This window comes from Lontra canadensis, unplaced genomic scaffold (genome assembly GCF_010015895.1).
Source record: "Lontra canadensis isolate GAN:19392208 unplaced genomic scaffold, GSC_riverotter_1.0 scaffold65, whole genome shotgun sequence".
In the NCBI taxonomy this organism is placed as follows: Eukaryota; Metazoa; Chordata; class Mammalia; order Carnivora; family Mustelidae; genus Lontra; species Lontra canadensis.
In genome coordinates this window covers 3,896,023-3,964,079 of record NW_022631059.1, presented here as the reverse complement: position 1 = coordinate 3,964,079, position 68,057 = coordinate 3,896,023, and the positions used below count along the sequence as shown (strand labels likewise).

The 68,057-nt window shown below is 52.1% G+C and overlaps 5 protein-coding genes across 8 annotated transcripts; 2 read left to right on the top strand and 3 right to left on the bottom strand.

Moving 5' to 3' along the window:
* The first annotated feature begins 11,195 nt into the window (after positions 1-11,195).
* Positions 11,196-23,345, top strand: NELFCD (negative elongation factor complex member C/D). Of its 2 annotated transcripts, none has more exons than XM_032878886.1 (15): positions 11,196-11,328; positions 15,017-15,132; positions 15,349-15,458; positions 16,272-16,381; positions 17,438-17,545; positions 18,288-18,440; positions 18,651-18,781; positions 19,442-19,607; positions 19,909-20,043; positions 20,476-20,615; positions 21,564-21,678; positions 22,044-22,139; positions 22,218-22,358; positions 22,703-22,832; positions 22,928-23,345. In XM_032878886.1, the coding sequence occupies exons 1-15, from the start codon at positions 11,209-11,211 to the stop codon at positions 22,960-22,962; spliced, it is 1,806 nt and encodes a 601-aa protein (XP_032734777.1). In that variant the 5' UTR covers positions 11,196-11,208; the 3' UTR covers positions 22,963-23,345. The 2 variants fall into 2 exon arrangements, with proteins under 2 accessions (XP_032734777.1, XP_032734778.1); XM_032878887.1 differs by having other exon boundaries at positions 11,214-11,328; positions 15,020-15,132.
* A 382-nt stretch (positions 23,346-23,727) lies between these two features.
* CTSZ (cathepsin Z) lies at positions 23,728-32,595 on the bottom strand. Its single transcript, XM_032878885.1, has 6 exons — positions 32,425-32,595; positions 31,900-32,063; positions 27,520-27,699; positions 25,302-25,452; positions 24,877-25,039; positions 23,728-23,989 (listed from the first exon to the last, which is right to left on the bottom strand). Exons 1-6 carry the CDS (start codon positions 32,556-32,558, stop codon positions 23,879-23,881), a joined length of 903 nt encoding a protein of 300 aa, XP_032734776.1. The 5' UTR covers positions 32,559-32,595; the 3' UTR covers positions 23,728-23,878.
* An 11,740-nt stretch (positions 32,596-44,335) lies between these two features.
* TUBB1 (tubulin beta 1 class VI) lies at positions 44,336-50,056 on the top strand. 2 transcript variants are annotated; one of them, XM_032878883.1, is made up of 4 exons: positions 44,336-44,698; positions 48,171-48,279; positions 48,739-48,849; positions 48,956-50,056. In XM_032878883.1, exons 1-4 carry the CDS (start codon positions 44,642-44,644, stop codon positions 50,050-50,052), a joined length of 1,374 nt encoding a protein of 457 aa, XP_032734774.1. In that variant the 5' UTR covers positions 44,336-44,641; the 3' UTR covers positions 50,053-50,056. The 2 variants fall into 2 exon arrangements, with proteins under 2 accessions (XP_032734774.1, XP_032734775.1); XM_032878884.1 differs by lacking the exons at positions 44,336-44,698; positions 48,171-48,279 and adding an exon at positions 48,501-48,582.
* Positions 50,057-53,665: 3,609 nt separating this feature from the next.
* Positions 53,666-57,042, bottom strand: ATP5F1E (ATP synthase F1 subunit epsilon). Of its 2 annotated transcripts, none has more exons than XM_032878882.1 (3): positions 56,899-57,042; positions 55,291-55,417; positions 53,666-53,783 (listed from the first exon to the last, which is right to left on the bottom strand). In XM_032878882.1, the coding sequence occupies exons 1-2, from the start codon at positions 56,928-56,930 to the stop codon at positions 55,294-55,296; spliced, it is 156 nt and encodes a 51-aa protein (XP_032734773.1). In that variant the 5' UTR covers positions 56,931-57,042; the 3' UTR covers positions 53,666-53,783; positions 55,291-55,293. The 2 variants fall into 2 exon arrangements, with proteins under 2 accessions (XP_032734773.1, XP_032734772.1); XM_032878881.1 differs by having other exon boundaries at positions 53,672-53,818; positions 56,899-57,040.
* A 2,324-nt stretch (positions 57,043-59,366) lies between these two features.
* Positions 59,367-67,331, bottom strand: PRELID3B (PRELI domain containing 3B). The gene is made up of 6 exons (XM_032878880.1): positions 67,199-67,331; positions 63,370-63,538; positions 62,071-62,160; positions 61,598-61,668; positions 61,380-61,482; positions 59,367-59,583 (listed from the first exon to the last, which is right to left on the bottom strand). The coding sequence occupies exons 1-6, from the start codon at positions 67,228-67,230 to the stop codon at positions 59,464-59,466; spliced, it is 585 nt and encodes a 194-aa protein (XP_032734771.1). The 5' UTR covers positions 67,231-67,331; the 3' UTR covers positions 59,367-59,463.
* Between the last annotated feature and the right edge of the window lie 726 nt (positions 67,332-68,057).

The window sequence follows — 68,057 nt, the reverse complement described above, 5'->3', positions numbered from 1 at the left end:
TTGATCCCAGGTATGCGAAGCTCGTTTAACATTCAAAAATCAATTACTGTGATTCATCATATCAACAGGCTAAAAAAAAAAGGAAAGAAAAGAAAAACCACATGCATATTACTAAGGATAAGAAGCTACATATTGTATGATTCCAAAAATATGACATTGTGGGGAAGGCAAAACTATGGAGACAGTAAACAGATCTTGGGGTTGACAGAGTTAGGGCTGACAGACAGACAATCTCCAGGGCAGTGGAATGATTCTATACCACACTGTAAAGGTCGATATGTCGTTTTAAATTTGTTCAAACCTAGAGAATATGTAACACCAAGAGTCAACCCTTAGGTCAACTGTGGACTTTGGGTGTTAATGACATGTCAGTGTAGCGTCATCACTTTTAATGAATGTGCCACTGTCCTGGGAGCTCTTGCTGGAGGGCTCTGTGCGGGAGTAGAGAGAGGCAGGAGGTATATGAGAAATCTCTCTGTACCTCCCATTCGATTTTGCTGGGAACCTAAAACAATTAGTTCATTTAAAACAAAACAAAACAAAACAAAACAAGAAAGTGGTTAAAAGAAAGAAAAGACAAGAAAGATAATGATAGTGGCCAGGCCATGAAAGGCCTTGTAAAGAGTGATGGAGACTGGGTCTTACCCCAAGAGCTTTAGGAGATGCGATGACTGTTGTTTCCTGTGCTTCTGTAACAAACTATTACAAATTGGGGATTTAAAACAAGAAAAATGCATCCTCACATGGTTCTGGAGGCCAAAAGTCCCAAATCAGGTTGCTGGTGGTCCCATCCTTCTCTTAAAGACTTTAAAGGAATCCTTTTTTCTTTTGGTTTTTGGTTTTTTTGTTTGTTTGGGTTGTTTCTGTTTTTGTTTTTGCCTCCTCCGTGTACACCTGGCTCTGATAGTCCTTGACTGCATCTGCCATAGAATCGCTCTACGACCCGCCTCTATCTTGACAGTGCCTTCCCCTCTGAGTCTCTTCCGAAGACACTACTCATTGGATTTAGGGCTCACCCAGATAATCCAGGATGATCTCGTTTTGAGATCCTTAACTTAGTTATAACTGCAAAGACCTGTTTTCCAAATAAGGTCACATTCACAGATTCCGGGGATCAGGACATGGGCACATCTTTTGGGGGAGCACCCTTCAACCTGCTCCCATGTTAAGCCCCTTAACTCACATCTGTTGGGTTGCTGCATTCGTTAAGCCTCTTTAGGTGAATTCTGAGACCTACCCAGGCTACACCCAAGCCAAAAAGTTGTGTATGGGGGTAGCGGGGGAGGCAAATGGGGTTGCTGGATATTACTGGGAAGGTGACAGAATCGAAGGAAAAGTGAAGCAGCTGGCCTCACAGAGGTCCAGGGCAGCCTCAGCAGTGAGAAGTCATGAATTATTGCTTTAGATCAGGGGTTGGCAAATATTTTCTGTAAATGACCAGACTGTCAATGTTTTCGGCTCCGCAGGACGCACGGTCTCTGTTGCAACTGCTCAGCTCTGATGTTGTACATCAAAGCGGCCACAGACAGATGTAAAGGAATAAGCGTGGCCCGCTTCCAATATTGATTCCCTATTTACTTATGAAATTTTCCAACTTCCCTTTCAAAAACGGGAGGGGGTCTCATCAGCAGGCTGTGGTCATGTGCCCGCCTCGTGGCTTGGGGGGGGGGGGGGGGGAGTGGTGGGGGGGGCAGGGGGGGGGGTGAGGCACCGCAAGAGACAGACCTACCAAAAACAAATGAAAGAGAGAATGTGTTGCCCACAGGAAAATCAAGATGCTCTTAGAAAACAGAGGGGAAAAGTTACGGCCGAATCCTAGTATCTAGACCAGGGAAGGAATGCGGTGCTGTGCCAGGCTTGGAGGACCCTGTGTGACTAAGGACTATCATGACTCGGGCTTCCATGAAGCCCACAGTCAAGCTGAGGCAGACAGCAAAGAAACACGCGCGAGTGTCCAGTAGCACGGAGGCACACACTGACGCGGAGAGGAACAGAGGTCCGCTATGGGGCAGTTCCATCTCAGAGCTGTGGGCACTTGGGGCCGGATCATTCTTTGCTGTGGGGTCTGTCCTGCGCCTTGTGGGGTGTCTAGACGCACACTCAGACTTGATCCCACTATCAGACTAGATGCCATGACCCAACCCCACCCAGACTAGATGCCACGACCCAACCCCACCCAACCCCTCAGTTGTGACAACTAAAAATATCTCCAGACACTGCCAAATGTCACCAGGGTGGGGGGTGCCCCTGGTGGAGAATCTCTGGTCCATGATGAGACACAGTAGGGGAACCCTCCCTCTTCTGGGGAGTCAGGAAGGCTACCCCCAGGGAAACGACGGATGAATTGAGGACTAAAGGATGGAGAAAAGTTACCTAGACCAAGGGAAAGAGGAAATCACAACCCAAGCAGAGAGAACATGGCAAATGCAAGGCCTTTGTGGCTGGAGAGGGTGACGTGCTGAAGAACTGACAAGAGTCACGAGGCTGGAAAACAACCCCACACAATCTGGGGTGGGGACTGTGCATGTGTGCACGCACGCCTGCACGTGAACATGAAGCCACTGAGATGTCTTAGCAGATTGGGAACAGTAAGAACTAAAACATACAGAACGAACAACTACAGGGCAAAGGCCCCATAGCAGTGGAATGGAAGACAGAGGAGGCGAGGAGGGGGTTGTGGCCTGGGATCCAGGGTAGAGAGGACCGACCCCTTCGTGGCATTGAGGACGCAGAAAAGTAAAAGGATTCAAGGTCAGGGACATTCGGTGAGGAGGTGAAAATGTGGCAAGAGGGACACATGTGTGGCAAGAACTTTACGTATCTCCATCGATGAGAAGTGGCCGTGCCATTCGCCTACGCAGATGAATTAATTCATCTCTAGACACTGAAGCAACCTTGTGTTCCTGGAATAAATCCCGCCTGCTCACGGGCTCTGGTCCTTCTTACGTGCTGCCGGATTTTGTTTAGTTTGTTCTTTTTCTAATTTCTTGAAGGGGGAGATTAGGTGATGGATTGGAGGCCTTTCCCTTTTTTCCAAGGTAGGCGTTTATGGCCATAAATGTCACCATAAGCTGCTCTGTTCCATCCCATACCTCTTCTTATGCTGTGTTCTTGATTCTCCTCAGAGTTATTGTTTCACTTCTCCTGAGATTTCCACTTTGATCCATAAATTACTTAGGAAGTTTGTTTAATTTCAAAAAATTCTAGGTTTTCCTAGGTTATCTTTCAGCTGAGGGTCTCCATTTTAATTCTGTTGTGACAAGAGAATGTACTTCTTCGTATGATTTTAGTCTTTAAAAAGTTGAGACTTGTTCTGTGGTCTAACTAATGGTCAATCCTGGAGAACATCCCATGGGCTCTTGAAAAGAATATGTATTCTTTTTTTTTTTTTTTTTAAGATTTGTTTATTTTCTTTGAAAGAGAGAGCATGAGTGTGTGGCGGAGGGGGAGCGCAGAGGGAGAGGGAGAGAGAGCATCCCAAGCAGACTCCCCACTGATCACGGAGGCCCAATCAAGGCTCGATCCCATGATCCATGAGATCACGACCTGAGCCAAAACCAAGAGCTGGATGTACAACCCACTGAGCCATCCAGACACCCCAACAACATGTGTTCTTTAGCCTTTGGGTAGTTTTCTATAAATGTCAGGTCAAGTTGGTTGATAGGGTTGTTCAAGTCTTCCATATCTCTGTTGATTTTTTTTAACTGTGATAAAAACACATCACAGAAAATTTACCATCTTAACCTTTTCTGAGGGTCCAGTTTTGTGTTGTTAAATATATTCATTCATCTAATATTGTTGAGATACAGATGTCCAGAACTTCATCATCTCACAAAACTGAAACTCTACACCCACCAAAAGCATCTCCCCTTAGCCCTCATAACCACCATCCTACTTTCTTTCTATGAATTTGATTATTTTAGGTAACTCCTATAAGTGGACTCATAAAGTATTGACCTGCCTGTGACTGACTTATTTCACTTCCCGTAATGTCCACAGGTTCATCCATGTTGTCGCATGGGATAGGATTTCCTTCCCTTTAAAGACTGGACTATTCCACTGCATGTGCCCACCACACTTTGTCTATTCAGTCATCCATCAGTGGACCTTTGGGCTACTTCCACCTCTTGCCTGTTGTGAACACGAGAATGCAAATATCTCTTTGAGACTGTGCTCTCCATTCTCTTGGATATATACTCAGAAATGGAATTGCTGGATTGCATGGTAATACTGTTTTTAATTTTTTAAGGGGCCGCCATATTGTTTTCCATAGCGGCTGTGCCATCTTGCAATCCTACTCTTGCTTACTTTTTTGCCCAGTTGTTTGTTAGTTATTGAGAGTGAGGCACTGAAGTCACTAACTAAAATTACTGGGTTGTCCATTTTTCCTTTCAGTTAAGTCAACCTTTCTTTCACTTCTTTGGGTTAATCATGAGAGATTGATAATGTGCACATACATTTATAATTGTTATATCTAACTCATGTATTGACCGTTTATCATTATGATCTGTCTTAAAGCCTTAAAGTCTGTTCGTCCGATTTTTTTTTAAGATTTTATTTATTTATCTGAGAGAGAGAGACAGAGCACAAGCAGGAGGGAGGGGCAGAAGGAGAGAGAGAAGCAGACTCCCCGCTGAGCAGGGAGCCCGACATGGGGCTCCATCCCAGGACCCCCGAATCATGACCCGAGCCAACGGCAGACATTCAACTGATTGAGCCACCCAGGTGACCTTATTTGTCCGATATTAATACAGAAACTCCAGCTTTCTTATGGTTACTGTTTGCATGGCATACCTTTTTTTCTATCCCTCTGCTTTCAATTCATTTGTGTCTTTGAATCTATGGTGGGTCTTGCTTTTTCATCCATTCTGACAATCTCTGTCTTTTGAAGTATTTAGTCTGTTCACATTTAAGGACTTTGCTGATATGATTAGATTTGCAACTGTCATTTTACAATTTGTTTTCTATTTGTCGTATGTCTCTCTTTTGTTTTCCTTTGCTGTCTTATATTAAATATATTTTCATGAATCACTTAGATTTGGCAGTTAATTTTTTTTTTTACTATTTTTTGAGTTATTTTATTCGTGGTTATTCTAAAGATTACAACATGCTTTTTAATTTAGCACAATCTGTTTCAGAATACTAAATTTCAGTAACATACAGGAATTTTCTCCAAGCATGTCTCATTTTTCTCCCCATCCTTTGTGCCATTATAAACCCGATCACACAGTGTTAGAATTATTGCTTTGCCCAGTCTTACATATTTTTAAAAAGCAAGAGAAGAGATGAAATCTACTTACAGAGACTTGTATATTTACCATTTCCAGTATTCTTCATATCTCCTCATGAGTTCAAGGTACCTTCAAGTGTTAATTTCAACTTGAAGAACTTCCTTTAGTATTTCTTGGAAAGCAGGTCTGCTAGCAACAAATTCTTTCAGTCTTTGTTTATCTGCAAATGTATTTATTTCACCTTCATTTTTTGTATTTGCTAGCTATAGAATTCTTGCTTGACAGTTTCTTTTATTTCAACATTTTGAATATGTCATCACTGCTTTTGGTCTCCATTACTTCTGATGAGAGGTCAGTTATTAATTGCATATCCCTTGTTGCTTCCTTTTGATGTCCATTTGCATCATAAATGTTTCTCCATCCCCTTGCTTTCAATCTGCAGGAAGACTTTAAGTCTCAAATGAGTCTCTTATAGGCACCATGTAGATGGGTCTTGCTTTTTGGTTTTTGTTTTTTGATCCATTCTGACACCCTAGGTCTTTTGATGGGAATATTTACTCCATGTAGTCCTCCAAAAATTACATTTTTTGAGTAATTATCAATAGTTATGTATTTAGTGCCATTTTATTACTTCTTTTGTCATTGTTTCTGGATATTTTCTCTGTTCCTTTCTTGTCTTTGTCACTTTTGGTCTTTCCCTTGTTGCTTTCTGGAATAAGAGCATCCTGGGGCCCCTGGCTGGCTCAGCAGGTGGAGTGCGTGACTCTTGATCTCAGGGTTGTGAGTTTGAGCCCCATGTTGGGTGCAGAGATGACTTAAAAATAAAACCTTAAAAAAATAAAAGAGGAATATCCACAGGCAAAAATGTCACCGATTTCACACTGTTCTTAACTGAAGTTTAGTAATTTTATTAATAAACCTTCTCAGTTTGTTGCATGCCATAACCCAATTTCCAGTGGGTTATAATGGCATTTTTGACAGTTTCATCCACTTTTTTTAAAACAAAGATTTTATTTATTTGAGATAGAGCGAGAGAGCAAGTATGAGTTGAGAGAGGGAGCAGAGGGGGAGGGAGAGGCAGACTTCCCGCTAAGCAAGGAGCCTGATGCAGGACTCGATCCCAGGACCCTGGGAGCATGACCTGAGCTGAAGGCAGACAATTAACCAACTGAGTCACCCAGGTGCCCCTGATTTTATGTTTTTAAAAAACACTCTTGGTACCTGTATTAGTTAAGTATTCCTCATAAGAAATGGTCTCAAATTCGTTGGCTTAACACAACACATATTTATTATCTTATAGTTTCTGTAGGGCAGAAATTTAGAAGCAATTTATCTCCATGCTTCTGATGCGAGTTCTCTCATGAGGTTGCAGTCAAGTTGTCACCTGGGACTGGACTGGGGGTCAAGAGCCACTTCCAAGTTCACTTCTTTGGTTCTTGCAGGAGGCCTCCGTTCCTCACCATCTGGATCTCTCCGGAGGGTTGCTCATGACCTGGCATCTGTCTTCCTCCAAAGCAAGTAATGCAAGAGTCATATGGCCACGATGAACCTACTCTGAGAAGCCTCACAGCTCCCTTGGCCCACTGCACTCATTAGTAGGGAATAGCTAAGTTCAGCCCACACTCAGGGTGAAGGAAAATTAAGGACTGCTACTTGAAGAGAGGAGTACTAGAAAACTTTGTGATGGCAAATGAGTCACTCTGGAGAAGCAGAAGGAAATTCCAGGGTGGGAACTGTATTTTCTAAGTCATTGTAGGCAAAGCTGTCAGATATTCTCATCATATTAAGCTTTGTCCATGTGATTTTCCTGCTCAAACGCCTTCATGGTCTTCCACTACCTGTACCCTATAGGATGAAGGCTAGAGTCTGTAGCATGGATGTAATTCAAGGCATTCTGGGACCTCATACTACCTTCCAGCCTTGTCTCCAACTGCCTCTCTCCCTTTCCTGTGGGACCGAATGGAGACATTTTTCTCCCCCCCCCGCCCGGGCCTTTCCTTCTTGTTCCTTCTCCTAAAAATGCTCTTTCCTCTGATCTCAACATGTTCAAATCCTTCAAGTATCTGCCCAAACCATTTCTTCCATGGAACAGCCCCATCTCAGCCAGTGGCCATAAGAGCTTCCTCTTCTGAATTCTGAGAGAGCTCATCCACACCTGTATCCCAGCATGCCACCTTCCCCCTCATGTTAAAGCAGCTCTATGCCTGTCATGTCTGCTCCACGGGTTCTTGGCTCCTTGGTGGCCTCCTCCCCTTGGTCACCATGTCCCTACCACCCCCCCACCAACCTTGGCACTGAACCTTGCGTCTGGAAGTTCAGGAAGATTTTGTCCATTTCATTTGCACCCTAAGGACACAAATTAGAGCAAAAAATAAGGGGAGCTTTGCAATCTGTGGCTTTTTTTAATGATAAAGTAATTTCTCAAAATTAAACAAGAAAAAGCTTTGTGGATGTTTGGAGCACGGACTGTGATGGAGCAAGGATAGATTTAGTCAGGTTTGTTCAAGGCTGTTGCAGAGGTCTGAGCGAGGGTTGGTGCAGACCTGGACTAGGTGGGAGCCATGGAGTCAGAAGTGGGTAGATTTGAAGTACGCTTTTAGAGCAGACCTGATGACAGAATTTGCCTTGGTGTTGGATGGGGGTGGGGCAGCACAGAATCAGAGCTAATGGCCCCATTTCCTGAGGTTAGAAGACTACAGAAGCACCACATTTGGGGTACTCATGCAGATGTGGAGATGTCCACAGGAAAACCTAACGGTAAAGTCACCAAGGGACAGTTAGGCCAGTTCGATCACAGGAGACACAGGGCTGGATACACGTGGGAGTTCTCAACATCTAGATGGTTTTAAGACGTGGGATGGGTGAGATTCCCCCAGGAAGAGAGTTGGAGCAGAGGAGGGTCCAAGCCTAGGTCCCGAGGACCTGCATAATCTAGACAACAGACAGAGGGACATCTCAGGGGGAGACGTCTGAGAAGGAAGAGCTGAGGAGGTAGGCGGAGAACCAGGAGAGGGTTGCGTCGGAAAGGACAGTATTTCAAGAACGGAGTTATCTGTGCCTGTTACTTCTGCACCACCAACCAGATGAAGATGGGGCCATGTTTCTGGAGAGGGCAAGCTGTTGACATCGGCAGGTGTGTTTCAGTGGCATGAAGGAGACAAGACAGACAGGAGTGGGCTGAAGCAAGAAAGCATTTGGGTGTTCGTTATACACTCACTGGTAGGACCCTGCACTCCCCCCCATCTCGCCTGCTAACGCTGTCCCACATATTTGCTCTGTCCTCACACCTACCTCCAGTTCTCAGCCACCGTCCAGTCTCACCTGGACCCACCCAACAGCATCCTTGCTCGTCCCCAAACCTCTACTTTGCTCCTTCACATCCTTCTTCCTCTGCAGCCAGAATGACCTTCGGGAAACCCTCTACCTGATCCCGTCACTCTTGTGTTTCAAAGCTTTCCACGGTCACCCATTACCCTAGGGACAAAGTCCAAACTGCTTTCAAGTTTCCAGGTCCTCTCCTCCCTCTCTCTCTCCCCCCCAAACCCCCTTTTCATGTCTGACCTCCAGCCATGTTTCATGCTGTGCCCCATTTTCTGTCCTCTATTCCAGACTGAAGTCTGGGCTTAAACATAATTTCCCTAGGAAGATCTTCCTTGACCTCTCCTGGAGCCTGCTCCCCTCTACACTATCACCTGAGACCCTGTTCTTTTCTTTTCTGTCATCAGCCCTAGATTGATGGGCTGTGTCTGTGGTTTATAGCCCCGAAGCTGCACGGAACACCAAGTAGGCACTCAGTAAGCACTTCTTGAATGGATTAAGCGAAACCAACTTCTCCTTTCCATAGAAATTCTCCACCAGAGTTTCTCTTAAACAGGAAAATATCTTCAATAACTTTATTTACTTTAAGTAAAGCAAGCTAATTTGGACATTTTAGATAAGGCTTTTCAAAAAACAACAGGCCAACAATATCTCAGGAGGCAAGACCTACAGACTCAATTATTCTAAATCATTGTGACTTATAGACTGAATGTGATGCTTTCATTAAAGGTTGTTTGTTAATCCATTTAATAATGAGTAACCTATTGAGGTTGAATGAGAGGTGAGTGAAATAATCCCTGATTCTGTAGGAGTAATTAGTTACACATATATTAATTTGCCGGCTTTCAAGTCAGGCACTATTAAAAAAAAAAATCCAAGAGGAGAGGTAGTAGGAGTTTAGTAGCCATCCACTCTTTGCAACATTTTCAGAAAGCAAGTGAAAACGAGCCCTGAAACAAGCCAACAGCAGGGGCACTCATTAACTTAATGCACTTTAATCTCATGAATAGAAGCTAGAGCTTGATTCATGGAATCTTGAGCCGCAGACTTCCACCTCCAGCCACCTGCAAGACATCTCTGCATGGGTGTTCTGACGGCACCAATTGGACGCACCCCAATCCGTACCCAAGTGAAATGCATTATGTTCTCCTCCCTATTTCCATGGCGTGCCACCCCATGCCCATAGGCTAGAGGTCTCAGCAACATCTTCCTGGGCCCATTCCTCGGCCCCTCGAAAGTGTCAAGTCACACATCCTGGCAACAGCCTTGCCCACTTCACCCAGGCTCCCTGGCTGGCCAGGTACCAGGGCCAGCGGCCTTTGCATTCCCAGGACACATGGCAAGCCTTGGCTCCTACAATGTTCGCTCTCTGGTCCAAGCTCCCTTGACTCCTTTTGTCGTATGACTCTCAGCTCAAATACAAGTTTCACAAAGAAGTCTTGTCTGGTGGTCCAAAGCTGGCATCTCTCCTTGTATCCTGGAGCACGAACACTGTCACCCTCTGTCATTACTTTTGTTTGTTCCCTATTCAGCTCCTTCACTAGAATGCAGGCTCCTCCAGGACCAAGATCATGTCCGGTTTGTACACCAAGGAGCTGCAGGAGTAGCACAGGGCCAGATGATGGGGCAACAAGAGTTGAATGAATGAGAGAAGGAATGAATGAAATCGCAGGTCCTGGTAAGCCCTCCGGAAACGGTCACCATTACCATTGCTCTAGAGCTCACGTCTCTAATGTTCTTCCTGACCGGTGCATGGGCTTTATCTCTCAAAGAATCCAGTTCTGATGGTGTTAGCCTCCCTGCTCAAATCTTCCCATGATGACCAGCAGTCTGTCACTTTTATATCTCCTACTACCTGTAGGAAACCATGCTGTGGGCTTAGAAAGCTTCATCTCAGTTATCCTTAACAACTGCCCCACGAGGTAGGCCCTCTCTTCCAGGGCTGCATTATGACGTTTGGGAGCACTTTTTGCCTGTGTAGTCCCTTCTTCCATAAAGAAATATTTAAGATTATATATTACATGGTGTCAGTTCTTTATATCAAATATACAAATATAACCCGGGCTGGACTCACCATTACACTACTTATTGATACAACGATTTTAAAAGAAATGGAAACATTTTCGTGGGCCCTAGACACTGTGCTCCATAAGTCAGCCCTGCTCTTGTGCCCAGTTGTCAGATGAGAAAACCGATGCTCTCAGGACCGAAAGTCACACGGAAGAAGGAGTGCGGAGAGGCCCCGAACCCAGGTCAAGAGTGAGCCTGGTCTTAAACTTCTATCCGGAGCCAAAACTCCTGGGACCCACTCAGGCGGTGTTACTGGATCCTTTCGGGGCGTTAGTTCCATACTCCCCGGGAGCCTGGAGCCACGAGCCTCCGGTCTCTCTCTAAGCCCCGCCCCCTCATCCAGGCCCCGCCTCCTCCGGCTCCCGCCCAACTCGGGGTGCCCGGAGCCACGACTAAGGAGCCGCTCTCTGGGCCCCACCCCCTCGTCCAGGCCCCGCCTCCGCCGGCTCCCGCCCAACCCTGGGCGCCTGGAGCCACGACTAAGCAGTCGCTCTCTGGGCCCCGCCCCTTCCCCGGGCCTAGGCGCGCGGCCGCGGGAGGCGGGACCGCGGGACCGCGCGTGCGCTTGCCCGCCTCCCCCGCCGTGCGCATGCGCTTTGCTCGCGCGCGCTCACGGGAGAGGATGGCTGGGCCCGCGCCGGGCGCCATAATGGACGAAGACTACTTCGGGAGCGCGGCCGAGTGGGGCGACGAGGCGGACGGTGGCCAGGTGAGGGGGAGCGCCGGGCGCCCCCGACGAGGACTGTTGGTCTCCGTCGCCGGCGGGCCGGCCGTGCCCCCGCCGCGCCCGGCCCCGCGGTCGCCGTGTGGTTCAAGCACAGCGTGCCCCGCCCCCTCCCCGCCCCGGAGCGCGCCCCCTGTGCCCCCGGAGCGCCGGGCGCCCGCCTTTGCACCCAGGCCAGTTGGGCCCGCCCAGAGTGCCGAGGCCTCGCTGGGCCTCGGTTCCCTCCTCTGCAAACGAGTTGGGGCGGGGCCGGGCCAGGGGGACCCCTCCCCGGTGTCTGGGCCTCCGCGGTGTTGACCACCCGGTCGTGACCCGAGGGGCCCGCTGAGCACTCCCCTGGGGCCCCCCTCAGTGCCAGGCGCCGGTGCTTCCTGGCCCCCAGAGGCGAGTAGGGCGCAAATTCGAAGTCTTGGGCGCGGAGCCCCAAGTTTGAACAACTCAGATCTTTGAAAAAGTCCCAAGTCAGCGTGGTGAGGGGAAGAGTGGGACTCTGGTCTCTCTTCCACGTGTGTTGATGTTTGTAAACCATACTTTCCAGTGCTTTGGGCTGATTCAGTCAGTCCTTGGGCGAGGTGACACCCAAAGGATCTTCCATGGTTGACTGGAGGGTTTGGGCATGGAGGCTGAGGAGGCATCGTCCCCACCGTCCCCACCTCCCCCCGAAACCAGGTTGGAAAATCAGAGCTGGGTGCGCCAGCTCTGCCCGTGTGGCCCAAGCTTCCTGTAATCTGAAAACCCGCCCCAGGCGTGTGTTCCAAACGCAGCTTCTCAGGTCCCTCCTGGGGGGACCGTACAGCTGGCTTGGAGGGGAGCCTGGGGGTTTGCTTGTTAACAGGGGCCAACGTCAGGAGTGGAAGTACTGAACTCACATTTTGAAGGAAGAGGGGACGCAGTGGGGTGTGCGCCAGGGAGGGGGCAGGGGCGCAGGGAGGGCCTCGGAGCAGAGGTCCAAAGATGCAAAGATGGGTGTTGTGTGCCTGGCTGAAAGGAGGCCTGTGTGGTGAGCTGCCTTTGTGGTGATCTGCCCGGTGGACGCGGTGGCAGGAGGTTCTGCAAGGCAACACGTTCTGAAGGGCCTTTGATGGCTGCTGACAAGTGTGACTTGTTCAGGAGTTTGGGGCAGGGAGTGAAACCACAAGATTTGTGTGTTTGGAGGCTCTCAGTAGGGTGGATGGAGGCAGATGTAGCCGAGAGCCCGTGCCGACTAGGCACTTCCCCGCGTCATCTCCTTCCGCTCCCGGGCTTTGGAGTCGGGGGTTCATCTGCTCATTTTGTAAATGAGGAAAGTGAGGCAAAAAGCACGAGGGACCTGCTCAAGGCTGCGAAGCTAGTAAATGGAAGGATGGGGATCCGATCCAGGTCCTTTCGTCTCCACTGCCACTTGATCGAACTGCTGGGCCACCAGCGTGATGGCTTCATGCGTCCTGTTCAAAATGTCCTGTTACTTGACACATTGAACCTTCAAGTTACAGAGCGTCACAGCTGAGGCATAGCAAAGGGCCGGCTAGACCCGTGCCCTCCCTTTGTAGCCTGATAGTCCGGTTAATGCCCTCGCTTAGGCCGCTAGGAATGGCAGGAGGTTGGGGAGCTTTAATCGTGATCAAAATTGAGCGCACTGGCCCTCATGGGCTCTCGGTGATGAGAGGGGTTCACTCCATAATCATTCTCACTGCTTGGAGGAAGAAGAGGAAGTCAAGAAACGGGTGACATGAGCTGGCTTTTGAAAGATGGTGGTAGGTCAATTTCTGGGACACAAGTTCTTTTCACTCGATGCCATATTACTGGATTTGAGAGGCAGGAAGATTGCAGAGGCTACAGTGGTACTAGATCCAGACGCTAGAAGCCCAGAGCTGCTGAAATGCAGAGTTCAGTCTGGCTTCCGCTTGCAGGTGGGGACTGGCAAGAGGTGAGACTGGCCAGGTGACTGAGCAAAAGGTTCAAGTCGTGCTAGAGGTTGGATATCTTTTCTGCAGGAGACTGGGAACTTGAAGCAAGAGAGAGATATGGGATTTGTGGTTTATGAAGACTGTTGTGGCATCCGTACGGAAGACGACTGAAAGGAAGGAGTGAGACTGAGCCATTAGGGGCATGTTGCTATTGCAAGTGATGCACAAAGTAAGGAATGGCAGAGATGGGAAGAAGGGCCAGATTGGGTAGATGTGTGGGAGACAGAATTGGTAGGTCTTTGTGATGGGGTGTGGGGGTGGAGTGAGGGAGCAGAAACTGAGGGTGACTCCTAGCTTTCTGGGTTTAGGGTAGATGATGGAATCTTTTACTAAAATACAGGTTGTAGGAAGATCTGTTGAGGGGTCAGTTTTGGACCTCATGAGTTTGGAGAACTAGTGGGCATCAGGATGGACATGAGAATAGGCTGCTGACACTTGAGCCTGGAGCTTGGAGAGAGATCAGGCTAAATTCTACATTTATGAACAGGGGAGATGGCATTACACAAGAGAAGATGTGGAAGAGTATAGGTCCCAGGGAAGACACCCAGGGCTGAGTCTTCAGGGGGAAGGCCAGCCTTCCTTCACAGCCTTGCTCGTGGCTCCCCAGACAAGGAAGGTCTGAGAGAAGACCCCCAGTCTGCAGAGACAGGACCTGTTTCCAAATCAGTATCTGCAGAATGTTAGTCTAGACCAGGCGTGGGCAGATTTTTCTTGAAAGGGCCAGATAGTAAATATTTTAGGCTCTGCAGGTCCCTGTCACAACTGCTTACTCTCCTGTTACAGGGGAAAGCAGCCATGGACAAAACGTAAAATTAAAAAAAAAAAATTTTAATGGGTATCGCTGGGTTCTAATAAAGCTTTATTTACAAAAACAGAAGGATGGGATTTGGCCCTGAGCCGTAGTTTGCTGATTCCTGGTCTAGGTCTTACCCCATTATGTCAGTCACCTGGAGGTTGGTCTCCTGGTTTGTGAAGTCCTTTGGCAGAAAAAGCGGTATCTTGTCTTATATGGCCCAGGTGTCCTGGTGACAAGTACGGTGCTCAGTACAGAGCAAGTGTTAACAAAGCATCTGCTTGTTCGTTGGGATGTCAGCGTTCGTGCTGGACAGACCTTGACGTCATCACATTACCACCCAGCTTTGTTCTGAGATTCGGTGACTTGCCCAAGATTTTTTCCACCCAGAACAGGGACTAGTCTCCAGCCAGGCCTGCCGATGCAAGGCGAGTCTGTGACCTTCACTTTCTAACAGTGTATTGATGGCTTATGCCTTCAAGAATCGCTTCATCAGCCTTTGTTGGAGGGAAGCATTAAAGGGCACATATGAAATAGTCGTTGTGAACACGATAACTAGTATCTATTGAATTCTTCCTGAATGTCAGGTACTCTGCTCAGTTCTTCCAGAAATTAGATTACGGAGTCCTTACAACAGACGGATGGGAGCAGTCACTATTATTACCTTTAACAGAGGAGGAAACGGCCACCCCGCCAGCTTAGGTGACTTGTGTGGCCACTGTGCACACGTGTGCCCAGGTGGGGGCACGGCACAAGTCCATCCATTTTCGTAGCTGCCCCTTACTTGTCCTGCCCACTTCATGAGACTGTCATGAAAGTTGACAAAATGATGTATATGTGACACTTTCAAAAGGGACAGGGTGATGCGGATTTAAGGTGAGATTATGGGATACTTGTGTTAATGAAAAAATCGCTTGGCTGTTTTTACCACCAGCAGGAGGATGATTATGGAGAGGGAGAAGATGATGCAGAGGTCCAGCAAGAATGCCTCCATAAATTCTCTACCCGGGATTATATAATGGAGCCCTCCATCTTTAACACTCTGAAGAGGTGTGTGAGAAAAGGCACTGGTATGGGGAGGAGGCTGGGGGCAACTCAGAGATCTGGAGGACAGTGTGCGAAAGTGAGAGTAATGTGGTCTTGGAATGGAAGGCTGTTAGTCCCCCCTCCCCTTTAAAAATCTGAATATCCTAGCTCTCTTGTCATTGATCCCCATACCCATCTACATTCATTTGAGTGCCATGGCTTTTCTGTTACTTTTTTTAGGTATTTTCAGGCAGGAGGGTCTCCGGAGAACGTTATCCAACTCTTATCTGAGAACTACACGGCCGTGGCCCAGACCGTGAACCTGCTGGCTGAGTGGCTCATTCAGACAGGTGCTTTGTGGGTGGCCCCCATCCTGGCTGGCCACTTCCCCTCCCTGCCTTTCTTACAGACCTTTGCATCGTTACAATGCTGGTGAATTGGAAAGGCCTTGTTTGCTTTCCTGGTTTTTAAGACTTCTGTAGGTCGGAACTGAACTTCTTACCCATCTTCATCTGCCTGATTCTTATCTTTGATTCAATAATTGAGGCTTACAGATAGCCTGCGAATGTGATTCTCATTGAGCTGTTTGCCCTACCATGTTGTAGAATTACAGGATTATACAGTGTGTATATGTTCAGTGTGTCATTTTTAAGAGATCTGTTATAGCCAGCATAATTGATGGATAACGTAGGACTGGGTATGATTATGGCTTTTAGTTAATATGATCGAGGCAGAGCCTGCAAGTCCACCGAGCCTGGTGAGGACGACAGCAGGGGGTCGCTCTGCCCGGGGCAGCGCTGAGAGACGGTGTGCCTCTTGTGGCTGCCCTCTGCTCTCTCCCGCCGTGGAGGGTCTGTCTCTCCGTCCTCCCGCCTGTCCGTGTTGGCATTTGTCCTTGTCCTTACCAGCGCTGCCAAGATGCCGTGCTCCTTTCTGTGTAGGCAGACATCCTGCGTGTTCCGCCCTGTGCTCCTTTCTGAGTCTTACCATTGAATATGTAAGAAACGGTAATTTTTATGAAACGTCCCAGCTTCCAAGCGGTCAGAAGCAGTTCTGTGGTCCTGGATTCACACGCAGACTTCCGACCTGTCTACTTTTCCTAAAGCAGAGCAGCGGGTTGATGGCTTGCCTTTTCCCACCTGGTTGTTTTCATTTTCTTGCAGGTGTTGAACCCGTGCAGGTCCAGGAAACGGTGGAAAATCACTTGAAGAGTTTATTGATCAAACATTTTGACCCCCGCAAAGCAGATTCTATTTTCACTGAAGAAGGAGAGGTGAGGCGTCTGTCTTCGTTCTCTAATCCCTAGGATCTTTGGCTCATTCCACGCGTACAGTGGAGTGTGCTGTTACGTGAGTAACGTCAACAGTTGGGTCCTAAAATCAGGCTGTGAGACGAGCTGCGTCGCGTCAGGGCTGCGCTCTCAGTGCTCTGCGCAGGGTGGGGAGCTGTCGCGAGCCGGGCGGCGCCCAGGCAGTGGTCTGGGGAGGAGGAGGAGTGGGCTCTAGCGCGCAGGCTGAGTGGACTGTGCTCGTCCGCCGGGTGCCCCGGGGGAAGACACCAGGACGGGGTCCGTGTGTGGGAGATGATGGGGGAGAGTGTGGGTGGGGAGATGAGCAGGGGTGGGGGGCTGGGATGCAGATGGGGCTCCCGAAGGCGGGACGGAGGGAAGGAAGGTTGGGGGCGAAGAACCCTCGGCGACGGTGCTGTTTTCAGGAGGTTTCCGCAGTGTCAGTGGGGCGTCTTCGACCCGCCTCCCCTGTAACCGAGCCCCAGGTGTCCAGGGCACAGGCCTGCCCAGGGAGCCCTGCCACACTCAGTGGGTGGCTGGGAGTGTCCAGTGGGAAGCCTGGCCTTGGGACACATGGGAGGTGGACCCGGAGTCAGCCCGTGGGTCTGTCAGTCACACAGGAGGGGAGCTGTGGCCACCACACCTGGTGACGGACAAAACCACTGAGCTACTGGAGCCTCCTGCCGGGCCACGCAGAGATGGGTGTGTGTCACTCGCGCGTCTGCTGCGGCCCCGCGCTCCGTGGCCTCCCTGGACTCCTGTGTGTCTCCCAGAAGCACCTTCCCGACTCTCTCGTGTGCGGCGGAGGCTTGCGGAAGCCGTGAGCGGGCCTTCAGGGCCCTGGCGCTGCAGCTTAGCCTCCCGGGTGGTGTCACCGGCTCTGGGGCCGCTTCCTCTGCCAGGACTGCAGGGCCGGGGCCGGATGCTCTCAGGGGCCCTTCCAGCTGGAGCTCCTGACGGCTGTTTACACACTGTCGTCTTCACTTAAGCCCGAGCTCGACCTTTTACGCTGCCGTCTGTCTGTCTGTCTGTCTGTCGCAGACCCCCGCTTGGCTTGAACAAATGATCGCACACACCACGTGGAGGGACCTGTTTTACAAACTGGCCGAAGCCCACCCAGACTGTTTGATGCTTAACTTCACCGTGAAGGTAGGAGGCGCCGCGGCCGCAGAGGTGGGGGTGCTGACGCGCGAGGGCTGGCGGGGTGGCGAGGTGGTCTGTTTCTTCTGCAGCCTCATATTTGCTTTCCTTGGTAGGGTCTCCGCCACGTCAATAAGTCTGAACAGTTAGAAAGAAAAGCATAGAATATATATCTGTGGGGTTTTTGGGTTTTTTGTTTTGTTTTTTAAAGAATTTGTTGTTAAGTAAAGTCCACACCCAGTGTGGGGCTCGAACTTACAACCCCGAGATCAGGAGTCACATGCTCTGCCGACCGAGCCAGCCGGGCGCCCCCGTATCTGTGTTTTTGGATCAACATGAACTGTGTTTCAGAATTTGGCAGGAACATACTTACAGAGTCTGGTTGTACTGAGAGGAATCTTTGAGAATGCCCAGTTTGGGGTGCCTGGTTGCCTCTTGGAGCCCGTGACTCTCGATCTCAGGGTCATGAGTTCAAGCCCCACATTGGGCTCAGAGATTACTTTAAAAAAAAAAAAAAGAGAGAGAAAGGATGCCTGGTTTGTCTCCTTCATGTGACACAGGAAGAAACCAAGACAGGGTGGTTAGTCTGGGCCACAGTCCTGGTCAGTGGCAAGGCCAGGATTGGAATAAAGGTCTGAGAGCTGAGAACAGCCTTTGCCCGGCCCCTCACCGCAAACACAGCAGGCAAGCTTGTGGGGTGCGCTCACTGCCGGTTGACGCTCTTGTTTGGCTTCTTGTTTTTGTCTTGTAGCTTATTTCTGATGCCGGGTACCAAGGGGAGATAACCAGCGTATCCACAGCCTGCCAGCAGCTGGAGGTCTTCTCCAGAGTACTCCGTACCTCTCTAGCTACGATTTTGGATGGAGGAGAGGAAAACCTTGAAAAAAATCTCCCCGAGTTTGCCGTAAGTCCTTTATTTTGTGTATCTCAGACTAGAAGGAGGCTGCTTTGAGCCGTGCCCATTCAGACATGAATGAAATGCTTCTTCCCGGTGCACGGAGTGCAGGTCAGAAGGCCCGTCCCAGCATAGCTAATTTGCATACGGAGAGGTTGGGGGTCTGGCTCTTTTGCCGACGTTTGTGAAGCCCAAACGCTCTTCCCTGCAATTTTCCAGAAAATGGTATGCCACGGGGAGCACACGTACCTGTTTGCCCAGGCCATGATGTCGGTGCTGGCCCAGGAGGAGCAGGGGGGCTCCGCCGTGCGCAGGATCGCCCAGGAGGTGCAGCGCTTCGCACAGGAGAAGTGAGGGCCGTGTAGTTGCCAGCCCTGGTCCTAACTCAGTGCTCCCCGTGAAATCCTCCCCACGCCCCCTTGCCCTTTCTCCACAACCAGAGACTCGGGGTCCTCCTGTTTTGACAGATAAGCTTCCTTTTACCTAGTACAGCTGGGAAAGTCGGGGTAATTTTCAGTAGCTGTAGAGAGCTTGCTTTCCGACGTTTGGCTTTGATGCTTATTTCGCAAAGTAATTGATGATTGTTTAATTCACTGAATTTGTGAACTCGTATTCTCATATACTAGGATCCATCAGTAGCAAATAATGGTGGTCCTGAAACAGTTACCCAGTAGTCTCACTGTTACGCTGTAGTCTGTATCTTACAGAACTAAATGAGCCCTCATGAGCTTTATTCTCCACTAACGGAGTCTTAATAACACATTAAAAGTGTGGCTCCTTTTGGAAAGTCTGTGAGCTGCGTCCAGTCTTTCTTTCCCAGTTAGCTCTAAAGGCTGTTTTTATGGGTTGATCAGGTTCCCGGTGAATGACAGAAATACAAGAAACAGAGGGACCCAGACAGTCCCAAGTGTTCAGGATGAAAAAAGGAAGAGGCAGAGGAAGAAGGAGAGGGCAGAGCAGGGCAGGGCACTGCCTTCTTAACAATGGGATATATGCTTTTGTTCATCAAGAGGTCATGATGCCAGTCAGATCACACTAGCACTGGGCACAGCTGCCTCCTACCCCAGAGCCTGTCAGGCCCTTGGGGCTATGTTGTCCAAAGGAGCCCTGAATCCAGCCGACATCACAGTCCTGTTCAAGATGTTTACAAGCATGGACCCGCCTCCTGTTGAACTCGTGAGTTGCTTTCATTTCAGTAATAAGCTGGGATACCCGCCATGCCAATAGGAAGGGTTATTTTGCAAAGCCTGTGTTTCTCTTAAGTCCCTGAGTACAAATCAGTGTTGAAACATTTCTGTTCTTTTCCTCATCCTTCCCCATCACATCCTCAGCCCTTGCACACACTGGGACACCTGCTGGGTTGAGCATGGGAGGGTGGGTGTGAGCGGGCATGCCCCCACTGCTTCCATAAGTGTATGTGGACTTACCTGACATCTCTTTCGTGCATTCCTTTCCAATGATGCCGTGTGTCCCTCAGATTCGGGTGCCAGCCTTCTTGGACCTGTTCATGCAGTCGCTGTTCAAGCCAGGGGCCAGAATCAACCAGGACCACAAGCACAAGTACATCCATATCTTGGCCTATGCGGCAAGCGTCGTTGAGACCTGGAAAAAGGTACTGTCAGTTCTGAGAATTCCTGGGCTTTTCAGGAGACAAGGAGCTTCGTCTCTGGTATTATTTGGGAATTTTGGCTATAAGAAGTTGATGAGCCCACTTGTGTCAGAAACCTCTCTTCTAGTGTTCACGCATGAAATAGTCTAAGTGCTAAGTTTTCAAGGAAATGTGCACGGTGTCTGTAACACGTGTTCAGACCAGAATGGAAAGTGCAGCCAGAGAAACCGAGCAGGTCTCCCTCAGCCCCAGGCCCCGCCTCCCTGGCTTGTTTCTGGAAGCCGGTTGACTGTGGAGTGCGGTGGCTGAGTTGACTCGTGACTCCAGGGATGGGAAGGGGTCTGCGGGGAGAGGTGGCCAGTAGCAGGTCACCCCCCGCCCCCTGCAAAGCCACGCACGTCATCGGGATTCACGGGCTCGTGTGTGTGTTCTCAGAACAAGCGCGTGGGCATCAACAAGGACGAGCTGAAGTCCACGTCCAAAGCTGTGGAGACCGTTCACAACTTGTGCTGTAACGAGAACAAAGGGGCCTCGGAACTGGTGGCGGAGCTGAGCACGCTTTACCAGTGCATCAGGTGAGCAAAATCCAGCCCGTTCAGACTGGATCCTTCTGGAGGGAGTGGTCTGGGTTTTTATTTTACTAAAAGCTCAAAAAAAAAAAAAAAAAAAAGCTTCAGAGATACTTACTGATTTTATGTGTTTTTTTAAAAAGGTGTACAGGTCTGTATATTGGTCTGTTTTAGCAGCACGAGTAATTGTCAGGCGCTTCTGTGCCGGAAGTCTGTTCGCAAATTAGCCCCAGAAAAAGACCTGCCAGAATTCCAAAAACTGCTTGGAAGGAAAGGGTCTGTTTACAGTACACGTTAGGCCGACCAGGTGTTGCTTAGCTGAAAGGGACTTGTGACCATAGCGGTGGTACGAGCGCCCGCGGTGGTTAGAAGAGCTCACAGATGGGGCGAGCCCTTGGGTATTGGAGTCTCTCCCCTGGTGATTTGTGCTCGGGACAAGGAAAGAGTTCGCTAAACAGAACGTCAACCCATTCCAAGCTCCCTGAGTGTTTTGCATCAATGGTCTTGTCCTTCTCTACCAATAAAGTGGGGGCACCTGGGAGGCTCAGTTGGTTAAGGGACTGCCTTTGGCTCAGGTCATGATCCTGGAGTCCTGGGATCAAGTCCCACATCAGGCTCCTGCTCGGCAGGGAGTCTGCTGCTCCCTCTGACCGCCCCCCCATTCTCTCTCTCTCTTTCTCAAATAAATAAAATCTTTAAAAAAACCCAGTAAAGTGGTTTGAAGCCCACCTGGGATTCTCGTATGGTGTCGAGAGGATGCTGCCTCCGCAGACTGTCTCACGACGAGCATCTCCCTGGCCGGGCGTATGGGCAGTGACTTGCTGGGATACACGGCCTGGCCGTGGTTTTTTAAACCTGCCCAGCCATTTAGTGTTGGTGTTTTTTGTTTTTGGGGATTTTTGTTTGTTTTAAACTCCATGTAGAGGAAGCATTGTGCCTTACTTGTGCCTCTAGGTTTCCAGTGGTAGCCATGGGTGTGCTGAAGTGGGTGGACTGGACCGTGTCTGAGCCCAGGTACTTCCAGCTGCAGACCGACCACACCCCGGTACACCTGGCCTTGCTGGACGAGGTAGGAGGGCCGCGGGGCTTGGGGCGGCCGTCTGTCTGTCTTGTCCTGCTCGGGTCCGTCCTGCCAGGACGTCTGCTGAGTGCAGGAGCTGCTCTCTGCACGGCCGGCCGCTTTCTACCCTCCACGAGGATTTTCCTTTTAAGGAATTAGTCTTATTAGCTCCATAGATTTCCAGTTGTCAGCAAGGGCTTTGAAAGGATGCGGAATGGCGCAGCAGCCAACGGGGCCCCGGGCTGGGTGCTGAGGCCGCTGTCCCGGGCACCCACCGGGAGCCAGCTGGGACCGGGCTGTGGGTGCTCCGCACTGAGGGGAGCCCGGAGCTCCAGGCACAGGGCTCAGCGCGACTCCCTCCGGTGTGTTTCTAGATCAGCACCTGCCACCAGCTCCTGCACCCGCAGGTCCTGCAGCTGCTCGTTAAGCTTTTTGAGACCGAGCACTCCCAGCTGGACGTGATGGAGCAGGTGAGCGGGCCGCCCCGGGCATCGCGGAGGCTGGGGACAGGGCCCGCTCTCACGGACCCGTCTGCCCTGCTCTCGTAGCTTGAGTTGAAGAAGACCCTGTTGGACAGGATGGTTCACCTGCTGAGTCGAGGTTATGTACTTCCTGTTGTCAGTTACATCCGGAAGTGCCTGGAGAAGCTGGACACTGACATCTCGCTCATTCGCTACTTTGTAACTGAGGTCAGCAGTGGGCCTTTCGTTTCGCGTTTCACACCTTTAACACTAGCAGTGCCTTTGGGCTTAAATTTAGTTCATTTTGTCCCTGACTCTGAGAACTGTGCTTTCTGTCATCGTGGTGATCACAGTGATTAGATACCAGCCCCTCCCGCCTGCAGGAGCCATTTCCTATGCCTTACCTCCATAATCACCTGGCCGTCTTAGTGCAGGAGACCCTCTTGTCACCGGGAAGTGGAAGGGGTGGGGAAGGGAGGTGGTTCTTCCACACTGATTGCCATTTCATCAGGTGTTGGTGGGACGATGCTCAGAGGCTGTTGGGGCAGTGAGCCAGTGTTCTCTCCTCCTAGGTGTTGGATGTCATCGCTCCTCCGTACACCTCTGACTTTGTGCAGCTTTTCCTCCCCATCTTGGAAAACGACAGCATTGCTGGGACCATTAAAACGGAAGGTGAACATGACCCGGTGACAGAATTCATAGGTAGGATTGCCATGCGTGTCTCTTTGCTACCACTTTCCCGGTTGTTGTTCACCTCGTTTCTAACCCTGTGCCTGTTGTCCTTTTGTCTGTGAAAGCTCACTGCAAGTCCAACTTCATCCTTGTGAACTAATTTAGAGCGTCATCCCGAGCTGACCCAGAATGTTCTGGGAGCCCAACGGCGGGAAAGCCCTTCCAGAAGCTCTTGCTGAAGAGGCCAGTCCACATCGTGGGACTGGGCTGTGGAGGGAGGAGCTGGGTGTTCATACGGCGGCTAGTGCAGATGGCTCCCCCGAGTCGGAGCTGCCCCCGCGCCCCGCTGACCGCGTTCCTTGCCCCCAGCACAGGAGCTGGGTCCCTCCTGCGGTGGCGGGAAGCTCAGAACCTGAGATATGTAGAGGAACCACCTTCCCTGGTGACTCTTCTCACAAGAACTCAGTTAATTGATCTTTTATTGTCATTGTCTTAATTTTCCAAGAATAAATTAAAAAGCCTTTCTCTGGATTGGCAGGTGGAGGTCCTGGTGTCGTTACTCTTGTGTGTAAATAAGGCACACTCAGGCTCTCCTCTGTGGGGTCACGTACTTTATTCATCACTTGGGCAATCTCAAATGGCCATCTTCTCCCTCCACCCCCACCACTGATTCCAAGGCAACATAAGAACTGGTGAGAAGTCTGTCCTTCTGCACCACACCACGGACCACAGCTGCCAGACAGAAAACACCATATCAGGGACGGAGGAGCTTGGCAGTCACATCGTTATGGCCTTGAGGATCACACCGTGGCCAGGCAGACACTCTGGGGCAGGGCAGCGGCCAGCACGGGGCTCTCAGCCGTCCCACTGCAGACTCTTTCCCAGGAGTGCACTCCCGGCCGGTGCCGCAGCAGGCTGTGCCCTTCTTGGCGCACAGGGCCACGACCAGCCGTCAGACACGTTTGATGCCAGTCCCTAGTCCCTTCAGACCGTGGTGGAACTAACCCAGTGCCCAGAGCGACAGGACCCCCGATTATGGTTCACGATAACACTGCTCTTCTGGGGAGACCTGTCCCTTAAACGATGGGGTCCCCAAACGTACAGGAGTCCTCGACAGCGAGGTTGTAACTGGCGCCCTGCCCATCTTTATAGGTGCTGGTCACGATCCTCATCCAGCCGTGCTCCCCCTGTGGGAAGAGGGATCACACGTTAGCTGTCCACCCCCGTCTCCCGCGGCTCCTGCTGTCCACACGCACGTTGACCCTCCGCCCTCACAGCCTCAGGCCTGACACCTGCTCAGCTGCTCCTGTCCCTGTGCGGGACCCGGCTCAGAAATACCTCCTGTGAAATACTTTTACTTGGTTTAATATGTAACAAGCAGGGTGCCCGGCCCTATGAGCCAGAAGCAAGTGAGTGTAGCCAGAATGCGGACTCTTTGGGCCAGTTGACTTGACTACCTGCAGACATCCCCGGTGTCTAGTCCTTTCATCAGGAATACAGACATTTTATCACTTCGGCATTAATCACTCTCCCCCACTTTAGAGTAATGAATTTCTGTGTCTCAAGCCGTTAATGGTTAATACTGAGTCTTAGAAATGAATATTCTGGCAATTAATTTATCTCCCCCAGACTTGCGACCCAACTCAAAAGTATTTCTGAAAAAACTCGACACTGTTAGTGAGGAGAGCCGAGACTGACAGCAGAAAGGACGAGACAGTTGCAAAGCATCACTGGAGCTGAACTGAAAGTTCCAGAACAGCCACTCCGCAGCCAGGGCGGGGGCCCCCAGGAGACACTCGGCAGTGTCTGCAGACACTGTTGGTAGCCATGGGGTGGGGGAATGGGGGGCGGGGACAGGGACAGGGAGGAGCCACTGGCGCCAGACGGCTACACACATCGTGACCTCTAGGACGTGACCTCTAGGACGGTGACAGCCGCCCTCCCTGCCCCCGATGTCACCAGCGCTGCCCGTGGGCCAGCGTGAACAGTCCCTTTGCTCAGGGCCATGGTTCTCGACTGGAAAGCCAGTAAAAGCTGGGGATTGGTGGGAGGGGGGTATCAGCGAACATCTTACCCACGGTTCCCCCCACGAATTCCGGACAACCCAGTACTCCGTGCCATCGCTGACGCCCCAGCCGACCACAGAAATGACATGGTTTATGTAGGCCTGATCCTGGTACTCTGCGTAGATGCCTCCCGTGTAGTTCACCATCTTCTCCGTGGCCATGATACCGCAGCTGAGCGCGAGGCGTTGAAGGGTTAGCACCTTGGTGGGGAGAACTTAGCCCCTGACTGACAGTCCTGGGGGGCCGCCTGGGACCGTGCGTGGGGACCATCCTGCCTGAACTCACGCTGTCCTTCCCTCGTGCGTGTGCATGTGTGTGTGAGTGCGCCACCTTGCTACCGTCCAGTGAGTGCCAGCTTTCCTGCAGACGGTGAAGCCGGGCCAGGAAAGGGGCCTCAGGGACCCGGCCGCAGCCCCCCCACCCCCCCTTTTACCTGATGGGGCCGTTGGCATAGATTTCCGCCATCATCTTCTTCCTGCCGGAGAGGGAGCCGTAGTCACCCACTTTCCAGAGCGTGTAGTTCTGGATGTAGTGGCACTCCTTAAATTCCGTGCATGTTCCACACTGGTTGAACTTGTTGCATTCTGGGGGGACAGCAGGCAAAGTCCGCATGAGGCCACTGTCACAAAGACCCACGTCCCAACCCTCTCTCCACTTGGCCCATTTCTTTTTTTTAAGGTTTTACTTATTTGTCAGAGCAGAAGCAGGCAGAGGCAGAGAGAGAAGCAGGCTCCCCTCTGAGCAAGGAGTCCGACGTGGAACCCTTATCCCAGGACCCTGGGATCACAACCCGAGCTGAAGGCAGCTGCTCAACCAACTGAGCCACCCAGGCGTCCCTGCCGATGTCACTAATTACAGCAATCATCTCGCCATCGGGGGCTGCCAAAGGGCGCTCCGTCCGGCTGTGAGACGGTTGTGAAGAGCCCTTCTCCCCGCAGGAAAGACAGACACACAGCCATGGGCACCTAGTAGGCACTCAAAAGTTAGCTTCCTTTCTTTTCCTTTAAAGGCCAAGAACGGGTCTTTTCACAAGACTCCATAGCTGAAAAGAGTGTAATTACTAGTTTTCAAGAAGATAATGGTATTGCTGCCTAGTGAACAGGCCAATACATTTAGAGGAAAAAAAAAAATAAGCAGTTTTCTTTTTTTTAATGTGGGGAGGTATTAAGAATTAGGCTAAAAAGGGCGGGGGGCGCCTCGGTGGCTCAGTCTGTTAAGTGGCTGCCTTTGGCTCAGGTCATGTTCTTGGTTCTCGGTTCGAGCCCCGCATCAGGCTCTCTGCTCAGCTGGAAGCTTGCTTCTCCCTCTCCCTCAGTCTGCCGCTCTGCCTACTTGTGCTCTCTCTCTGTCAAATAAATAAATAAAATCTTTAAGAAAAAAAAGGGGGGGGAGGCTCTTAGTTCTGTAAGACCATCCCCTGCATCCTTCCCAGGCCCTTGACAGCCCCCATCCTGCCTTTTTACCACTCTTGGGGTACCGACTTGTTACAATTTCCCATCTGTCCAGAGTCCGCCCCCAGGACATCAGACTCCTTGAGGACGAAGCTGCTGGTTTCATTTGTCCCTGGGACACCAAATGCCCTGTGCCCAATACAACTGGAAAGGGATGGCTATGTGGCCACATTTGCTGATATCGGAGGCAAGACCGTGTATTGCCAACAGCCATTTGCTCAGTCGCACCTGGTCCTGTCACATGGGTTACAGGGGTTCTAGGCCAGACGAGACTAGTGCAGGTCAAGGCATGGCCCCGGGGACCACCTGATTCCCAATTCTGCAGACTTCCCCTTCATCTGGCCTCTCCTTGCTTCTCTGACCCTCGTTGTGTTTACCACTTCAACAAGACTCACCCAACCAGTCTGGGGGAATTCTTTCTGGCTGGCCAGTATGGTCTAGAGGCAAGGCGGGGGCACCCTGTGGGTGTGTGATGGCGCCTAGAGCCTGCTCAGGCATTGAGAAGGCACAGGGGGCTGTTGGAGCTCAGCCTTCAGTAGAAGGAGAGAGTTGGGGTGAAGAGCCCCCCGAGCTCCGGTTCCTCCAACACTGCTCTCGACGGCCCACGGGGCTCACCCCAGCTCTCTGCTCTGGCCAAGAGGGCACTCAGACAGGGACAGGTGACTTCAAACTGCCAATTACAGGTTTGGGGTTTGGACTTTCTTTCCTTTGGTTTCCAAGGGGAGCAGCCTAGAAGGACTGTGCCAACTTCCAAGACTCCAGGCCAGGGCTCTGCTGGCCCACACAGAACCCTCCACTCCAAGTGCACTCACATGTGCACGGCCCAGGCCAGGGTGGCAGGCCGATCCCAGGTTTCAGCAGCGCCCGCAGGCTTCCATCTACCTAGCTGCTGGCCTGCCATCCTCACCCACTCCTAGAAAATATACTCTTGCCTTGACAAGGGCCCATTTTGGGAAACCACCGAAACACCAGCATGGTAGAACCCAAATGCCATGGCCGGTGCTGGCCACAGGGGGCACAGGCTGGAGACACCCGCTCCAAGTCTTCGGCCGGACTTCCCAACAAGGACTGCAGGCGCCGCACCTGCCTGCTCTCCCTGCCCCACTGGGGGCGGGCGGCTCCAACCTCTATCCAGCCCTCCCCCCGCCCCCCAGCCCCACTTTCCCCAGGAGGAGGACGTGCGGGACGGGCAGGGCCTACCCTGGTCCTTAGCCTGGTAGTTGTTGCAGGTCTCGTCCGGGATGCCGTGCTCGTGGGCGTACCTCCACACCGGCAGGTCGTTGCCCCCCCTGCAGGAGCCCGCGTTGGCGCAGTCCAGGACGTGCTGCACGGACAGCAGGGTGGAGGGCCACGCCCCCTTTCTCTTGATGTTGATCCGGTCTGCGAGGACAGCAACCGCGCCTGGTCAGCCTGCCCGCCGGGGGCTTCGACCCAGGCTCGGGAGTCTCGGCGCTCCAGGGGCCTCCCCGGCCCCTCCAGGCACAGGTATGTCTGCCTACCCTGCCTGCCTGGCTGCCACGAGGGCAGGGCTGGGTCTGTCTGTCCAGCTGCACGTGCCCAGGAAGCACCTGCAGAAGAGCCGGCAGGACGAGAGCTGCGGGTCCAAAGACCAAGCCAGAAACAGGACGGTCCTGGCTCCTGGGGCACTCCCCACACCAGCAGCAACCCCCAGCTCCCCCAACTCGCCCACGTCCTGGCGGGGTGCTCCAGACGCCGGTGTTCCTGTGGCTCCACTCCTGCTTCTCTGACCAGCCCTCCCCCCACGCCCGGCCCGGCCTTCTGGAACACCCCAGCAATCCCAGCAAGGCTCCTGCCACCCGCTGCACCTTCCTCCCTGTCTCCTGGCCGCTCCTTGGCCTAGAAAGCCCCTTCCTGCAGACACCCTTTTGCTGGCTGCAGGTCACCAGCCTCTGCACCCCCCACCCCCACATCTCTCAGGCCCTCCCCAGCTGTGCTGACACCATGTCACCTGCTAACCCCCTCCCCCCAGAGATCCCCGTGTTCGTCTCCTGCAGCACTCGGTCCCAGCCGCAGCTCCTGTGCCTACTGCAGGTGCTCAGTACGTATCAGTGGCCCCACTGAGGGCACAAACGGCCCTGGCTGCTGACTCCCTCCCCCGGAGGTCGCCTCCTTGGCAGCTTCCCCAAGGGAGGATCTCCACACTCACCCTCTACTCCGCACAAGGCCTGGCACCAGCCCCTTCTCCCACAGCCATTTCCAAACGCTTCACCTCCACTGGTCCGGGTCTCCTTACACGCTGTGGCCACGCAGGGGTGTCCCCCCATCCTGGGAGATGCTTGTGACACGCTGACTGCAGGCCCCTGCTGCCTGGCTCTCTCAGGGACCCACAGCGACCCCTCTCACCTCGCCCAGCCCCTCACCCCCAAAAGTCACTGGAAAACTCAATGACAGGCCCCTCCTCTCTCCGCCGGCCAACGGGCTTTCTGGGTCCCCACCCCACCTCCTGGGACGACAGGTGGCCTGATCCTGACCCCAACCCTAGGCCCACGTGGACCCAGGTCTCTCTCTCCCACATCAGCACTTGCACACACGTGTGGACCTGCCAGCCTCGGAACAGCAGCAAAGAGCCCCTGCACGTCCCACATGCACCCCCGTCCCGACACGGGAGTTGTCCGCTGCGTAGTGAGGCTCCCGACAGCCCTCCGGTTCTCCGTTCCCAGACCCGTTCTCCCTGAGGCCCAGCCCACCTCACTGGCCTCCCCTCTCCTCCCATGAAGCTGCCAGCGCTGACCCCTGCTTCCCCAACCAGGGCTCCTCCGCCCACCCCTCCCCCAGCAGCGGCGGGCAGTGGGGCCACTCCATCCCCCGGAAGCACGTCCTGCTCTGGGCTCCTGGGGCGCATCTGCCCTCGGATGCCCCATGCCTCCGGGGAGCCCACTCCCCACCCTCTGCTGGCCTCCCTGTCCACGCCTGAATCACGTATCCAATCCCTGCCCGACCCAGCCACCGAGGGTTTAATATGCTCCTTACGTGGCCCGAACACAAGGGAAGCCCCTCCGCACCCGTCCCGTTCCCGCTCCGCTCCACTCTGCCACACACGAGGCCATTCCCCACGCCGGCACCTGGCGCCCAGTGAGACCGTCAGAGCCTTGAGGCGCAGGGTCCCAACACTGGATAGGGGCCAGCTTACAGGGGCTCTCGTAGGTCAGGTGAGCATTCTGGGTTTTACCTGCCCGAAATCTCAAGAGGGTTCCAAGTGGAACAGCAGCGCACTCCGACCTGGGGTTCAGCAGGCTGCGTCCAGCGGAGGGGACGGTGGGGGGCGAGGGAGTGGGCGGAGCAGGCAGGGCAGGGTCAGGTGCGGGAGCCAGGGCTCCAGAGTGGGGGTGCAGCGACGGGGCTGCAGAACACACTTGGAAGGTACAGCTGACCCGGTCTGGCCCAGGATTGCCTCAGGGGCAAAGGCGAGGCTTCTGTGTGGGTCCTGGGAAGGCTGGGGTCCTGACTTGCTGAACCCAGCAAGGGCGGAAAGCCTGGGGTTTGAGGAGTCAGGTGTCTGAGTAGAGGGAGAGCGGGCAGCTGGTGTAAAGAAGGGGTGCCCCTGAAGGCCAAGTCCGGGGGACCCTGACGCACAGAAGTACAACTAGGAGGGTGAGGAGTGGGCACAGCGATGTGGGGGACGGCCCGGAGGCAGGAGGAGACCGCAGTGCCGAGAGAAAGGGCCGAGAAAGGGTGTCACAGACGGATGATGGAGCACAGGTGATGAGGCCGAGGCCTTCGGGGGACCACTGCCCTGTTCGCAGGGCGACCCCCGCAGGTGACCTTGGCAGGATGGTGCCCACAGAGCGGGAGGGGGAGCAAGGCTGGAGTGGGCTCAAGGAGGGAAGAAGGGGCTGCAGATACCCTCCCAGGAGTCCAGCTGGAGGGGGCGCAGGCTTGAAGCCCCCACACACTTGTTCACAGTGACACCCGGGGCCCAGCACAGGGCACGGGGCCAGGGGTTTGGGTGCCGGACACCCGGGGACAGGACGGAAGGTGGGCCGGGAGCAGCTGCGTCAGGTGGCAGCTGGGCCACTGCCCGTGGAAGTCCCCTCTCGGGGGCGTCTTTTTTCTCAGGGAAAGAGGAAGCAGGGCCCTGCTGCTCAGGGAGAAAGTTAGGGGTTCGAGGAGAAAGAGGAGAGAAGCAGTTGTCTGCCCAAGAGAGAGTCCATTCCAGAAACGCGGGAGGGCTGACCATCCAGAAAGGGAACAAGGTCCGGGCCCGCCCTCGTGACCTTCTCGGCCTTTCCCTCCATCCCCCACCCTTAGGGATGCCACAAAGGCCCTCTTTCAGTTCCTCACTGTGAGCGCCATGCCTGGCCCAGCCTGTGCCCTGACCCTCTGCCTCAAGGCTTGCCCACACCCCTGTCAGCCCGCCGGGCCCGAGGTCTCCCAGTGGCTTCGGTGGTTCAGCCTCTAACTCCACACCCTTCAGGGACCCCGGTCCATCTGCATCTCAGGCAGCCGGCATCCCCAGCCTCCCTCAAGGGCTCTCACACCATAAAATGGGGGCCTCAGTCTGCTTACCAGTCCCCAAGGGGAGACCCCACTGGGCACCCCAGCTACAGCTGGCCACTCCTGGAGTCCAGACCCCACCCTCTGCTCAACCTAAAGACAGTCCAAAAGAGGTCCTGGCCCAAAGTCCAGCCTCCTGGGTTATACCTCCCATCGTGGCCAAGTCTCCTGAGCCCCTGGCCAGGGACCTCAGCTCCCTCGTCTGCAAAATGGGAACAGTCACAGGGCAGCTCAGAGGCTTCTACAGAGACACCCTGTTCTTAACCCACTTCACGTGACGACACCAGGCCTGCCCAGTGAGCTACCCACCAGGGAGGAGGCAGTGGGCCCCTGCCCTCCTGGGACCAGATTCCCAGACAGTCCCTTCTGCACTGCACAGCCAGTGCCACTGCAGGCTCCGGGACCCCTGGGCAGCCACTGGAGATGGCAGAGCCCCTCCCATACGCTACCAGGCCAGCTTGGGACTGATCGAAGGCCTGAGGTTGGGTGACGTCTCTCCTCCCTCCTCTCCCAAGGCCTCCCCTCACTGTGGCCAGACGGCTCAGGGCCAGATGAGAAAACCAGCCAGCCTTGCTCAGTATCCCACGCCCAGGACAGGCCTGCAGCTCACATATTAAGTGCTGCTGGAAAGCAGTTTCACTTACTTGAGCGCATCCCGGGCGGGGGGGGGGGGGGGGGGGGGGGGTGGGGTGGTGAGTGAGGCTGGATTTCTGTTTTGATCCCAAATGCGGGGAGGGGGGTCACAAGCTCTGGGGACAGAAAAGGCACCCACGAGCCACATTATCACCAGGTTTCAGGTCCCAAGCAGGCCCACCCTGTGTGATGGAAACAGGATCCTGCTTGTATCAGTCACTCTGGCCTTCCCTGCCTGGGGAGGAGCGGCAGGGGCACAGGTCAGCTCCCCGAGGCCTGACCGGCTCAGACACCTCCCACCGCATGCCCAGTCCCAGCACAGAAACTCCCCGCACAGAATCACAGCCGCAGTGGCCTCCTGTGCCGCCCAGGAGGCCGTCCGGACCGGCCTTGGCAGCCCACAGTCAGGAGGGGCTGCGGACCCCAGCCTACCTGCCATGGCACTGGTGCTGCCGTGGGCCCAGCAGGAGCCACAGTACTGGGGGATATGCTGGTTCCTGGTGGCACTGGCGTAGTTGACCCCGTTCACGTTGCGCCAGTCCCAGCTCTTGGGCAGGTCGGATGGGGACAGGTACTCGTGTGGCCGGGGATAGGTCCTGGGAAGAGATCAGCGCCAACACAATCAGTGCCCACTCCCTTCCCCCAAGATGAGGGCGGGGGATGAGCGCGGGAATCACCAGGGGAGCCCAGTGAAGGAGGCAGGGCACGACCCCAGGACGTGAAGGAGGCAGGGCACCCCCAAATGCAGGAACCACACTGCTCCCCCAGCAACGCCCCAAAGGCCCCAGGCCAGGCTGGTCCAACCCGACGAACGTAAAGAGAGAGAGTGCCCCCCAACACAGCGGCCCGATTTGACCCTCAAAGGTCAAGGGAGGCAGGGCGCCAGGCTCCTGGAGCCCCGGGGAGGCGGCAGGGCCCCCAGGAGACCCCCGTGGGGCCGGCCCGCCCGCAGCCCACCTGCGCCCCAGCCCCGACAGCTGGTCCCCCCGCAGGGGCAGGCGGCAGCCCCGGCCCGGGAGGAAGTAGGGCCCGGCCCGCGCGGCGGCCAGCGGCACGAGCAGCACCAGCAGCAGCGGCCCAGACGACGCCATGGCTCCCCGCCCGCCGGCCTCGCGCTGCGCCCGCCCCGCCCCGCCCGGGCCTTAAGGTGGCCGCGCCCGGTGACCCACCCCCGGGGCGGAGCCGGCCGCCGGCGTGACCCTGACCCCGCCCGCCGCCCGCGCCCTGCACCTGCTGGCCGGCCGCCCCGCCCTGGAGGTCCCCGGCCCCTCGCCTGGCTTTCTGGGCCCCATTTCCCCAAGGCCCAGGCGCTTCCTGGAGAGGGACTCACCCGCCGCAGCGCGGGAAGGGGGGACCCGTCTAGAAAAGGCCGCTTAGGGAGGATTTCATGGCTCATAAATAATTGTTTCTACATTCCAGCCCCCAAAGATGCTTGAAAAGCTTTCCCGCTAACAAAATACGGTATGGGCAAAAGGGGAACCAAAAGCAGAAGTGGGTCCCCCAGGCCTTGGTCTTATGACCTGACAGTGTCTTCCTCCCTCCCTCTTGCTCCTCGTGAGGGGCAGTCACCCGAGCAGGTTGGACACAGCCTCCTTCTTCCTGGAAGGCAAGATCCAGGCATTGGGTTCCAGGGTCCTCACGAGCGTGGGGTCCTCAAATGACCTTGCTCGGCTCTCCACTGAGTGAATGGGCATCCACGCCTTCCTGCGGCCCCTCCTCTGCCTGAGCCAAGCTGGCAATCCGGAATGGAAAGGCCCATGGGCTCCCTGCCATTTCCATGAGCACCCTCGGGAGGGCTGAGAAGGCCCCAGGACCCCAGCAGTGCTGAGAGGCCGGTCTGGCAAAGACCTGGCCCCGCTTTACCAGTCCAGAAATGTAGTCCTGCTCCTGAAGAGCCAAGGAAACACTCAAGTTTGAGCTGGGCGTGGGGAGGCAGGGTGGGGTGAAGTGGGGGGGCACTAAATCCAGGCCCGTAGAGGTGGACTTGCCCCATCAGGTGCCCCTGGCCTGGCTAAGAGCCTTTTGCTCTGCTCTGGGTGTGAGATATGTGGACAGACTTCCCCTTCCACATCATGTCAACTAAGGTGAGTCAGGTCACCCACGTGGGGAAGGAAGCCATGGCTGACCCTCTCATGTCCCCGGTGGGGGTCTCCCTGAAAGGGGGACTTCTGGTTCCCACTGAAGAAGAAGCTAAAAGCCTATCATTGCTTGAGAACAGAGTAGTGACAACACCATGGGTGACAAATATTGTTTCGGATCCTCCTGGACCCCCAGACTGTCACGGTCCAGATGGTGCAAAGGCCAGTCAGGTGTTCTACAACAAGGCAAACAGAGGGATGGGGAGGGCTCACTCAGCACTTCCCCTGCAACGGCTAGGCTGTGAGGTCCGAGGCCACATCCCTAATATTGGGGGGAAATGTGCTGACTTACAAGTTTTTCCACCGCAGGGGCCGAGGGCGGGTCACCTGACTGACAGCTGCTCTGGCATGAAGCGCATTCAGAGCTGAAGGCAGTTGACACCCTGCGGGCTCAAGAGAAACTTTGTGCCTCCCCCAGCTCCACAGAAGGAGCTAAATCAGGTCTTTCCCAGAATGAGGGTTATTAGCAGAGATCAACTTTATCTGAACGATCCATCTGTGGGGCAGGAGAGACGTCTAGTGACCAGACACCTGCTCTTCTTCGCGCCCTGTCGCCGTCTCAAGTGCCGGACCCCTGTCCCCTTCCCTTGCATCAGGATGTCCCATTTGCCTTTGAATGGGGACAGGAATTCTCGCCCCCCACCCCGGACACAACTCACACAGCCACTGGGAGAACTGGCTGTTCTGAAGATGCCCTGGGCGCTCCCCACCCCCAGCCCTGTGCTCAGAAGGCCCCAGGCTCAGCACGGACGCGGGCCTGCCCCAGGCCCACACTCTCAGCTTGTTCCAGGCCCTGCAAATTCTTTGCTGGGCTTGACTGCTCCCTCGGCTGCTGCGGCCTGGGGTCAGACAGAGGGGCGGTCTTTAAAGGTTCCCTGACCCAGTGCCAGCATGAGACGTGGGTCCCCTCCCCTCGGCCCCGAATACCCAGCAATTCTCAGATACGAGCTGGCGGGCGGAGATTTCAGCGCAGTCCAGACTGTCCGGCTCCAGACCCCACAGCGCCTTCCTACAAGACCACCCCCACATCAGAGGCCGGTTGTGAGCCCCAGGTTGTCACCTGTGACCGATCTATTACAGGCTGGGGGTTCCAAAGACCCCCTCCTTATAGTCAGTTAATCTGCCCGAGCGGCTCACAGAACTCGGGGAGATACTCACACTTACCGGAGCATGAAAGGATAAGAATCAACAGCCACTGAACTAAGGCGAGGAACGTGGAAGGCTGTGGGGCCTCGAGGCCCTTTCCGGGGGCCCTTCCCCTCCTCAGAGGAGGTTGGGGGCTTAAAGGGATCAGAAATTGTAACCCACTAACCATACAGTGGGCCGTCTGGGTTACCAGCGCCCGTCTTGTGTAGGGTACAAAGTAGCTTCTATCAATATAACAAAAGACAATTTGGGGCACCCTGGGGGCTCAGTGTGTTGAGCCTCAGACTCTTGATCTGAGCTCAGGGCTTAATCTCAGGGTCATGAGTTCATGCCCCACTGGGCTCCAGGCTGGACGTGGAGCCTGCTTAAGAAAAAAGCAAACAGGGGCACCTGGGTGGCTCAGTCATTGAGTGGCTGCCTTTGGCTCAGGTCATGGTCCTGGGATCCAGGGATCCAGCCCCACATCGGGTTCCCTGCTCTGTTGGGAAGCCTGCTTCTTCCTCTCCCACTCCCCCTGCTTGTGTTCCCTCTCTCACTATGTCTCTCTCGTTGTCAAATAAATACATAAAATCTTGAAAAACAAACAAACAAACAAAAAACCACCCACCAACCAACCAACCAACAAAACACCCAAACCCCATCTCCCCATCTTTATCGCCCTTAACCACTTTCAAAATTCCAAGGGTTTAGGGACTTCCGAGCCATAAACTGTGGACAAAGACCAAATATGTATGAAAAATATATTGTGATCATCTGAATGACCAAATAAACATTTCTTATACATCACGACATTGTAGGTAAGAAGGTCAGGAAGCATTCAACCCTTTAACAGGCAGGGATGTTCTCAGACTGGTAATATGTAGGACCTCCGGAGCCCACCGGTGGTGGCTTACCAGGATCTTCATGACACAGAAGCAACTCACACCCAGGAAATGATGGAAAACAGGGCACCGGGAGGGGGAGGGAGTCCGGACTTTTAAAACCACAACTTTCAAGGCAAGAAGGAAGTGAGGTCTGATGTGATCACTCGGCGTCTGCAGCCCCTGTGATGGCCCAGACCCAAGGACCACAGGCTCTTTCTCCCTCTGAACTTGGCTGTGGTCCGTGGGAGCCTGTTGGCCTAGCTGACCACTCTCTGAGCAGGCTGGCTGCGTCCCTTCGGGGGTTACGGGCACAGGGGGGTGTGGGTGGATTCCTTTCAGCAGAGGTTCCTAAAAGTGTTCCGTCAAGGGGATGACCATGGACACAACCCAACACAAGTTTCAGCCCTTCAGACGCACCGAGGGCTGGCGGCCCAGCGCACATGGCCCGGGGGCCAGGTGAGGGCTCATAGGCAAACTTGCAAGGTTCCTGGGGACCACAAGGAAGGAAGGACATGCCAGGGAACCTGTTTGAACCAGATGCCCCAACCCCTGCCCCAGGCCCAGTGGAGTTTTCCTTCAGGCCCTGCTCTCCTCAGAGCAGAACCACCGGACTCCCCAGCCCAATGGCATTTTGAAGATAATGACTTACCCTTCTTCTCGGGCCCAGGGCTGGAGGAGGCTCAGGGCAGGGCCCCAAGCCCCCCTCATCTCCGAGGCCCCCGGGGCCTGCGCCTGGCTCCTGGCTCCTGGCACTGCCCTCTCAGCTCCTCTAGGCCAGCAGCGACGAGTCTGGAGCGGCCTCGAGCAGACGTCCAAGAGCTCAGAGGCTCTCCCAAAACCATGACAAAGTTGTCTCTCTGGGCCATAGCCATGGAAAGTGCTGGACTTTTAAAACAAAAGGAAGAATGTATGCGAAGGCTTTGAAACACACACACAAGGGTGCCCGAGGTCTATCTTCCTGGATATAACCGGGTCATCCCTGCTCCCTGATGGGGCTTAAAGGCAGAGGTCATGACATTCTGGAAGACGGTCCACTCTGGGAAATGTCTGTCCTTGTTTGATCCCTGGCACGACCCTGTGGAGGTGAGGTGGGAGGCTCTCACCCTGTGTGACGGGTGGGAAGACAGGCTCCAGGGACCTGCCGTCCGCGGACAGGAGGCCTGTGGGGGGCAGGTGTCAGTCCTTTTCTCTTCACCCCATAAAGTCTCCTGGCAAACGTGTGACCCAATGCCCCAACACAAAAATTCATTTCTAAAAATAAGGGTTATCTCCCCCCTCGTTGAGGCAAAGAGTATGCAGACCCCACGGTCAGACCAGGGCTGGCCCCTCTCTCACCCCGAAGAAGAAGAACACGAGATGAGTATTCATTTATTGTGGAGCTGCCTCCAAATCCTTTCTTTCCTCCTGCTGTGCCATGTTGTCTGGCTCCCACCCGCCAAGCCGCACACATTTCCTATTATTCCACACTCCTGAGTTTGGCCACATCCTGGATAGCGCGTTTGTTTTGGTGGACACTGACAAGTCTGGTTTTGCTGGGCACCGTGGCTTCCTTGCCGGCTGCAGCCCCTCTCCAGCCGCGCTCCTGTCACTTCCCAGACGCCTTTGTGGCCGAGGCCTTTCAGTGGGGTAGTGAGGGGCACATGCAGCCTCTCCTGCCACTGTCCCTGAATGTCATCATCACCACAGCCTCTCCCGGCTGCACACGTCTGCTTGGGAGGAAACGTGGCTGCCTGGGTCACATTTGAGGGGCTGACCCACAGCCACACCTTGAGAATGCATCAGAGTTGCTGGGCAGGTCACATATGGCCATCAGGAGCGGCCCATGACCAGAGGGGTCTTGGGCATTCACCGGGTCAAATCCGCTTGCTCTCTCCAGTCGGGTGGTTGGCCGACACTGGTTGAGCTCCCAGTTTGTGTTCGACCACTGTCCCAGGCCTGGGGACACAGCAGTGCTGAGTCCCACAGAGCAATGCTGGGGACAGACCACCCTCTGGGGAGTTTGGTCTGGGACAGTTCTTTTTGTTTGTTTACATAATTATTTCATTATTGATTTACTATTACTGTTAATTTATTACATATTAAGATCATATTTGGTGTTTATTGGGTTAAATAACATATAACATATTTAAAACTAATTCACCTGTTTCCCTGTTACTTTTTTAAACTTATATATATATTTTATTTTAATTCTAGTCTAGTTTTTTAATTATTAACATATAGTGTATTATTTGCCCCAGGGGTCCAGGTCTGTGAATCATCAGTCCTACACAGGTCACAGCGCTCACCATAGCACATGCCCTCCCCAGTGTCCACCACCCGCCACCCCATCCCTCCCTGCCCCCAGCAACCCTCAGTTTTTTTCATGAGATTAAGAGTCTCTTATGGCTTGTCTCCCTCCCAATACCATCTTGTTTCATTTTTCCCCTCCTTACCTCCCACAACCACCCCCCCGCCCTGTCACTCATCTTCCTCATATCAGAGAGATCATATGATAATTGTCTTTCTCTGACGGACTTATTTCACTCAGCGTAATGCCCTGTAGTTCCATCCACGTCATTGCAAATGGCAAGATTTCATTTTATGGATGGCTGCATAATATTCCATTGTGTGTGTGTGTACACACCGTATTTTCTTTTCTTTTCTTTTTTTTTAAGATTTTAATTATTTACTTGACAGAGCGAGAGAGCACAAGCAGGAGGAGTGGCAGAGGGAGCCTGAGAAGCAGGCTTCTCACTGAGCAGGGAGCCCGATGCGGTGCTCGAACCCAGGACCCTGGGATCACAACCTGAGCTGAAGGCAGATGCCCAACCGACCGAGCCACCCAGGCACCCCATATACCACATCTTTCTCCATTCACCTGTTGAGGGACATCTGGGCTCTTTCCACAGCTGAGCTATGGGGGATGTTACTGCTAGACACTGGGATGCAGGTGTGTCAGGGACAATTCTTATACATTTCCAAGGGGTTGGGATTGAATGATGAAGACATAGCCATGGAAAGTGCTGGACTTTTAAAACAAAAGGAAGAATGTATGCGAAGGCTTTGAAACACACACACACAAGGGTAAGCATGATCAGCTGGAAGAAGCCGGTGGGGGGCACAGCAGCGGAGGTGGCTGGCCAGCAGGTAGGCAGGAAAGTCACTGTAGAGCAAACAGGACCCTAAATGTCCCTCCCAGACCTCGCAACTGTAGGGAACCACAGCTTGGAGCTTTACAATCCAGGCCGTACTTCGCACACTGCCTGCCCTATTCTGCCCACCTCTCTCTCCCTTCCTCCCTAGGGTAGGCCTGCATCTGGCTCTCCTTCGCCCCCTCTGTGTGCCCTTGACAGGTGTCTTCCTATCAGAGGTCTGAACAACCACACATCTGCTGTGGCAAGAGGGCGGAGAGGTTTGGTTTTATCCTGGGCACAGCTCATTCCCCAGGAGGCAGTGGACAAGGTCTGAGTTTTGTTTCATGCAATCCCTCTGGTGACCACGGGGAGGGACAAATGGAAGGAGGCCGGGTGAGCCAGGGGGATGCTGTAGGGGCTCCCGTGGTCACAGACGGGAGAGCTGGCAGGGATGCTCCCAGAGGGGCAGGGAGAGTGGACAGGTGGGGCCACATACCTGGGAGGTGGGGCTAGGGGACCGACGCACTTACAGACTGAGCACTCCAGACACCTTGGACATCCAGCTGGAGGCCGTCTGGTCAGCCCACTTCTTGACTCCTCGGCGTGAACCTCTCAATGTCAGGGTCTGAGGACCTGTGATTGTCTCTGGTTCTGCCATGTTATCCTGGGATCTGAGCTTGCCCTTTCCCTCCCCAAAACTTAGACTCCACTGCACAAAGGAGAGAGCCATCGCCTTGCTCAAGAGCAGGCCCGAGGGGGCAGTGCGTGTGAGATGACTGAGAACTTGGCAAAGGCCAACTGGAAGGGGGTGGTTCTGTCCTGCACTGTGTCCCTGGGGTGCGGGGCCCAAACCTCCCACTCCTCCAAGGTCCCTGGAGCCCCCAAATAGTACTCAGCCAATATTTGTCGGGTAAACAGATGGATTTCTGAGACTTTACAACAGGGGTTTCTTGGACAAACACCGGGCTTCAAAAAGTATATATTTATGTTTGATTTCAGCTCCAGGTAGTGAACCATTACTCTGCTTATCTCTGTTCCCGCCACAGCACATTGCTTATCAGGAGCCGCACACTTTGGGAGATGGGAGAGATGCGGTGGAAAAGGTTAATGCGTCCCATCAGCCCTGCGCGGGCAGTGGTGCGCACTCGAGCTTGTGCGCGTGCGCGCTCCTCCTGCAAACCAGAGATGCCGCGCCTGGGACGCGGACTCTCGGTGTCCCGCAGAGGGGGCACAGCATTCACACATTGGCTGGGAAGTAGAGGAGGGCAGCCCAGCGGGTCCACGTGTTGGGGGTGGGACAGAGCACTGCGGCCGGGGTTGGGCTCTGACCTGCGCGTGGCCAGGCAGCTCTGCTTAGGGAAAACCAGCAACACCTTCCGAGGTCTTTGCTCCTGCACTTACTTACTCATCCTCCCAGAACTTTCTTGTACAGTAAGAGAACAGCGGGGCAGAGTACACGAGAGTAGAGCTCAGCTCATCTGATGGTCTGCCCACACCCGCTGACTCACTCATAATGGCCCCTCAGATGTCAGTTTCTTGCTAAGACATTTGGAAAAATTTCTGCTTCTGAATCACAGGCAAACACTATAATTCAACAATCTTCTCTGAGTTATTCAAGGAACTTCGGTGCACTCAGAAGTAGAAGAATCAGGGGCGGATGAAATCAATGAAATCTCTGAGTCCTCTGTTTTTCTCGTAATTATATTTCATTTGCCCAGTGGAGGTGGGGGAGCTCCGTCTGACCACTGAGGGACATCTTCTGGAGGAAGTCTGCAAGCAGCCGATCTCGGGTTTCTGGGTGACACTTGGTTTTCCTTATCATCTTCCTCCTGTTCCCATAATAGAGCCAAGTGTCGTGCAGGAAAAGGCTCGCTCCCACCGTCTTCTCATAGATGGACGGCCACGGCCCGCCAGGGGAGAGACGGTGTTTCTGTAAAGGGTGAGCCTGGTTGTCCTTCTTCCTCATCCCGGTGTCCTCATCGTGCAGCATCATGCCCACTCAGGGAAGCTCTCGCTCCTGCCCTCTGCCTTCTTGGGCAGTGCTCACTAAATCAGCCCTGAGCACTCATTCCCAACCTGCCTCTGCCACGGTCTTTCCTCGTGGAGAGAAAAGGAGTTTACCACTCATCACAGGTGGCCACCTCTAATTCCTTGTTGCAGTTCAGGGTTGGGGTCACCAGCCTGGCTGAGAACAGACCCTGAAGAAGGCCGGTCTCTCAAGGGTCAGTTTACCTGCGCCCCGGAAAGGGACCATTTCTCTGGGTCTAGGAAAGGCACGTACCTCCAGCACTGCCCTGGCTTGTGCTAAGTTGGCGGGCAGAGGAGAGCTCCTTCCTCCGGGGAGCAGGTCCCTTGGTAAATGAGGACAACAGACTAGAGATGGTGCGGACCCATTACTTGCCCCTCTGCTCTGTCCGCACAGTTCCGATGCCCAAGCACAGCACTCTGGGCTCTGACACACGGTAGGTTCCTAGGTATCCAGTGAGTGGGGCTGTCCACATATCTGCTTCCGTCCTGCAAAGCCCATGTGAAAAACACTGCCTGCAAAGGGGTATCGGGGGCTCACCCCTGGCATGCTCTGTCTTCCCAGCAAGCCTGGGACTCAGGGCCATCATCCCATTTGACAGCTGGGAAAATTCAAGTTTCGGGAGGAGGTGGGCCTCCCTGAGTGGCTGGGGCTGCTAAGCCTCCTTGCCCAGACCTGTCCCGCCCCTCACAGTGGACAGCCACCCAGACTGAGTCAACATTGCCCGTGGAGCCGGGAATCAAAGCAAACAGGGTTCCTCTCCTCTCTTCCCCCTCCACCTTTTTTTTTTTTTTTTTCCAACTGCCCCATTAACAGAAAAACCTTTTAAGCGCCCATCTGGAAATCTGGCCCTTTCCCTCCCTGAGCAAACTAAGATGACCAAGAGGAATGTGCTCCAGGGTGGAGGTTTGGCGGGGGGCGGGGGACCCCCAACACACTAGATCCCGCTCATACAGCAAAGAATGAACACAGGAAGGTCAAAAATGCCCTTTTCAGCAGCCCAGCCAGCCGCGGCTCCCGGTAAGAGCTCACATCGTCGCCCCATCTGTAGTCCGTTCCCGACATCCAGCTTTCTTGGAACAGTTTATACCTTCAGCCTGGACCTCCTCTTAGGGGCCAGAGAAAAAAGTCCTCAGGCACCATGCCCCCCTCCCCACCCGTCAGGGCACACTCGTGAATAAATACATTCTTGGCTTTAAAAAAACTTGCCATCCTGAGCAAGGCTGCTCGGCCTGGCGCAGCTACGGGTGCGCACCCAGCAATTCCCCGAGGCCCTCTCCTGTATCAGGCACTTTGGGGACGCAAAGGTGAAAGGACACGGGCAGCTCCCGGGCCTCGGGGAGAGAAGGCGTGAGGATTCATAATTAGCAAACACGGGGAGCCCCGTGTGGTAGTTGTAAACTAGGTTCTGGCACCAGCCTGGGACTCCCACCCAGGATGCTGCTGTGGGCAGTCCTGGGCTCGTGGGGCACAGCAGAGGGGCTGTCCCGGAGTTTCGCATCTGACAAGCCGGGCAGTGGGGGTGTTGGGAGGGCAGGTGAGGGGCCAGAGGGAAGAGCAAAGAGGTGGAGGTAGGGATGGGGTGAGGGGGTGACTGTCATGGAAGCTGAAAGGTTTATTCTGTGTATGTATTTATTTAACTTGTGAAAAAAATCCTGCTAGGTACATGCACATTTCTTCCTCTTGAATTGACACTTTCTTCTCTTTAAGGTCGTGGGTGGGGTGGGGTGGGGTGGGGGGTTTGGACCAGAAGCAGGTGTAATCATGTGGTCATTCAGATTGGAGTAGAAAAACATTCCAAACTCAGAGATGTTGCAAGAGTATCAGTCTCCCACTGCTGTTTGCAAAGATGCACCAATTGTTAACATTTTGCCACAAGATGCACCAATTATTAATTTTGCCGCATTTGCTTAACCTGCCTCTCCACATTCATCACATTGTTCCTGTTCTTGCCCAACGGTTTGCCAGCAAGCTGCGGGCAAGGGGACTGTTGACCCTGAATATTTCCTACTATCCCTTGAAAAGAAGAATTTCCACTTGTGTAACCCAGCCATGATCAAATTCAGGAAATACGATGTGGATACAATGTGATTATTTAATCCACAAGATCTATACTCAAATTTCGCAGCTGTCTTGGTCGTGTCCTATACGACAACTTCTACCCTGCTTGTGTCCCCGACCCAGGCTCACGTGGAGCTCTCGTTCTGCATGTGGCCCATGAGGTCACTGGACAGTGGACAGGAGCAGCCCTGGGCTGGCGCCCACGGGACAAAGTCCTTCCTCCCCACGTTGGTTTTCTCCTGCAGGAACACTCCAGCGCCTTTCACTCTGTACCTGAACTCCTTTGGGAAAAGTGGAGGCTCTTTTCCAGTAAAAAGGCTACTACAGAGCAGTTAGCGACTTTCCGGTCTGGGTCACTGACCTCCCATCCTGGGCCTCACCAGGCCTGTGGAAAGTGCACAGGGTTTAGGAGCTGCCTGTCATTCACGGTGATGGTGGGCAGGGCGGACCCCTCAGCCGCCATCACCCGGCTGTTCGGTCAGAGTCAGGGGAGGGAGCGCCCAGGGACTTAGGTCCGAGTGCCTGCAGTCCTGCCTTTGAATCCACAGCCTGGGGGCCCATGTCCCCATCAGTCTCCTTCATTTTCATATCCCTGGCTCCCAGTGTGTGCTCGGCACACAGCAGGTCCCTATCTGGAGCTGTTCTGAGGGTGGGGGCCCAGGGAGCTTGGCGAACACTGGAGAGAGGCCTGGAGAAGCAGGTGCCTGTTGGGGTGGCGGCCCGCTGTCCTGGGGCTTCAGGGGAGAGGTCCTGGCCTGGGCAGAAACTCTGTTTCTGGAAGAGCAGAATTGGCAGGTAGGGCAGGGGGAGAGCCACGCTGGTGCGAAGGTACAGGCAGGTGGCTCCAAACCTGTTGACGGCCCAGAGTGGAGGCATCGGGGGCTCTGACAACACCAGCTTTCTGAGGACCAAAGTCCGGGAAAGGGGCTGGAGGGGAAGTGCGGGGCCACGCTGGGAAAGGCCTTGACAGTGAGCCATGGAGTTGAGACTCTGTCTCTTGACAGCTTTCTTCCCAAATGCTGAAGAATCACACGTGCCTTTACAACTTCGGCCAAGTTCAAAGGAAACTTCCTCTCATTAACATTTTACTATTATAAATGCTAATTATTTTTTTCCTATTAACATGAAAGTAGACAACATAAAAATAAAAACTGTCCACCCATGTTCCCCCAAAGGACAGCTCAGTGCTACCAGTGACCGTGAGACCACCCCTCAGGAAACAGAGCTGAAGACTCGGGAGCCATGGCCGGGTCTAAAGCGGGGAGGGATGTCTCACAGGCCGTGTGACGATGAAGTCACGTCACGCGTTGGGATGTCATGGCCTCATCTGTCAGCCAGCGAGTTTAGACAGAGGGTTCCTAATAACACAACTGGCCGGCTCAGGGAGTGCTCTCTGGAGGTGGTCCTGTCGCCCCACGAGCTGGGAGCTGTGGCTTGGTTGTCACTCCATGAGCCCCATCATCTGGGAGTCCCGAGCCGGTGCGGGAGCCCAGAGTCTGCCACAGCCTGGCCCACACCTGGTGTGAGACCTCCAGGCTCTGTGCATAAAGGCAGTCTTTGGTCTTGAAGTCTAGGAAGTGACTAGGCAATAATCTGTATTGGGAGAGGAAGAGACACCCCCTTCACCAGGGTGACAGGCAGAGAGCAGAAGAGAGTAGAGGCTGGGCCTCTGGGTGGTGGACACACCCTTGGGTCAGTTACACTGGGACCAGCTTGCTCAGCTGGTCCCTTCACTGAGGTGACCAGAGTCGAGTTGGGCTCCCACCGGCCAAGGGTGGCTCTCTCAGAGACTGACGGTTCGTGAAGACCTTACACTTGGACGCAAGGATGCGTGAAATCGTACACATTCAGATCGGCCAGTGCGGGAACCAGATCGGAGCCAAGGTAAGGAAAGTTTGATGACTAGGACTAGCTTTCTTACGGTCCCTGGGGCTAGCCAACTAAGAACACATCCACAGTCAGCGGGGAGGGCAGCAAGCCCAGGAGATCGCATGCACTCGCTGAACGCTTGGCTTCATTGACCGATGGCCACGGTGAAGGAGACGCAGGAGGTAGCACAGGCTACAAGGGTTAACCGAATTCATGTCAATTTTACCGCCATGCCACTTAGGCCACGTACGGGGGAACCTTGTTTATTTTCACAATCTTAACAATGAACTTTCATATCGAAAGGTAGTAGTTTGTCCCAAAACAGTTTCCTAAAGTTTGTTGGGCAACTTTTAAAAAAAAATATTTTATTTATTTATTTATTTGACAGAGAGAGATCACAAGTAGGCAGAGAGGCAGGCAGAGAGAGAGAGAGAGGAGGAAGCAGGCGTCCCGCTGAGCAGAGAGCCCGATGCGGGGCTCGATCCCAGGACCCTGCGATCATGACCTGAGCCACCCAGGCACCCCTATTGGGCAACTTTTTACATGATATCGCTAAGATGCCTTTCCATCCCCTCCCTTATTTATGTTACAAAGTTTGAAGAGATCCACATCTGACCCACTCAGTAAGCTATCAGAGACTAAAGAGCTAACCCTAAACGTTTTAGGGTGTAGTCACCAAAATAATGAATATGCGCTCTCTGGAATATACATGAGTGTGTCTCCTCCCCACCCAAATTTTTGTACGCGGTGCCGGATTCAGCAGCTGACACTGAGAGATGACACAGCCCAACAGATCTCCTACCCAAATTTCAACCCTAGTTTTACACACTTGTACTGTGTTAACAGTCATCTGATGGTTCCCTTTGCCATTTCAAAATTTCACTAGTAGGAATGGCATTAAAAATGCAATTGCACTGGGGCACCTGGGTGGCTCAGTCGGTGAGCATCCGACTCTTGGTTTTGACTCAGGTCATGATCTCATGGGTCATGGGATGGAGCCCTACGTGGGCTCTGCACTCGGCAGGGAATCTGCTCGAAACCTTCTTTCCCTCTGCCCTCCCCCCCAGCGACTCTCGCTCTCTAAAGTAAATAAATACAAACAAATAAATACATCTTTAAAAAGTTTTAATTGCATTAAATTTAATTAAAGTTAAAGTTAACAGTTAAATTTTTTAAAGTTTTTTTTTTTTAAAGATTTAATTAATTTATTTGACAGAAAGAGATCACAAATAGGCAGAGAGAGAGGAGGGAGCAGGCTCCCTGCTGAGCAGACAGCCGACGCGGGGCTCGATCCCAGGACCCTGGGATCATGACCTGAGCCGAAGGCAGAGGCTTTAACCCACTGAGCCACCCAGGCGCCCCAATAGTTAAATCTTTAAAAAATTATATTTTAAAAATTGTGAAACAACAGCATAAAATTCATCATCTTCGTCATTTTTTAGTGTACAGTTCAATACGGTTAAGTATCTTCACAATGTTCTGCATCCAGTCTCCAAAATGCCTTTCCTTTTGCAAAATTGAAACTCTGTCCCCATTAAATACTAACTCTTCATTCCCCCCCACACACATAGCCCTTAGCACCCATCCTTCTACTGTCTAAGAATTTGAATTTTTAAAAAATTTATTTACTTATTTAGAGAGTGTGAGTGGAAGATGGGGCTGTGAGGGGAAAGGCAGAGGGAGAGAGAAGCTCTAGCAGGCTCCAGGTCCAGCCCAGAGCCCAACACGGGGCTCTATCCCATGACCCCAAGATCATGACCTGAGCCAAAATCAAAAGTCAAATGCCCAACCTACTCAGCCACCCAGGGACCCCCGAATCTGAACTCTTCTAGGGGCCTCATAGAAGTGACATCACACAGTATCTGCCCTTCTGTGTCTGGCTTGTGTCACTGAGCATTATGTCCTCAAGCCTCAGCCACATTGCAGCCTGTGTCCAGATGCCCATCCTTTTCACGGCTGAGTAACAGTCCATTGCGAGGACAGGCCACACTTTGTTTATCCACGCATCTGTCAGTGGACACATGGGTTGTTTCCAACTTCCAGCTATTGGGAATAAGGCGGCTTTGAAAAACTAGTCTAAAAAACTAAAACTAGGTGTTTAAGACCTGGGGCAAAGAATATCACTGCTTGAAAAGAAGTTGCTGTCTTTCTGTGCTGCGGTGATGAGATGTTCCTAAGTGGAACACAGAGAGAAGTGGGAGGCACCAGCCCCGGCACTCTGAAGTGGGAAGATAATCGGGAGGGAGGCGTGGGAGAGGAAGTGCAGCGTCCAGATAGGGTCTTAGCTTTTCCTCTGGCATCCTGTTGTCTGGTCCTTAGAGCCCTAATGACTTATTATTTGGGGCCATAAGAACTGTGAGAGACATTTAGTTTGCGGTGTTAGAGAACTTATCTATTCTCTTTTTCTAAAAGAGGATTTAAAAAAAAAGATTCTATTTATTCACTTGATAGAAGACACAGTGAGAGAGGCAACATAAGCATGGGGAGTGGGAGATGGAGAAGCAGGCTCCCTGCTGAGCAGGGAGCCCGATGCGGGGCTCGATCCAGGACTTGGGATCATGATCCAAACCGAAGGCAGACACTTAACAACCGAGCCACCCAGGCGCCCCAAATTTATTCTTTCAGATCTTGAACAGTGCTGGTAATTTACTATAAAATAGAGTCTGGTTAACGAGACCATGGCCAGAGCAGGGCCATCACTTCTAAGATATGGCTGGGAAAACACCCTGGGGGATTTTAACATAAATGACTATATTTTCATTGCACTTGAATATGTCCTTCTCTAGGGCAATGGAAGGGGCCATCTCAGAAACTTTCCATGTTAAGAGCTCTGCACACAGCTATATTAATAAATACTGTACGTGTGACTGAAAGTGTCATATGTTTCGAACAGTCGGAAGAGCCGTGTGTCATCGGACTTGTGTGCTGACCTGATCGTGAAAAGCACACGTGGCTAAAACCTGGGCCCGGATGTCCTAGTTATGGGCTTTTTGGAAAACTGCATGAAAATAAATCCCCAAGTGAAGGAGATATTATTGTGAGATCAGATAAGAATTCAGTCTGTTTTCATTTAATGGGACCTATACTGTACTAGCTTGAAGCACTAGAAGGTGAAATTAGAGATACCCGGTCTGATGTGAGTTGTAAAATGACAGCTTTAATGTCTACCACAGCCTCCATTTAGTAGGAGCAAAATCCAATTTAATATTTGGTGTGTTGGCATTTTATTTAAGGTGTTCAGGTGGGTATAAAACACAGTCTTCATGTTCATGTTTAGTGGCAGCCAGAGCAAGTTACCCTGTGGAGCGGGCACTGACAAATCAGGCCTGAAGGCGCGTCTGGGGAAGGGGCGGTCAGAGGGACCCCTCAGGGCAGGCCCAGCAGCCCTCCCTTCCTGTCGCTCCAGTCAATCCGCTGGCTCACGGGTACCCTCCTGCCCCTTTCTGGGGTCCCTCCGTACACGAACCTTCCCTCCTGCTGCTTTCAGTTCTGGGAGGTGATTGGCGAGGAGCACGGGATCGACGTGGCCGGGAGCTACTGCGGGGACTGTGCCTTGCAGCTGGAGAGGATCAGCGTGTACTACAACGAGGCCCATGGTAGGATGCGGTGCTCTGCTGGCGGTGCTCGCCTGCCCCGGGAGCCTGGGCGGGGTGAGGTCCAGGAGGTCCAGCGGGATCCTAAGACTGGCAGGTCCCCGGGTCCGGGGTGGGGCAAGGGCCCGGGGAAAAAGGCACTGAGTGGTTTAGATACATGTCTTAACCCCCGCTGCCCAAGCACCACCTTCCTGTTTAGATGAAAATCCTAAAGGAAAACTGGCATCACTTCGAGCGGAGGCAGGGTCTCGGTCGTTGGCGAGACAACACAGCAGCACGGAAAATGATGGATAACGTATTTCCAAAGGATCTTACAGATCTGTGCACTTGTTGCGGTCAAGGGTACTATCTTTCTCTTAGAAATACCTTTCTCCCGACAGGGATCACAAGGTTCTGTTTTGATGAAACATTAACTTCTAGAAAAACACCAGTTTGCTGACTTCTTCCTACTTCTCTATACAGGTAAGAAGTATGTGCCGCGGGCGCTGCTGGTGGACCTGGAGCCCGGGACGATGGACAGCATCCGATCCAGCAAACTGGGAGCGCTCTTCCATCCGGACAGCTTCATCTACGGTAGGCTGTCTGGGCAGGGGTCCCTCGGGAGGAGGGGCAGGGGCCTCCTCGTGGTACCCCCCGGCCCCGCCCCCACCAGCCCGGTAAGCGGCCTCCCTCGGCGCAGGTAACTCTGGGGCCGGCAACAACTGGGCCAAGGGCCACTACACGGAGGGCGCCGAGCTGGCCGAGCGCGTGCTGGACGCCGTGCGCAGCGCCAGCGAGGCCTGCGACTGCCTGCAGGGCTTCCAGCTGGTGCACTCGCTGGGCGGCGGCACGGGCTCCGGGATGGGCACGCTGCTGCTGAGCAGGATCCGCGAGGACTTCCCCGACCGCATCGTGAACGCCTTCAGCGTGCTGCCGTCGCCCAAGGTGTCCGACACGGTGGTGGAGCCCTACAACGCCGCGCTGTCCCTGCCGCCGCTGGCGCAGCACGCCGACGCCTGCTTCTGCATCGACAACGAGGCGCTCTACGACATCTGCCTGCGCACGCTCAAGCTGGCCGCGCCCAGCTACGGCGACCTCAACCACCTGGTGTCCCTGACCATGAGCGGCGTCACCACGTCGCTGCGCTTCCCGGGCCAGCTCAACGCCGACCTGCGCAAGCTGGCCGTGAACATGGTGCCCTTCCCGCGCCTGCACTTCTTCACGCCCGGCTTCGCGCCGCTCACCAGCCGCGGCGGCCGGCAGTACCGCGCGCTCACGGTGGCCGAGCTCACGCAGCAGGTGTTCGACGCGCGCAACGCCATGGCCGCCTGCGACCCGCGCCGCGGCCGCTACCTGACCGTGGCCTGCATCTTCCGCGGCCGCATGTCCACCAGGGAGGTGGACGAGCAGATGCTCAGCGTGCAGACGCGGCACAGCGGCTGCTTTGTGGAGTGGATCCCCAACAACGTCAAGGTGGCCGTGTGCGACATCCCGCCCCCGGGGCTGAGCATGGCCGCCACGTTCATCGGCAACAGCACGGCCGTGCAGGAGCTGCTCGGCCGCGTGGCGGAGCGCTTCTCGGCCATGTTCCGGCGGAGGGCGTTCGTGCACTGGTACACCAGCGAGGGCATGGACGTGGGCGAGTTCGCCGAGGCCGAGAGCGACATCCGCGACCTGGTGTCGGAGTACCAGCAGCTGCAAGACGCCAGAGCGGGTCCGGAGGACGACGGGGAGCTCGCGGGGGAGGCGGACATGGAGCCGGAAGAGGCGCCGCACGAGCCTCGCGGGGCCCTGTGAGGTCGGCAGCAGCCCGGGCTCCCCACCGGGTACACCGCGGCCAGCCGGCGTCCACACGCACGCGGGGCGCAGGGACCGGGACCCGGGAGGGAGCTGGGGGCGTTGGGGGCCTTCGGGCATTCGCTAACCGTCAAAGACTTCGCTATGCGCCGCACGCTCTACTAACTGTTTTTTTTAATTAGCAAAGTGCATTTATCGGGAAGCACAGCGCCTTTGTTTAGCGGAGCTGCTCCGGCAGTGACTGCACGCCCAGCGCTGCGCGTGGCATCAAGAGGACGTGGGCGCAGGGTGCAAGGCTGACCTCCACTCTCCACCCTCTCCTGGCGCTGAGAGCACCCTGGAACCCTCGCGTGGCACCCTTGCTGAGAGTCATACCCCAGCTTCTGTCCAGTGCGCTGCCCAGCATCCCACCTCCTGATGCTCGCTGGCCTCCTGAAAGCCAGGTGACTAATTGGTACGTGGGGAGCTGTGCGGCCAAGGCAAGTGTGAGTCAGCATCCACTGGTGAATCGTGTAGACCTTGTGGGCACGTCGGCGAACTAACTGCAAAGGGAAAAGGGGTTGGAAAAAGAAAAAGTGGCAGTGCTTTTCACCAAAATACCTGGCCACTCCTGCCCCCACCCATGACGGGCTAAAGTCACCAAGCCTGATCCTCTGCTCTTTATTTCTGAATAGCCAGCTTTTAGCACAGACGTTTGCGTACTGTAGACCCTGTTTCTAAAGGGTGTTGGATTCTGGGAATTCATTAATCACGATTTTCGGTTTTCCTCGTAAAGACTCTTTCAAAATGCCCTTTTCACTTTCATTCATAAACACCTGGAAGCGCTGGGTAGCCTCGGCTCTTTGGGAAAGGGCACCGGGTGCGCTGGGCAATGATTCAAATGCAGGAATTCGGCTGCTGCTGAAGTGTCGCAGTGTCCTTCCTCCTCACGGAGGACGCTGTCTCATTAGGGAACTTTTACAGTTCAAATTAATTTGCAGAAGTTGCCATAAATGTTTGCATGATGACACAGCTTTGACCATTACCCAAGTTTAATCTGCTCACATTACGACAGGACCAGATACACAGGAGTGTAATCAAATCATCCATAACTTTCTAATTACGGTTTACCTATTTCTGACATACGCACAGCCATGCCTTCCAGGGCCATAAGAGTCTTAATGGTCTTCTAGAATTACCACTGAGCTCTCCATGGGCAGCCGGCAATGGGAAGAGGGTCTGACCCTCCCTGCAGGAAATATTTACTTGCAGGCAACTAGGTGCTCGTCTCCCCAGTTTGTGTTTGTAATCTGCAGCAAAGAAGCAGGACGATGGATGACACTGGCTGCTCATTCGAGAAATCGTCACTCCACGTGTGCATCGTGAGAAGTGACGAAAATATACAGAGAGAAAATGAGGTCCTGCGTCGGCATCGTGACATGCCTTCTATTTACACTTTAGAAAAAAAGTTTTAAACAGATTTTTCTTGTGGCTCAAGCACTAAAAGCAAAAGAAGATTTATTAAGAAAATGTAACTATATACTGTTTGAAGTTCATAATTTCTCAGAAGCTAAAAAGACTTATGACCTTTGATGTTATAAGAATTTACACACGCTTCCTCTAGCACTTTCCTTGTCAAATCTAAAAAGGCAATCAAATGGATACAAGGAAGGATACAGACCTAAATTAAAAAAACCCTGCTGATTTATATTGCTGTCAAGATTTTTGTTTGCTCAATAGTAATCATTAAAGTACAAGGAAATTCAATTTTAAATGGCTAAATTGCTTTATTTCAGACTAAATAAATTCCTTTTCTTGGAGCCTAACCACCCAGACTGATTAATTTGAGTAGTTAAAAATATTTCAAAATGTATCTCACCATCCTACTCTTTTGTATGGTAGAAATAGCACACACACAAACAAAAAAACCCACTAGAAACCAAGAGAAATCTGTCCCCTCAGATTTTGAGCCTGTTCCTTTAGCGGCATGGTTGCCATGGCGATACTGGTCTCAGTGACCGAGACACGGGATCAAAATCTCAGAGCTTGTCCACTTCCTTCACTTCACACGCAAGGACCCTGCCCGAGCAGAGATTAACGATCCCTCAAAGATCACTCAGCTAGTTAGTGTAATACCCATAGCCGGGTTTGGTCAGGGTCCCCTGGTCGTCTGGACACAGTAGTCTTGCCAGGTGACCAGAAGGCCTTGTTACTGGGAAGTTTACTTTCTCCCAGTATCAGTTCAGGATTTTTAAGCAGAGAGAGAGGCTCAGTCTCTGCTGGGCAGTGAACTTGCCTTTTATCTAGTTGCTGTACCCCTTTCCCCATCACCAGCCGTGGCCCCAAGTCTCACCTTAATTACCCTATCTGCTGTCGATGACGTCTCTCTAGTTACCCAGCTGCAAAGAATTCAGCCCTTTGCCCATCAGCTTTGTTCGTCTATGAAAAAGGCCTGACAGCCTTGAGAGTCACTGATTCCTATCCTTGAAATGAAAGATCCTTCCTAATACCTTGACCATGGGGAACGCGGTGCCGACGGCTGAGGTGCCCTGATTTTAGAACAGCAGACTGGCCCAGGCGAAGAGCTCCCGGGGGGTGGCCCTCAAGTGGCTATTGCCCAGTGGCCTGGCTCTCAGACTCCATCCAGGAGCTCCTCCTTGCCTGTCCTGGGCCAAGAATTAAATAAAACCTCCAGGTCAAGCGTCCTGGGGCAGGCAATCACCTGCAGGAGGCTGAGAACAAAGACATTTTCTCGGGCACCTCCTCAGCACGGCACTGCTTGGGCCCCCGAACTTATTGTTGGCCCAAGTACCAAGGGGAGAACTGGTGCTGGTATGGAGCTGAACCGTGTCTCAACATTTCCCGTTCAAATTTATTTCTCCGTTCTCCGGAACAGCTCAGATCCAGCAGCTAACTCTGCAGTGGGTGTCTTACTCAGCGGAGTGCTTCCAAGTTTTAAAGGAAGATAAAAACAAGACACTTGCAGCAAATCTTCACGCCTGAGCATTTAAGGAAGAGAGTCACTGTGCAAACACCATGGGGCAGCTGCCATCCTCATGCCCGAGACGGGCAGGCAAAAGTCTTAAAGATGGGACTTCAGCTGGGCTGTCAGCTCCAGAAGCAAGATACTGGGCGGCTGGGCCTGTCTCCCACCTCCCACGGGGAGTGCTCTCAGGACAGAGATTCATTTACAAAACAATGAAGCACATTTCTTGCTGAAACACATTAGTAGTTCTTCTCCACAGGTTTCAAATGCACAATAAAAGATGAAGACCGCAATCTACTATTTTTTTCTTCTAATCTATGCTTTTGGTAATTATTGTCATTTAGGCAAATGGCTAAGCCAGCTGCGTGGGAGAGCCAGGCCGCGGGTAATAAGCCACCCGCCACTTCTGCAAGTTGAAGATAAGGGACAGTGAGAGCCTCAACGAGAGGCTAATTTTGTCAAATGATATGAAAAAGAGAACTTTCTATCCTGACACATTTAAAACATCTTTTCTGTTTCCCTCTGCTCACCAGATATTAAACCTGCTTCCCCCAACCTTAAGCAAAGGCAGTTCCTAAGGTCCTAAATCCAGCAGGTGCAGATAGCTCCCGTGAAGAAAAAGTCCAAAGGAAAACAAAAACCAACAGCAAGAGCGAACCATATTTTAATTTATTGGCATTGTCAATCTGGAACAAGACAAGGATTTTTTTTCCATGCAGGGAGATCGTTTTCAATCTGTCGTAACATGGACCCACGCATCTTCACCTTGTAAAATGTAGCATTTCAAGCTTTACCCAGGGTCTAGGAGGAAGAAAATGCAACAATTGCTAGTCCTTTGTGTTTTCTTAAAAATCCAACATGAACATGGCAATGACTCCCCTGCACTAACTGTGTAATCTAACTCTGGCCTCACTTTACATGGCTCATGTTGACCCTTGACTCTTGGCTGTAAAAACTGCTGGTTCACGTGCATGGCCTTAGCTGAACAGGAACTTCTCTTCTAAGTCGAACCAAGTACTCTCTGGGCAATCAAGAAACTAGTCTGCTTTTTGAAAACACTAAAGTCCCCTGTGCTCCAGGGGCGGGAGCATCCCCTGCAGGACAGGCGGAGAGCAGTTTTGTGTTATTTACTGGAGTGGGATATTACATCCTGACCCCAAGGACATCACAAGGTCGAAGGAGCTTGATGTGGAGTTTGGCTTGGCTCCGCTGCAGGGGCTCCGTGATTTTCTCAGCCAGCTCAGTGTTAAAACCAAACCACCCAACGTAAAACCAGGTCTCATTACTTAGAATGATGAGCTGAGACAGAGCACCTCTAGAAAAAGGGAGACATTCAAAACACCGCATCTACAGACTCATAATAAAATATTTACTAATTCAAAATGGAAACGAAAAGTGCTCAGGGGAGACAGCTCCAATGAGTAAAACTGCTCATAACCACGAGGTGCTGAAGGATCCATGCTGTTCACATTTCCTTGTCTCTGCAGGTCGGACGCCTTTTTTTTTAACAAAACAAGAAAATGAAATCTGGAAAACACCTCTCTGTTATTTCAAAGAGAAGCAAGGCAAATAACTAATGTCAAGAAAGAGGCTCAGAGATCAAATCACTTTAGTAGTTGGGAGCACGGAGTCAGAACTGATCTACTGTACAAGAGTCTTTTACTGCACAGGACATAACTCTACACGGCTCACATCTCTGGAGAAGTAAAATGAACCAAGCCCTGGGAAAGAATCATAAACTCAGCAGAAACAGTTGTCCCTGCATGGTCTTGCAGATGTTCCTGCTTCATAAAATTGCAGGACCCTTGCCTATGCTTATAGCCCTCACGCTCAGGAAGTAGTCATTTGTGAGGACATTAGCAGATGTGGGGGGAATGAAGATGCAAAGAACTGCAATTTGTCATGCCCCTGAACCGTTATGGAACTCCGACAGCAATGACAAAAAGTGGGGAGTTTATCCTCCGAATTATTTGATGTTGTGCAGACAAATGAAACCGGTTTAATTTAAGTAAGATGGCTTTCCACCTAAGCACTGCTAAATGAATCAATGCTGAAAATCAATGTGCCAATCACTTCTACTTGTCAGGGCCTGAAACGAGATTCCTTTCTGATGCCACAGGACTCCTATCACCTGTATGCTTTAAGCCATTACCCACTAACATCTGAATGTACTGATTGACCAAAAAATGGACAGAATTCAAAACTAAAACTGCTTTGTTTTGAAAGTGCTCTAAGAACTTAAGGTGCAAGCTTCTAACAAATCAGTAACTTACAGATTACTCTTTTTTCAGTTTCACAATTTTTACGGTGCTGCCAGAAGTCTTCTCAGCATTTGCTTTGAACTCGGCCTTCAGTGCATCTCTCACTGCTTTTGCACAGATCTGGGAGTACCGGATGTAGCTGGGAGGAAATGAAAGATGATATAAAATTAATTATCAATGATCCAGCCAGGCTGGTCGTTGTTACTGGTTTTGTTTTGTTCTTTTTCCATATTTTAAATTTTGGTTTGATTGTACATTATCGTGGAATTGGATTTAAAAGTGACAAATGCCAGAAGCAATCTACAGAGAGAAAAAGGCCAGGAAAAAATGTACCAAAGTTTTAGCACGTATTAGAATGGGTCATCTTTGGTTTTTCTTCTTTATACCATCTTCTCTCTTTCATATATGTTAATTTAAAAGATTCTTAGTGATTCTTAAAAATCCCACAGCACAAGAAAAAGACCAAATGTTGTTATGAGAGGCTGTAAGTATAATAATAAAAATATTATAATTTCTCTACTTAAAATTTTTTCCTTATACTATTCTTACAAGGTAAAATATATACAATTAAGAAAAAACTACTTTGAATTCCACAGTTCTGATTATTTAAAGGTTTTCTTGAAAATAGTGGACTTTGTTTCCCAAGTCTGCTATTGAAAACACTTCCCAACCAAGGTTTCTAAATAAAACCAAAAAGTCCTTACAGAACATCCTCAATTCTAATAAAATATCTAACAGCCTGCTTCCTGTTTGGTAGATGGACTCCCCACCAACAGCTTATTTTCCAAAAAATGTCAGCTCACTTTTTACACTTTTTGAAAACAGGAAGGGGGTGGGAAGTATTACTGTCTATTTTCTCATGTTTCAGATTTGTTTTTTTGGGCCAGAGGCAGGCGTTCCAATGCCTCCCGGGGTGCTGACTAATTGGGCTGACCTTCAAGGCTGCTTGAGCTTTTCCACTACTTCATGCACCTGCAGACACAAGAGGATGAAACCGGGTGCTGATGCTGCCCCACCGACGGCTGGCAGGACGGTCGAGCAGGGCCGCCACACCTGTCCGAGTGGGTGCTTAGGAAATGGTCCCTGTTACCGGACCGTCCACCTTCCACCCGGACAAAACTGTGCTTGACCCCACGAAGGGGCGACTCTAGTCAAGCCACGCGGGGAGCGCCCCAGGCCGAGGCGCATGGCCCAGGGGCTGCACGAGGCCACCAGGTGTGAGGGCGGCGTCCACGGCTCCCCCGTCCCTGGAGATCGTGTCTTCCAACGGGTTCCACGCATGAGCTTCCGAGGGTCCCCACTGCCCTCGGTGCCGTGCACCGAGACTGTGTGCAGTAACAACGCGTGTGTGCGGGTCACGCAGGCCCGCGCCGGGGTCACGCGTGCAGGGCTCAGCCCCCGGGCTCTGGCGCCCCGTCGGAGCCGGGGGGTGGGGGCACCGCAGGTACTGGGCCCACCGCCCACGCGCCGCGCTCTCGAGGCGTCCCCGCCCCCACACGGCCGTGCGCCGCCATCTTGGGTCCGCGCTCCCCCGCCGGCCCCGAACCCCGCCGCGCGCGGCGTGACCTCCGACCCCGGGCCGCGCCGCGGGCTTCCCGCAGCCCCGAGGAGCGGGTCTACCTGAGTCCAGCCTGTCTCCAGTAGGCTACCATGATGTCGCGAGGGTGGGCGCGTGGGGTCGAATCACGAGGACACCTCAATGTCGGCTCGGCGCACGGCCCAGCGGCAGGAAGGTCAGGCCTGGGAACCGGAAGAGGCGGGACTCCGGACCTGCCAATCTCGCCGCCTCTTGTCCCGCCCGCCCTCCCGAGCCTCCCCTGCTGCCCCGCCGCGGAATCGCCCCGACGCCGGGAGCCAATGGGGGCGGGCGGCGGGGGCCTCGGGTACCAATCCCCGCGCGGGACGGCCGGCCGCGCCCACCGATTGGCTCCGCGGCTGCCCCGAGCGTGTGCCCCTCGGGCTTCCGTAGTAGCCCCGGCGAAGCGGCGGGGCGAGGGGGCAGCTGGGGGCCGCGCGGGGCAGGGTTGTCCCGGCAGCCCGAGGTCATGGCCGCGCCCCGGCGTCGGCGGGGAGCACTTGGCCCCCACCCCTGAGGGGCAGCGGGCAACGGCACAGCCAGCCCAGACAGCGCGCGGGCCTCCAGGGTCACCCGCGACGTGCGACGGCCTGGGCTGGGCGGCACGGGCGGAGGTGGGGGGCGCAGGTGTGCAAAGAAGCTGAGGGCAGGGAACGCATCGTTACAAGTTTTCAGAAACTAGACACCTAACTCCCACCGTTAGTGCTGGGTGGGGTCAGACGCCCCACAGGCCCTGACCTAGAGACCCTGTCCCTGTTCAGCCCCCCCGCAAAGACATCTGCTTGCCGGCTACGGAGGTTTCAAACTATCAGCTACTTCACTACACTGGAAAATGAAAATTCCTAGAATTTTATTATTAGAGCAGGATTAAAAAAAAATCAAACAGGATAAATAGTTGTTTAGAAATCTTTTTATCATTAGGGCATTACACCTTTTTCAGAACAAGTATAATTTACAGAATTTATACAAAGCATCTTTTTAATCAAAGATCAATATTTTGCTATGTTTTGTTTAATTGAAATGTTATTTCATTTGTAAAAACCATCTCCGGTTACAAAAAATAATCAAAAACCTTATTGGATTGAAGTTGCTTTTACACATGTCCTAAGAAGTCTTAAGCTAAACAACATTTTAAGTAGAAAAACACTAATTTTTAAATAGTGTGCTATACCATTTCTCTAGTTTATGTATATATACTAACTGGTTTCCTTTACAGGAAACCTGATGAGTTTATTACATTAGCACGGTAAGATAAAGGCAAGAGCTAATCACCTTTTAACAAAAAATACTCTGTGTGCAACAACTGCAAGTATCAAAGATAGTCTTTCCTGGTCCGTAACTGCTTGCTACACAATATGAAATACATTTACTGGATTGTTTTCCAGACTGCAGCTGCCCCTTAGCATCCAAAATCGATTTCCCACAAATAAAAGCTGCAAAGCAATTCACATAGTGGTTGGTTTAGGTCAATGCTTTTCTTCTCATTATTATTCCTTTTTTCTTCCCCACCGCCCCCATCCCCCGCAGTTGCACTGTATTATTAAAAACACTAAGTACCTGGGATTTATGCTTCAGAAAGACATCGTTTGAGTAATTTCAAATGACGTACAGCTCTTCATGTGAAAAAGATGTTTTGTGGTCACAATTATTTCAAAAAGTAATTATATTCAAATAACCTGACATATCATGCTTTAGCAATTACAGAGCCATGATTTTGACACATGGCAATTTATAAGCTAGGCAAATGTGAAATGCTAAAAGATGTGAACAGCTGTTCTTCTGTTTAAGTTTAGAGTGCTGCAAAATCCCGGTAATGACTTTATTTTTTCAGTGAACATCACCAGCCCACGGTATAGCATACTAAGTCATAAAGTACAAATCCAAGGAAGGTAATACCTTTCCTAAGTTACAAAACTTTGGCAAATTAATACAGTACTCTTTTAACAGGCTAAAATCCCTTTTTGCTTGTTTGTTGGAGTCATGTATTATTTTAGTGATAATTTTCATTTCCAAAAATGTCATTTAAGTACCAAAACAAAAAACACTGTGGTTCTTAAGGGTGGTTTATAGAAGGGCAAATTATTTTATACAAATTAATATGTTTTCTCAAACTAGAATTTCTCCTTTCACAGAGCATTTCCTCATGCAAGCTCTTGCAGCTTACCATAGCAGGGTAATTGTAGGTGTTTAGGTGGCTCTGCTTTTTTCTGGGGTTGGTCCAAAGCCAGGTAGAGTTCCAGTGCATGAAAAGCTTTACAATTCTACCTTAAAGATTAAATATGGCAATATGATTTTCAAAGTACTTTTCAAAAATTGTTAAATTTTCACATAAATACTGCAAACCTCAAAATCAGCTGGTCATTTCAAACAATACTACTTTCAGATGATCCCGCTTATTTAGAGACCCTGAACCTTCTTTGTTTTAATCAGAAGTCCTACAGCTTTTCTTCGGCTTATTTAAAAACAAAACAAAAACAAAACAAAACAAAACAAAACAAAACAAAAAAAACCCTCTATCTAAAATACGGTTTTATTTTTTAAATAACAAATAAATATACGGTCAGTTTGCAGAGACCTGGGGGGCAGATGTCGGGTACTGATTTTCATCCTCATTTCTCCACAAACGCCGCTGCTGCCATCGGTGTTCTTATGCTCCCCCTCGCCGAAGCCGTCAATTCTTCAATCTCAGCATTTAATTTATGTATTACCCATTCCATTGCTTCTCGGCCCTTAAAAAAACCCAACACATCTATTGTTACCAAGTGAGAGCAAAGCACAAATCAAATAAATGGCACAACAGGAAGTAACAAGGAGCATATACAAGTATAACTAAACCTCGCCAGAATGGATGGTTTCTGTCCTTGTTCTTTCTTTAATATTACTTACCAAATATCGAATGCCTTGGGCAACTGGAAATTGATCTATAAACTCATTTTTATTTTGCATGCAAAAGATGTTCTCAAAATAATCTATAATTCAATGATCGTGACCATTTCATCTCTGATTAGAGTGATCCCTTTTTGGGGGATCAAAAGGTCAAACCCAGTTTTTTGGTTTTGGGGTTTTTTGTCCATTATTTTAAAGCAAAGTCCTGTATGAGGCCCTGGAAGATGTAGTCCCTAACTTCCTCTTCAACTGCTCTCTCCTGGTGCTTCATGCAAGTCCTTGAGGAAATAAGAAGCATTTCCCGCTTCTGCTCTCAGGGCCTTTGCACATGCAGCCCCTCTGCTGGAAAGGCTTCCTGGCACACCCCTAACAACTGACACGCCCCTCATTCGGCACTCAACGGAACACTCAAGAAATACTTTTACTGTGTACTTTTCCTTTCCTTTTTTTTTTTTTTTTAAAGATTTTACTTATTATTTGACAGAGAGAGAGAGACAGCACACAAGCAGGGGGAATGGCAAGCAGAGGGAGAGGGAGAGGGAGAAGCAGCAGGCTTCCCAACAAGTAGGGAGTCCAATGCAGGGCTTGATCCCAGGACCCTGGGATCTAGACCTGAGTGGAAGGCAGACGCTTAACCCACTGAGCCATCCGGGCGCCCTTACTTTTCTTTTTCTAATGATGTAATTAATGCTGCCTTCTTACGGGGCGCCTGGGTGGCTCAGTGGGTTAAGTCTCTTGCCCTCGGCTCAGGTCATGATCTCAGGGTCCTGGGATCGGAGCCTGCTTCCCCCCCTCTCTCTTCTGCCTGCCTCTCTGCCTACTTGTGATCTCTGTGTCAAATAAATAAAACCTTAAAAAGGAAAAAGTTGCCTTCTTAATACCACGAGGGCAGTGTTCCCTGCTGCATCCCTCGTCTAGCCTAACACTCTGTCTGGCACAGAGTTGGCATCTGTAAGTGTCTTCTGGCTGCTGAATGGCTGATTACATTAAACCTGTGTTATAATAGGAGTGCATTAAGAATCTCTTTCTCTAAACTTAAACTGTTTTAAATCATGCATTCACAAGGGGCAACATGAGTTGGGGTGGGGAGAGGTGGAAATGTCGCCCTCTCTTTGTGTACATAGCATACCCATCCTTTCATCCATCTACCCGTGGTGTTCAAAACTTTTCACGGTGGTGGTGAAGAGTAAAACACGCCTAAAACGAAACTGAGGGTTGCAGGGCAGAGAGGATAATGAAAAAGGTTGAGAACTGGTGTTTCAAACAGTGGCAATGACGTATCACCAAGCACTTCCGACGTGCTGGGCCCTGGGCACATGCATTCCGCACGTTACCTCATTTACTCCTCATGAGAGTTAGCAGCCCAGCGGCTGAGATGGCTAACTGATCTCCGCTTCTCAGATGGGAAACTGATGCACAGAAAGGTTAACTTAATTGTCCAAGTTGGAAGGCTGGGAAGAGTTACGGCTTGCGCACAAATCCCGGGGTGCTGCACTGCAAAGCCAGGGCAAGAAACAGCCTAGATGGGTTCTGAGCGCCCCGCGGCCGAGAGTCAGTTGGCCAGGACACACATGTTCAGCACTAAGCTCTTTCAAGATAAGAAACCCAGGAGGAAGCATCAGGGAGCAGTGCGACTTACTTTATTAGCGTTTGAAGATATCGTACTTGCCATGAGTCCTTCAAGGTAACTGCTGAGACTGACTCCTTTCACGGTGATTATGGCTTCTTGAGTCAGAACAGTTCTGGAACAGAACCCATTCACACAATTTCGGAATGACCTTTCATTTTTTTAAAGAAATATATGATTTAAAAAAAACTAAAGCACCCTGTAAGCTTTTCAAAACATTTTTTACTCACTTTTCTGGGTCCTGAGGATGTGGTTTGTATATAAGTCTCTCATCTACTGAAACCATATTTGTAAATGAAATCTACAGAATGAAAACAAAATAAATCATTTTAGAAACCACAATGAAAAGCATTGCAAATTAATTCACAAACCAAAAATCTTGCTAGGTAAATACACAAATAACAAATAACTTAAATTTCACTATTCACTGCTTCCTTTTTATTATAAAAATAATACATATAACCAAAGCATGACAGCAGTAATATGCACATGATCCCAAATTCATTTTATTGGGTGCTATCCCCTAGATACAAGAAGTGGCCTCACTGCTCCAGGGAGGAGCTGGAAAGAAAAATACAGCATATCACCACTGATTTCTTAAGCTACGCTCAAGAGCCTATATTCACCTGTACATCAACTATAAGAGAAAAAAAAAAATTAAGCTTCTAGTTTAAAATCAAAACAAAAGGGAGCCCACACTTACGTTAGTAGATTTAAGTTCCATTGTCTTCTCTACAGGATCAACTACAGAATGTTCTTGCACGTACGTTTTAGTTCTTGCAGCACCAATGAGCTAAATAAAACATTCACAATTAGTAATCAGAGGAAGAGGGATTTCTTAACAAGTGTATCAATATCTTATATGAAGGTAAAAATGTGTTAGTATCTTGAACCAAAAAATCTGTTTCGTAAAAAAAGCAGGAGGAATCAAAGGTCAGAAAGGAGGCCCATTTGAGGGTAACAGGAATTCACACACCACGAATGAGACGAGACTGCCAGATACAAAAACCCTTCCCAGAGGCAGTTAGCGACCAGCCCAGGGAGAAGTGTGCAGAATAAAGCGTATCCTGAAACCGCCAAGGTGTGACAATGGAGCCCGGAGCCTGAAATGTGGAAATTAGAATATTCGGGTAAACATGGCATCTGGAGAAAGGAAAGGTCCAGAATATGTCAATATTTTCCTAGAGCAGTCTTGAGGGAGAGGGTGCTGGGGCCTCGTTCTCCAGACAGACAAACAGCCATCTCGTGATGGAGGATAATAATGCATCCCACCCAGCGTCGCTCCTGTGCCTGAACCCCAGCCAACCTCCCGACCTTGCTCACTTTGGTGTCCCCACTGTCTCACACAGTGGTTTGCACAAAGGAAGGAATCAGGATGTTCCTGCTGAAAAATGTGTCCTTTAGTTTTCTGAGTGGATGTACCCTCCCCAAGGAGAAAGAAAACTGAGTCTGCTTATCATACCGGAGTCCTTTCACACTGTAATCCTCTGGCACTCCAGTTTCTCGTTTGTTAAACTGGCTCATTAAAGCCTGTTCCCGTGTAACAGAATAGAATTCCTGTTTTTAAATGTATAGGGAGGAGTCTCAGACCTTGGAACAACTTTGGCATAGCAGAGCATGTGAACACGCTCCTCACTTAGTGTCATGACCCATCACTGACCGCAGCCACTGTCAGTTAACCATTGCCACCATCCCATGGCTTCCAGATCTTACTACTGGTCTGAAGTGGCTGGCAAAAGCAGTAAAAGCAGAACAGAACTCCTTTTAGATTACAGAGCATTAGCTGGCTTCCTTCAGAAGGTTTTATCAGGCGCCTTCATGAAGACTGTAATAATATTTCCAATTCATTATACACTCATAACTCAAGTTTATTATAATACAATTTGAACTGATGCAAAAATGACATTCAGAATCGGCTCCCACAACCTATTTGAAATTATAATGTGGTTTAGAAAACTTCTCTACAGCAGTCACATTTCCACAGGAATAAAGACACACTTACAGATTTCACAATGGAAGGCAGTCCCCACTCTGTGCTGAGAAGTCTATGGCTATGCAGCTTTCCAGAGGGATCCACGTGTCTGTCCAGTACATCAACCCCAACCACGCTCGGGTTCATAGGGTTTGGGTATTTCTGCATTGCGGCTGTCGTAACGGTTTCCCATGGGTGGCTGCCGAAATGAACCAAAAAACAAGCATTTGAAAAATATGCATATAAATTAAACTGTTTTTATAACCCATCAAATCATTCTTTACAGTTGAAGTTTAATTAATTTAACCAGGGAAAATTATTTTCTGAAACACTGACTAAAAGATGATTTGGGGAGCTCAATTTCCATTTTGAATATGTACAGAATTCAGTATTTTCCCAGCACACAGGCTGTATGGTACAACTGAGGTCTATAAAGATATAAATAGCCTATAACACATTAGAGTTTCTTAAACAATCTTTCCTATTTACCCACGTTCACTTTCACATGTAAATTTTGTTTCTAAGAATCACTAATTTACAAAAATGCATTTAAAAAAATATGTTCTATGAAAACAAGCAGAAAAAAAATTGTTACTACTATGTCCAGTCCCAATTCCATAAAGCTATAAAGATGTAACGAAAGTAAAAGAACTTACAGACACCGTAAATTCTTCTAGGGATTACAAAAAGATCCAAAGTATTATTGATTTAAATACAGTAAATTAAAAATATATTTTTTTCTATATTACGGTAATAAATAACAGTGGCCCCTCCAGTCAATCTTTATCCATTGCTCTCCCCAAAGGAGTGATTCTGATTTGTTTTGAAAAGGTCACTCAATACCATGAAGTGTTTTTAAGGCGCTCTTAATATACTCTTTTCTCATATTCTCTCTTAAAATTATCTTCTTGAAAAAGCCCATGTGATGTACATTTGTTCACTTCACAACCTGTGTGAATGAGACGCCGGTACAAAAGCCATCCTTTTCAAAAGAGCCCCTTATTAAGGACAGTGAGTATTGGAGGTGACTGAGCCCGCCTGTGGTCTGACGCCACCCGATCTGCGCTCTTGTCTTCGTTGAAAGGAGAAAAGAGATCTGGAGAGAATGTTTCAAACCACACTTACCGATAAACCACACAGCATTACTTATTTTTCTAAAAGCAAAATAGGTAGGCCATTAATCCTGTTCAACTTCTCAGAGAATGAAGCCCAACAACTACTTCTTGCCAACAGAGGCACAATCTCAACACCATTCATTTCCCAGAACCGCGGACAACCAGCGACATTATTTTTAATGCTTTCATTTTTGCTATTAAATAAATGAACCTCATTCAGTTTTTAATCTCGAGCCTTATTCAGCAATCAATGCAGGTATGTAAGGGAGCTACTCCGTAAATCTGAACACTCCCCACAGATAGAAGTGATACAGGCCGAGCACTCAGACTGTAACCAAGGCAACTATCTAAAATGAAAATCAGATGAACCCTGTCCCTGTCTCCATCTAGTCATACACTAGTTAGCTGGCTTCCTTGCGCTTATCTCTTCCCCCCATCCCCTCTAAAAAATTAATAATTGCACATGGCTTCGGGGTGGGTATGTATTATTTGTAACACAGTCCTTCTCTACTTTGAGCCAACATGAAAACACTGGTGTTGCGTTAACTTGAACTAAGACTGCTTTATGAAACATAATTAGTTCAAACATTACAAAGGACGCATGTTAAGAGTCTTCCAGCAATTAATCTGAACCCTTCCGATCATGTGTGAAAAGACCCTACACCGGAAGATACTCAGAAGGACACCAAAGGGCAGGCAGAACCTTACCCACCTGTCCAGTATCTTCGCCTGTAAGATGAGGGAGGCGGACATTTAGGTGTACTTAACTCCAGCCAGGCAGCAACAACGTCTTGATTGACCTCCCGGTATGTAACCGATCAAAGAAGAGTGCGGGCACGCGGTGGGCATTCCTACTTGTTGAAGGAACCAATGAATGGCTTCCCCTGGATGCCGACTATATGGAGTCCCAGAAGGACGTGCTGAACGTGTATGGGTAAGACAGAGAATGAGGACGTTGATATTGTAGACAGCCGTGTCCTTAAGAAACACTTGCCAACAGTAAGATCTGTGAGGGGAGATGGTCACTTCCATTCCAGGACTGGGTCTGAGGAGCCCACAGGGCACGTGAACAGAGATGTCTGGTAAGACCTGAAAACACGGATCTGAGGTTTCAGAGAGGCTGGAGCCCAGGGTAAGATCCGGGCGCCCTAAGTACACATGTACCAGCTGAAATCCTGACTGAAAAGCCCAGATAACTGGGGGACAATCGGGATCAGGGCCGCCGCTCCCAGGGCACGTGCAGCATTGGTCTGAATGTGTCTGTCTCCAAGAGAAGGATCCCAGAGCTTTCATGGGATCTCAGAGAGTCTGTGGTGAAAAGAGTAAGAGTCACTGATGACATTCAAGACAAGAAGGCCACTACCAGGATGTCCCTGAACACGGACGCTGAAGGGGAAGAGGGAACGCTGGAGGGAGAGCAGGAGGAGAAGTGCCTTAGGGGAGACAGAAAAAGGAGATGCGAAGTCCAAAGAACTTCTGAAGCGCTGACCTCCGGACGGGACGGCCAGCGAGGAGCGTCTGTGAGCCCGAGGGCTGAAAGACTGTTACCAGACAAGACCGCCAGGGAGACGACAAACTCTCAGAGACCGTGAGCACTCCGGGAAAAGGACTCTTCCCCCTGACTTTAACGTTCCACGCTTCCCAGGGCCCCGCGCGCTCTTGCACGAGTCTGAGTCACTAAGTACGCAGGGTTTAAAACGTCTTTTAAAACTGCCCCCAGGAACACGGTTTAAAATAATCAAACGGTGGAACGAAAACACACTGTAAAGCTACGGAAGTCAGAACAGTGTGGCAACAGCGGCAAGATGGGCGGAGCAGGGCGCAGGGCTCGGAAACGGACCCAAACGTCAACCACCCCGGAGCTCGGGCGTTGGGCGACCCCGCGAATCAGCGACGGGAGGGCGGCCGGGCCCGTGGGGAGGGCGGCCGTCCGTCCACTGTGAGGACTCGCGGCTCCTTCACGCAAGGATTAGACCAGACACAGCCGCTTACACGCGCGTTCGTTCGCATCCGGAATCACGGACCCGGACGGGGCTGCCACCGACACTCAGCCGTAAGGACAACTGTGTCACTAAGAACCCCTCCGACCAAGAGGTGTCACTGAGCGTGGCCACGAAGCCCTGCGCGGGCCCCCGCACCACCGCCTTCCGCGTCTCCCACGACAGGCAGCCCAAGGTCACTCGGTATGCGGGAGCCGGCGCTGGACCTTGGACTCCCACTGCCACAAGGCTCCGCTCCTCAGGTCACGAACTGCCAGGAAAGTTTCGCGTCCCGGTCGCCCGAGCTCCCCCCTGGACGACGCTCCACCCCGAGGCGGCGGGGCGGCGGGACTCCCGACAGCACCCACGCTTCCTGCTCGAATCCGCGGGTCCCCGTCCCACCGGGTTCGGCCCGGCCGGGAGGGGCACCAGGGGCCCGTCACACCCCGGGTGCAGTCGAGGACCTCGTGCCGGGCGAGGCCCCCACCAGCCCGGGGACCTCCCCGGGGCCGGCCCGCCAGTGCCCGTGTCCGGACCCCCTCCCGGCCGGGGCGGCGGCGAGGCCGGAAGTCCCGGGCTCTCTCCACCGCGGGGGCCGCAGCCCGCGAGTCCCCGCCCACCCGGGCCCCGTGGGACTCAGGCCCAGCTCCCCCCGCCACTGGGCCCGACGCCTGGAAGCTTCCTGAGGGGCGCCCCGGCCTCGCCACCACTCCGGGCCCGAACTGCCCGTGCGCATTGCCGACCCGTCCCACGCCCCAAACTTACTCAAAGACGTGCTCCGAAGTCCAGATCTTCATGGTGCCGGCAGCCTGCGCGGTGTCCCGCCGGCGCTAGGGGACAATAAGGCAGAAAAGCCACGCTTGCCCCCGCCCCGCCCCCCAGACACCCCGTTCGGCCGCGCAACGCGCACGCGCCGTCGGGCCCGACGCGAGGGACGTCCCGACGCGCTGCCCCACGCCCTATCCCGGCCCAGGTTTTGCCCCAGCCTAGCGCGCGGCGCAACGAAACCCCGCCCCTTAGCGCCGGGCGCAACGCGCCGGCGCAGTTCCGGGGCAGCGCCCGGGGCCGCCGGTGTGGGCGCTGTGCTGCGCAGGCGCGGCACGCGGCCGGCTCTCCGCCCCCTCGCGGGCGGCGCCGGGAGCGCTGACCTCTGCACAGAGTTGGGTCGGTCCCAGAGGGTTCCTGGGCGTACTGGCCATGCTTTGCTCGCGTGCTAGTTCCCTTGCGCTGCCAGGCCTGTAGGCCCGCCTACACGGACAGTACTGTGCCGTGTAGTTGAGCAGATGTTCATGGCGCTTCCTTAAAACATTCCTAGAACTCTGAACATGGACTGTGGGTCCCCAAATATATCCAAGGAACCAACCAACCAGCCACTGCCCGTCTCTACCTGGACTGCGGAGGCCCCAAGTCATCAACCAACCGGCCACCGCCTGTCTCTGTTGAGATGGTGGGCGTCGCCAAGTCATCCAACCAACCAGCCACCTCCTGTCTCAGCCTGGACTGTGGGGACCCCGAAGTCATCCAACCAACCAGCCAACTAGCTCTGTGCTCATTCCTCTTCCTTCCGAGCAATTACGACCCTGGGTGGGTGGAAGACGTAGACACACAGAAACTAACACCAGGC

Bases quoted from the DNA above. Each gene is read 5' to 3' on its own strand.
- NELFCD (XM_032878886.1), top strand. From the start codon at position 11,209: ATGCGCTTTGCTCGCGCGCGCTCACGGGAGAGGATGGCTGGGCCCGCG. The intron at 11,329-15,016 runs GTGAGGGGGAGC...TTTTACCACCAG, and splicing joins ACGAGGCGGACGGTGGCCAG to CAGGAGGATGATTATGGAGA. The intron at 15,459-16,271 runs GTGCTTTGTGGG...ATTTTCTTGCAG, and splicing joins TGAGTGGCTCATTCAGACAG to GTGTTGAACCCGTGCAGGTC.
- CTSZ (XM_032878885.1), bottom strand. From the start codon at position 32,558: ATGGCGTCGTCTGGGCCGCTGCTGCTGGTGCTGCTCGTGCCGCTGGCC. The intron at 32,064-32,424 runs GTGGGCTGCGGG...ATCTCTTCCCAG, and splicing joins CTGTCGGGGCTGGGGCGCAG to GACCTATCCCCGGCCACACG. The intron at 27,700-31,899 runs GTAGGCTGGGGT...CTGTCCTCGCAG, and splicing joins CAGCACCAGTGCCATGGCAG to ACCGGATCAACATCAAGAGA.
- TUBB1 (XM_032878883.1), top strand. From the start codon at position 44,642: ATGCGTGAAATCGTACACATTCAGATCGGCCAGTGCGGGAACCAGATC. The intron at 48,280-48,738 runs GTAGGATGCGGT...TTCTCTATACAG, and splicing joins GTACTACAACGAGGCCCATG to GTAAGAAGTATGTGCCGCGG. The intron at 48,850-48,955 runs GTAGGCTGTCTG...CCCTCGGCGCAG, and splicing joins TCCGGACAGCTTCATCTACG to GTAACTCTGGGGCCGGCAAC.
- ATP5F1E (XM_032878882.1), bottom strand. From the start codon at position 56,930: ATGGTAGCCTACTGGAGACAGGCTGGACTCAG. The intron at 55,418-56,898 runs GTAGACCCGCTC...ATTTCCTCCCAG, and splicing joins TGGAGACAGGCTGGACTCAG to CTACATCCGGTACTCCCAGA.
- PRELID3B (XM_032878880.1), bottom strand. From the start codon at position 67,230: ATGAAGATCTGGACTTCGGAGCACGTCTTTGA. The intron at 62,161-63,369 runs GTAAGTGTGTCT...TGTTTTATTTAG, and splicing joins TGCCTTCCATTGTGAAATCT to CTCATTGGTGCTGCAAGAAC. The intron at 61,669-62,070 runs GTAAGTGTGGGC...TTCATTCTGTAG, and splicing joins TGGAACTTAAATCTACTAAC to ATTTCATTTACAAATATGGT.